Source organism: Nelumbo nucifera, chromosome 5, assembly GCF_055504915.1.
Source record: "Nelumbo nucifera cultivar China Antique chromosome 5, China Antique-T2T, whole genome shotgun sequence".
NCBI lineage: Eukaryota > Viridiplantae > Streptophyta > Magnoliopsida > Proteales > Nelumbonaceae > Nelumbo > Nelumbo nucifera.
Window position 1 is genome coordinate 29,520,638 of NC_142653.1, and position 72,089 is coordinate 29,592,726.

At 34.9% G+C, this 72,089-nt stretch overlaps 2 protein-coding genes across 10 annotated transcripts; one reads left to right on the forward strand and one right to left on the reverse strand.

Annotated features, from left to right (window-relative positions):
- The first annotated feature begins 12,361 nt into the window (after positions 1-12,361).
- LOC104600091 (acetyl-CoA carboxylase 1-like) lies at positions 12,362-34,421 on the forward strand. Of its 3 annotated transcripts, none has more exons than XM_088887495.1 (33): positions 13,037-13,195; positions 13,579-13,692; positions 13,773-14,148; positions 14,569-14,775; positions 14,858-15,019; positions 15,216-15,308; positions 15,411-15,506; positions 15,676-15,849; positions 16,870-16,963; positions 17,061-17,248; positions 17,335-17,385; positions 17,482-17,521; positions 18,517-18,641; positions 18,743-18,859; positions 18,984-19,058; positions 19,158-19,214; positions 19,346-19,450; positions 24,201-24,287; positions 24,367-24,558; positions 24,641-24,829; positions 24,970-25,080; positions 25,186-25,275; positions 25,364-25,540; positions 26,383-26,460; positions 26,605-26,727; positions 26,996-27,265; positions 27,357-27,697; positions 28,262-28,499; positions 28,599-28,951; positions 29,044-29,257; positions 31,415-31,594; positions 31,705-33,864; positions 33,957-34,421. In XM_088887495.1, exons 3-33 carry the CDS (start codon positions 13,774-13,776, stop codon positions 34,011-34,013), a joined length of 6,819 nt encoding a protein of 2,272 aa, XP_088743621.1. In that variant the 5' UTR covers positions 13,037-13,195; positions 13,579-13,692; position 13,773; the 3' UTR covers positions 34,014-34,421. The 3 variants fall into 3 exon arrangements, with proteins under 3 accessions (XP_010261220.1, XP_088743621.1, XP_088743622.1); XM_088887496.1 differs by lacking the exon at positions 13,037-13,195 and adding an exon at positions 13,413-13,491; XM_010262918.3 differs by lacking the exon at positions 13,579-13,692 and having other exon boundaries at positions 12,362-13,195.
- A 12,558-nt stretch (positions 34,422-46,979) lies between these two features.
- On the reverse strand, positions 46,980-55,754 carry LOC104600090 (sulfate transporter 1.3-like). Of its 7 annotated transcripts, none has more exons than XM_088888491.1 (16): positions 55,616-55,754; positions 55,389-55,532; positions 55,142-55,232; positions 53,000-53,364; positions 52,871-52,919; positions 52,548-52,755; positions 52,206-52,380; positions 52,051-52,116; positions 51,847-51,960; positions 51,650-51,766; positions 51,436-51,562; positions 50,271-50,557; positions 49,995-50,185; positions 48,788-48,873; positions 48,624-48,700; positions 46,980-47,561 (listed from the first exon to the last, which is right to left on the reverse strand). In XM_088888491.1, the coding sequence occupies exons 4-16, from the start codon at positions 53,333-53,335 to the stop codon at positions 47,415-47,417; spliced, it is 1,980 nt and encodes a 659-aa protein (XP_088744617.1). In that variant the 5' UTR covers positions 53,336-53,364; positions 55,142-55,232; positions 55,389-55,532; positions 55,616-55,754; the 3' UTR covers positions 46,980-47,414. The 7 variants fall into 7 exon arrangements, with proteins under 7 accessions (XP_088744617.1, XP_088744618.1, XP_088744620.1 ...); XM_088888492.1 differs by having other exon boundaries at positions 55,090-55,232; XM_088888494.1 differs by having other exon boundaries at positions 55,389-55,433; positions 55,533-55,632.
- Between the last annotated feature and the right edge of the window lie 16,335 nt (positions 55,755-72,089).

The following is a 72,089-nucleotide window of genomic DNA, read 5'->3' on the forward strand; positions in this document are numbered from 1 at the left end:
ATTTTTTTTCTTATTATTCTAAACCATCTTTTAGCCCCAAACTTTACTTCACGTGGAGGGATGGCCACTAAAATTTTATTAACCATTTTCAAAAGGCAAGAAAATAGATACAGAGGAGAACGTAACCTGCCTTGCCCCAAACCCAAAGAATACAAAGCTCTCCCTCGCACACTCAACCCTACCCAACAAGGAAATAAACATTACAAACAAACCATAGATTCTTCATATGTTTATTTTCTTCTAAATTAATCATTTGAATAATTTGAGAAGTTTGTATTTTGAAACATGAAATGTAAAATGTTTATAATTATTAGTTGATTAGTTATTATTTTATTTAACGATTAAATGTTGGAACTTACTACTTATAAAACTGCTATTTTGTGAATATTTGTACATTCTATCATTCTAACTTGATATATCATATGCTATTTTTTTAAGCTATGAAGCTTATGCCTCACCTTTTTGGGTCATTATGCCTCAATTACACCTTTAGCCTTTTAAAATCTTGGGTGGGTATATCATGATTCACTTGTGTTGAACCGTTCGGTTGAACCTTGGGATGTGTTTGGTTGCATTGCAAATTTATTTGCACTAGTACAAATCCATAGGAGTGCAAATGTAAAAAATGCAAATTCTTGTTTAATTTTATTTTGGAATTTACTTGCTTCATGTCTTAATTTACTTCATTTATACTGTAATAAAACAAAATAAGCTAAAACTTAAAACTAAAATAGGTCAGAATTTATACTCAAATCATTTGCACTGCCATGGTCTCGCATCAGTGCAAATTAATTTACATTGCACCCAAACACAGCTTTGTTGTATTAAACTTTATTATTCATTTATACAAACTCTCAGTGGTGGGTATATCGGTTTGTATGTTTACCAAAAGAGAATAATTCTTGTGGGCGTATTATACCGTTGTATCATCACGATGACTGCACCTAGGTTTTGTCAGTAAACATAATAAAACAAAGTCATGTTTAATTGTCTAACTTGTAAGAGGCCTAATCAGGTGTGACTATTTGGTTGTAGGCAACTACAATTTTAAAATTTTAAAGCAATCTCATGAAGAACATAGAAGGGAAAGCAGGATTTTTCAAATTTTGTATGGATTTACATGTGACGTTTCACTAATGGAGTGTATATTAAAATCCTAGTGGGTCAGCCCACCACAAGGTACATTTAAGTCTATTTTAAAAACCCCAAGGTATGTTTAAGTAAATAGTGAAAATTTAGGGCATGGTTAGGTCTTTAACCTTCAATAAATTAGGAATTGGGTGTTCATTATATGGTTTAGACTGCCAAACCGCACTGAAGCCTTAAAACGGTTTATTTGGTCCAAGAATTCCTCATATTGCAATTTTGTGGTTTGGTCTGGTCTTTTAAATTTTAGAAACCTGATCAAATCATAAAATGAATTAATAATAACATATTTAATTATATGTATAATATAGATAATACAAATGTTTATATATTCATTTAATATTTCATACATTTTTGTTGCTTATTTTAGTTTTTAAATTGTATTTTGATGTCCAAGGAGTTGCCTATGTTCAATGAAGCGTGAATGTAATTTATATAATAGTAATAAGTGGCTCTTGTTAACTTTTCAATTTGATATTTGAATTATATTATATTTGTTATTTATGTAGGTATGCATGTTATTTGGGCTTTCTAATTGGATTAAACCCAATAGAATGATCCAAACCATATCGAAAACTAGACCAAACCATAATAGAACAGTTTGGTTTGGTTTGATTTTTATATTAAAATGGCTTAGTTTAACCATACTTTACTGGCTTAATCTAAGACTAGTGGAGGGGCCTTGCGAATGGAACCGTCGACCTGTTGATCTACTGACCCGATCCTTGGTCAAAAACCGTTGAATCGGTCAATGACCCATTGACTTAAGCGGTCGAACCGTCGACCTGTTGACTCATTCAATGGTTTTTGGTATTTTTTTAATTGGGAACCATCCAAACAACCGTTTCTATTTTATCCTAATCTCGGTCCATGGAAAAAAATCGTTGAATCGATCAACAACCCATTAACCTAGGCGGTCGAACCGTTGACCCATTTAATGGTTTTTTGTCATTTTTTTTTAATTTTTGTTGTCAGAATAGACCATATGTTCGAACCGAACAGTTGAACCGTCGACCCGAAAACTGGTGGCTAGAACAGTTCCATTTACACGCTCGAATGACATAACATGTATGGTACTGCTTAATGGATCTCACACATTCAATTTTTTGCTTGTATTTTTTTTTAGAACAGGTCGTCTGTTTTTTTATTTTTTTTAATTGGGAATTGTCTAGGCAACCAATTTCGTTTTACCCCCAATCCCAGTCCCTAGCAAAAAATCGTTGAATCAATCAACTACCCATTGACCCGAGTGGTCGAACCATTAACCCATTGACATGATCAATGGTTTTTGGCCTTTTTTAATTTTTGTTGTCAGAACGAGCCGTCCATTCAAAACAGATGGTCAAACCATCAACCCGAAAACCGGTGGCCATAATGATTTCATTTTCGGGTTGTATGAGTCACACGCTCGAATGACATAACACGTACGATACTGCTTAATGGACCTCACATATTTAATTTTTTGCTTGTAATTTTTGTTGTCAGAATGGGTCATCCGTTCAAACCAGACGATCGAACTGTCAACCCGAAAATCGGTGGCCAGAACGGTTCCATAATTTTTTGTTGTCAAAACGAGCCGTCTATTCGGACCGAATGGTCGAACCATCGACCCAAAAGGGTTATATGAGTCACACGCTCGAATGACATAACACGTATGATACTACTTAATGGACCTCACAAACTCAATTTTTTGCCTATAATTTTTGTTATCAAAACGGGTCGTCCATTCGAACCGGATGATCACCGTCGACTCGAAAACCGGTGATTAGAACGGTTCTGTAATTTTTTTGCTTGTAATTTTTGTTGTCAGAACGATCCATCCATTTGAACCGATCGATCGAACTGTTGGTTGTTAGAATGTTATTAACAACATTTATCAATAATAGTAAGTAATTACACCATTTAATTAAATAATCATTAATGATAGTTTTAATAATATTGTTTAGTATTTTTAATATAACAATAAATATTAAATTTATGAATATGATTTATTAACAATATTCATTAAATTAATAATTACCAAAATTAAATTAAATTAATAGTATTTATCAGTAAAAGTCAATAATTATAATATTTTATTAAATAATCAATACTTTTAATAACATTTGTAGTTATTTTTAATATAAAATTAATTACTAAATTTATTAACAATATTTATAATTTTAATTTAAAGTAAAACTAAAGTAAATATCTATTTATTAACAATATTTATAATAACAGTAATTATTAATTATAATCACTAATTATATATTTATTAAATTACTGTAATAATTAGTAATTAGTAATTTAGTAGTATTTATAATTTTAAGTAAATATCTAGTTATTAAAAATATTTATAATAACAGTAATTATTAATTATATACTTATTAAATTACTGTAATAATCAGTAGATTCTATTAATTACTGTAATTAATTACAGAATTGCTCTCACATGAGAATCTACTTGCACAAATAGATTCCATTTCCTACATAGAGAGAGCAGTCCTATTATATATATATATATATATATATATATATATATATATATATAAGATCCTTCCAAATTGAACCAAACCAAATTTTGAACGCCCCTACAATTAACAAATAGATCAAATGCAAATATAGGCTTAGGGCTGTAAATTCATCAAATTTGATACGATCTGAATTTGAATTTGTTTTATGAGTGACGACGGATTCCGATATCTATTAGTTCTATACAAGACACAATGGATCATGAAACCTGGATCCGTTAAGTAATTGGATCGATTTTGGATATGAATGGATCCGATCCGACAAAATCCTATCTGTATACTACCCACGTCACACTCCTCTCCTTTGTTTTCATATTTTTTTTTTTATATGCAACTTTGTGAAGATAACCAATCCAAGTGAGAGATGTGGTCTTTAAAAACTTTTACCATTACTATTCTCATCTACATCATAGCATAGAGACCTGAGATAGGTTTTTGGGAGAATGACTGTTCAGTCTACCTCAGAATTCTTAGTCCCATCGGTGGGATGAATCCTGACCGTGGATTGATACCAACTCTACGGGCAGGATGCAATTTATAGGGGGAGCTACTAGTAGACTATGGGGGGTTGTAATTTCAGAATTCTGCAATGAGTTGCAATGTACTTTTCCGAAGTTTTTTTTTTTTTTAATTCTTCAAAATAAAGACTTGGGATCAAATCCCACTACCACTAGGGTTGGGGGTTGAGGGAGGGGGGTGGGCTACCGAGTTGGGATCACCTACCAACAAAAGACATTTCAACACTTTCCCAACATTATCTAACACCGCACATCTCACCATGAGATTTGTACTCACCATAAAATGGGAGCCATGAATAAGATGTGCAGCGTCAAATCATGTTGGACGGGTGTAGAATGTCTTTTGTTGGTAGGTGATCAGAACTCTAGGCTACCCCAGTTGTGTAGCCCCATGAAAAGGAAAAAAAAAAAATTATGTAACAGACTTACAACATTAAAGTAAGTGTTTGGCATCGGTGCTGGGAACATTACATTGTTTTCTCATAAAAATGGTGTTGGGCATGTGGAGTTATAAGTACCTATTTTTTGTTTGGAATCAGTACTGTCACATAGACGTTTTTTGAGAAAACAGCACTGGTTTTATTTGGTACTAATGCTGGCAGCAACGTTTTCAACATTGATCTATATTATCCAACGTCTAAAATAGTGCCATATGATTGCACCACTGGCAACAACACACAGTTTTCTCAAAAAACATTAAATATGGTATTGCTCCAGACCACACTTTCCCAATTTTCAAGACAATATTTGAAGCAACATTTTTCTGAAAAAATAGTACCAAACAAAAGTGTGTTATTTGAAGCATCACTTTCTCTAATGCGGCGCCTATATTGCACCGTTTTCTCAAGAAATGGCATCGACGTTAAACATCGACATAGATGATCTTCACGAGTCTCTCAAGAGAGATGTTTGGTCGAAGAGGAATGCGAAAAGTGTCAGTGATAGCCAAGTGAATGCAAAATAACGATCTTATGATAGCATACAAAAAGCCAAAAATAGAAACTCTAACCTACCCCTCTTTGTCTCTCTCTCCTTAATGTTGGCGTACCCAACATCATAGGATACAGGATACACGGATGTGTTATAAATGTTACCTTCTTTTTATTAACCTTCTCACCTCTTTATTGATGTGGCTGGGTGAGATCATTTAAAAAAATCTTTAATAAAATGAGACACTGGATACCTGTTTTTCATATTTCTCTAATTAAGTTATTTTATATGATTCAGCAAAAAAAAAGTTATTGTTGTAGGAATGCTATTTTTTCTTGTAAGAGAATAGATAAAGAAAACTGAAAAAAAGTACACAAGCTAAGAAGCAGAAGATCTATCAACATAGACAGAAGAAGCTTCAACAGAAGAACTACCAAGATCACGCGGCCCTACCCTTCGCCCTTCCCTTGGGTTGTCCGGGCCTCAATCTGTGGATCAAATTTAGGGTTGGGCCTAAGGCCCCGTCCCCAACCCGCCAAAGTTGCATCCATAATTACTACTAATCTGAAATCTAGCGGGATCATAGTAACTATATTTCCTTACCAAAGCAAATCACCTCATGTTAATTGGATGGTTATTTTTTATTTTTTATTTTTTTTCTTCTAAGTTGGGCTAAACGATGTTGAGGTCAATCATCTTCAGGGTAGGATTGGTTCCTAAATTGGGCCAATTCAATTTAAGCCCAAATTAATTGCTAATAAAGCTTTCGATGGTTTGGTTATGGTGGGATGGGTCGGTTTGATCCTGGTATAATATCTAATGGATGAGGTCGGATAAGGTGCATATTGTCTTGGATTTGCAAACTATTTTTAAGATATTTTAAGGTAAGGCCCCATTTGTTTACCACTAAATAGGGGGTTATCATATTCTTTTTGCATTATGAAGGGCCCTATGGTAAAAGCAGTTTTACTTCTCCAAGTAAAACTTACCTATCTTGTAGGTGGGTAAATAACTTTTCCACTTGGGAGGATAACTTTGTCCATTTTAATATTAACTTTTTTATGGGTAAAAATATAATTTTTTTGCTTATTTAGAAAACCTGAGAATTAAAGAACATGAGTAAGTGAATTTACTCAAGTAAATGTTACCCAAGAAACATTTACCTGGATAAGTTGTAAGGTTCTAAATGTAAAAGCAATCAAATGTAGAAGAAAACATTTTACAGTTTAGGTAAAGTAAAATCCTATTGCTGCATTTGGAAACGATGCAAATGGGAGTGTAAATCCCGGTTCGGGGTAAATTTGCACTCTGGTTCACTTTTGCCTATATTTGGCAACATTACATTTATGCATTGACAAAATGACAGACCAATGCATATTTACATTGATAATAAGATGTAAAAGTACATCAATAAAAAAGAAGTAAATTTGCATTTAAGTGGGCTTTTGATAAAAAAAAAAAGAAAAAAAAACATATGCTTTATTGGAATTCATGTTTACATCCGTTACAACTAAAAATCTGTTTGGTAAGAAGGTAAACTGTTCCTTTTCCTTTTCCTACCTTTTTCCTTCAAACCAATAATGTAAAGTTGCAAACCGTCCAAACTGTTCGACTTGATGGTCGAACCGCTGACTCGAAAACTGATAGCTAGAACAAATTTGTTCCTAGGTCAATTTTTAAAACCATGATAAATAGTGTAATCTCAAATAATAATTTAATCTCTAATAAATGTTAATTAATAAATTATTAAAATACATAATTTCTAAAAATAAATTTATAACAAAAATATGATAAATTAAATTTCAAAAGTTAAATAATAGTTGTTTAATCTTCAATAATTATTGGCAATTTACTATTAAGTAACAAAACAAAAATAGATTTATAAATAATTAATGAAAACATATTTATCAAAAAATACAATAAATAATTACTGAAAATAAAATAAATAATTACTGAAAATAAAATAAATATTAATTTTAGTATATATATAAATATATAATGAATATACACTTTTATTGTAAAATTATTAATTATTTATTGAATTTAATAATCCATAAAATTATAATTAGTATTATTATTACATAATTTCTCATTAATTTTGTAAAGTACTAAATTATTATTAATATGAATATTACAAAATCTATTATGATTAATTTTCTAGTTATGAGATTTTTTTTTTAATTTATTATGTAATTTCTTTATTTTAACTATTTAAAATTTAGTCATGTTAAATATTTTGTTTTTTAAATATTTAAATAATATATAACATATTTAAATTTTTTCAGTATTTGAATTTTGTTTATTTTAATGTTATTATGTAATATTAAATATTTTTATATAATTATTTAGTTATTTTTAGTGTTTTGTTATTTAAGATATTTAGTTATTGAAATATTTAAATAATGTTTTATTTTTGAATGTTAAATTTTTATTATTTGAATAAAGTTTAAATTGAATATTTCATAAAATTATAATTTATATCGTTACTACATAATTTCATGATGAATTTTGTAAAAGTATAGAATTATTAATAATATGAATAGTATTAAATATTTTATAATTAATTTTTGTATTTTGAATAAATATTTTAAAGTTAGTATATAATTTTATTATAATATTTAAATTATTTTGAAAATTTTAATTAAAACTTTCATAGATGTACATAAAAAGTGGGTGAGAGAATAAATAAGAATTAAAGATAGTTTAAGAGGGAATATATATATATTTTCATATTTGCCACAAAATCATGGTCATGCACGTTTTTCTATAAGATGTTCCAGAAGATCCTTGCATAAAAGAGTGGAATTCATTCATGTAACTAGTTGAGTTGAGTCTTTTCTATCAAATGAAGATTAAACTTGCATACCAAAGTTAGGTTGAAAGAAGAATATATTTTAACGCTTCTGGGCCAGAAATGTGCTTCAACGTGGCGCCCGTTATTTTGTCTTCTGGCCTTGGAGGAAAGGAGTTCACACAGGAAAGGATTCTTCCTTGTAACAAATTGATTATTAGGTCACCATTTGTCCTCCTCTAAATCCTCCATTTACGTGGACAAGAAATTAAGAAAGTGACTTCCTGTGCAAGTTGGCCTGGGTTTACGGTCAATCCAAGCCAAAGCTATGATTTGAGCCTAAGGCATGGGCCTAGTTCTAGTCTAAAGTCAAGTTCGATCTTTTTCATCTGACTTCAGCTTACGTTGTAATTTAAAGTATTTAGGTTGGGCTTTGATTTGAATTAGGCTCGGGTTGGTCAATAATTCCATTAGGTTTGGATAAATTTGGATTAGTTGAATGTTTTACTTGTTCAATAGGTTGTGGAACTAATGATTGGTTCTAAATTTATGGGCTATGTAAAAAAATATGAAATATGGGTTTCATATATTTAATACTGGTGTGAAATCATACAGCACGCTGAATTAGGAATGACAACGGGTGTGTTTGGGGTGGGGATGTATTCCCCGTCCCCACCTCCGATTCTGAAATTAACTCTTATTTCTGTTTTTGATTCCCACTGGGGATAAAATTTATCTTCCATCCCCGATCCCTGACGGGGATGGATTTCCCATGGGACCTGAATCCTTGAAATTTTTTTAGATAATAGTATTTGTTTGAAAATAAATTTACTTAAAATAAATAAAAATTTTAAATTATAAATAATATATATAATGTAAATAATATATCAGGGTCGGGGCGGGGTGGGGACCTCAATCCTCATCCCCAACCCCGATCCCAACCCTGATTGGGGATTCCTATTAATCCCCATCCCCATCCCTGCCTTACCAAAACAATCCCCATCCCCAACCCATCGGGTCGGGAAAATCAAGTCCCAGTCGGGGATGGGAAAAATTGCCATCCCTACGCTAAATAGTTAAAGCATTCAGCTAAACCTTGCTTGATTTAGATTATGTAAGGGTTAAGGCTTCGTTTGATAATCTGAAAAGTGTTATTAAATGAAGCCTTAACCCTTAGATAATCTAAATCAAGAAAGGTTTATCTAAATGCTTTAGCTATTCAGCGTAGGGATGGCAATTTTAAGTTCGTAGCCTGACACTTAATGCATTGAAAATTGATCTAAAATCTATTTTCAGATATGAAATTTTAAGTTCATAGCTTGGCACTTAAATGCGCTCAGATGTAATAGAGAGGTGCATAAAAGACATAAATGCCCTCAAAGAAATTTTAATATTACATGTTTTTGTCCTTCATGTAACTTGAACCAAACCCTCACTTCGACCTAACGAAGCTCCATCACCACCACCGCTGCTGCACTTTCTCTGTCTGTTTGTGTCGCTCTCCTATATTCCCGCCATCGCCATGACAATTCGGTGAGTAGTAATAATAATATTATTAATTATAAATTATTAGTTATTTTAATATTTTTTATTAAACATTAGTTGTTTTTATTTTTATTAATTATTAATATTTAATAATTATTTTTTTATTAAACATTACTAATTATTAATTATTTTTATTAACTAGTTATTTTTAATTATTAAAAATTATTTTAATTTTTATTTGTATAAATTATAAATTATTAATTAATTTAATATTTTTATAGTCATTAATCATTTTTAATTTTAATTATTTCATTTATTAATTCATTATTTTTTATTTCTATTGTTTCAATATTATTTTGATATTGAAAATTTCAGATGGCAAAACGTTGATCCAACACAAATAAACTTATGAATTTAGAGCCTCTAAAATATTAAAAAACATGTATGCTTCTTTTCAGATTTCAGACACAAAAAATACCTTTTTAACTTTTCAGATATGAAATTTTAAATTTATCAAACATCACCTAAGTCTGGATTCAAGCCGAAAAATAAAAAAAAATTAAGTCTTGCACTCGAAAAGGACCAAAAATCTAAGCCCAATTCGTATAAAATTGAATGTCGAATCGGTCCGAACTTGAATTAAGCCCGCCCATCCTGCACTACCTAGTAGTACGTAGGAGACAAAATTAAAGAATTCATATTCTAGGGTTTTTATGGCCAGAAAAAAAAAAATTAACTAAAGGGAAGTTGGTAGAAAAAGGGTAGTGTGTTAAGCTAAGAAATAAAATGCGCAAAGGAATATTCTACAATTACCAATTTTAATAGTAGGCAAGGGAGATAAAGAGTTGCAACGGCCATTGAGGTAGGTGTAGAGTTAGGTGTATTAAGTGCACCGCCTTGATTGCACAGAGGATAAGGTACCTTTGCAATCCCTACGTTACGTATGAAGCTTTTCTGGCCACATCTTCGCTAACCAACCCCCCGCACTTGTTAATAATTAATAAAGGCTTTTGGTACGTAACGTGGCTTTCTACAGCCTAGTCATTGCTTCAGAGCGTTACCAACAACACACCAACCATTCCATAACTACAAATGTACATTATACAACGTTAGTACTCTTCTTCTAATATCATCAATTCTGTCAGCAGGAACTGAAATCCACTGACATATTGCTTTTTAAAAGAGTAATCAGTAACAGACCAGTTGACCTTTCAAATTTTTTAAGTACTCCCACCTAACCGCACCCATGTAAATTAAAGTTATTCTTGTACTGGATTTGATCTAAAGCAACATTAATGTAATCTTACATTCAAACATGTCTATGATCTGAAGAAATTTCTCACTGATTACATATATATATAATATTTGTTATTCTGAACAACTCAAATGTCGGAATGTTCCTTTGACTAATAACTGGCAAAAATTCAAAATGAAGAGATGAGCTATAATCCTATAACCATCTGATAAAAGAGTCCCAAAAACCATCAATAATCATATCACATTACAATAAATAATTAAAAGATGCTTCCATTATTATTTTTTCTTTTGGTCAAGTTCAAGGTCTTTAGATGGTTCTTGTCATCCTTTTCCTAGTTCTTCAGTTAGATTCTCTTCTGGTGCAGTTTTAAGTGCTTCAATGAACCCTCTTTTGCTCACCAGTTACCCATCACCCACATGCCCAGATCACTTCATAACATCTCTCACAGACTGAAGGAATTCAAACTCATCATTGATTATGTCAGGCTCAAGCATACTTGGTTGCAATTGATCCACATCACTTCACGCATCTACCTTTCTATGCGTCCAAACATCAACACTAGCTTATGTGAATTTTCGTCTCTTCTTCTGCCAAAAAAAAAGACATCAATGTAATCATGGAGCAATAACTACTCCAACTTATTTGGATGGACTGACTTATGTGAAAGTAGTTTAAACTGTGAATCTTATATTACCTTTCCTCTTGCATTAGAATGCTTGAGCAGAGGAGCTTCAAAAACGTGAAAATTAAATGCTAAATGAACTTTAGAATTACTGACTACTGTAGTCTCCTCATGTTATGACTTAAAAGCTTTCTAGTCATTGTCATTCTTTGGTGGATAATGCATAAACTGAGCAAATACTTACTGTTACTGGTAGTTATATCAGTATATGACTCTATGCATGCTGCTGGAGTGGGAAAGACAAAAAGGGAAATTAAAAAAATGTCTCAATACTCTCTAAGTTAAATCATTAGTATGAAGTGACCTTACCTCAGTTGACTCATCTGGATTAAGTACAGGCGACATAGGTTTCCTCAGGTTATTTATCTGTGCAAATCTGGTTGGTTGAAAAGTACCTTATCTGAGATCAATTGCTTTTCAGAATACTTGATCGATCTGAGCCCCAAAAAGAAATTAAAGGAGGGGAAGTTGGATCACTCCAGTTTCAACCATTCAACTGGTTTTGGGATTGGCCATGCCCCCGTTAGCCCCCATTAATGATTGTGTACGAGTGTCTGACTATGTTCTCTGAGTCTCTTCACTCGTCAAATTAGTTCACACAGCTTCACGTAGTACATTTTATATTTGAGGCACGCTCTATTAAATCAGTATAGTTTAACCATCGGGGGGAAGTCATGTGATTGTGAAGTTTATGGCAGAAAACATGAACGCGATTAATACAAGACATATTGCCTTAACTCTCAACATCTTCAGCAGCAACTGAGTCAAGAAGGTCTTTTGTTTCATTTTCCCAACATAGCCAACTAGTATGAACTATAAAATTTCGAAGGGACTTCCTTTATTCTCACCATCCAACCTAACCCAAGCCATAACCCATGAACGTCAGCACCTTAATTTCCACCACCCATTTATTTGTGCTCTTCAAATTTGAGCCACAATCAGTAGGGACAGGGGAGAGGGAGGGGGGTGAGGAAGGCATGGGTGTACCTAACTCCCAACTGACCTAACCACATAACTAAACTGTCTGCATTTTTATTAATCAAATTCACTGGTACCCAGATACAAGAGCAGAAGATTAAAGCTTGAACCATCTTCCTATTCACATTTATGGATGAAGCTTTGGACAACACAAATTTAATGACCATGTGTTCTATCGCCTTCCCATTTCGCCAGCTATATTTAAAATACATGGTCAATGCTGTCAATTTCAAATATGCAGTTACAGTTTCTCCCTCTCTCTCTTGTTTACTGTGATATGATCTAGTGAGAGTGTGAATTCAAGGTGAGAGGAGAAGGAAAGTTTATCGAAATATCCTTGATAAGGTTGAGAATTTTGGTTATCAAACTAGCTGTCTATTTGTCTGTCCTCTTTGCATCTTCTTAAGGAGGGAAGGGTTGGTCGACTACATCACCCACCTCACGGTCAAGATACGCCACCCGAAAAAATGGGGTTTCCGATGAAATATGGGAGCCTTATAGACCATGGCCCATGGGATTTAATTTATTTGTTTGTCGTTCGGATTGAGATTAGCGGGAGAAAGAGAGGGAGGGAAAAAGGTGGGAGCTTTGTTCTGGAGTTGGGCCGTTTGGGTGGGGGAGGAGAGAGAGAGAGAGAGAGAGAAAGTGAGGTAGTTGGGAACTACTACAAGAATACAGGTAGGCAGGTGACACGTGCAGCTCTCATTAAAGCCGTTAACACCCCCTTCCCTCTCTTATGCATTTCCAAAGATGAAGCGTTCTCAAACACGAACACAACACAGACATTATGGGCTTGTTCGGTTATTGCCTGCTTTCTAACTCATAATGCATCTTATGATCCAAAGCAACAGAAGAAATTTTACTTGACCTTTTGTGCTTCACTTGTTATTCTCTAAGGTACAATTTACTCAATTCTTCATCTTTGTTTCTGATTTAGTTAATTTTCTTGTTTGGTTGTTTCCTTTATTCTTTTTCCTGTTTTGGGTCTGTTGTCATTGTTTCTCTTCCGGCTTTTGGGGTTGGGAGTTGTTGTGTCAACTAAAGAGTATCGGAATTACTCGTACTCCACGAAATAGTATTTAGTTAAGGTGTTTGCGTTATCTAAAACTAGTTTAGTTATCTGTGGACTTGGAGATCTCAGTTGCTCCCTTGGAATATTATCTGTTCAATTGCTCTGTTTTTCTGATTATGAAGTACGGGAAGTCTCTTCTTGCCGTTTCTCTTAATTTATTTTTCCCCTTTCTTTTAGTAATTTTAATATGGATTTCTCTTTATTTCAGCTCTATCGTTGAAGGGCTGTTCAGCTTTTCTTTTGTTAATTTCGCTCACTATTTACCAAGTGCTAGCATCAGTTACTAACTTTATCGAAAGAAGATCATTTTAAGCAATCCAGTGTAGGGAAATTTGATTAATAAGTTGTTCAAGAAGTATCAAATCTTTGGTTTTGTTGATTGCTGAGTTTCTGATGATACAGCATGTCCAACGCCCAAAAGGCTCCACCAATGGCTGGAATTTGGCGTGGGAATGGGGTCCTAAATGGAGCAATTCCAATCAGGCAACAAGCTACAGTATCTGAAGTGGAAGATTTCTGCTATGCCCTCGGTGGGAGGACTCCAATCCATAGTATCTTAATTGCAAACAATGGAATGGCAGCAGTGAAGTTTATACGTAGTGTGAGATCATGGGCCTTGCAAACCTTTGGTTCAGAGAAGGCAATCCTGTTGGTGGCCATGGCAACCCCAGAGGACATGAGAATCAATGCAGAGCACATTAGGATTGCTGACCAGTTTGTGGAAGTTCCAGGTGGGACCAATAATAATAACTACGCCAACGTGCAGCTCATTGTAGAGGTATGTATTCTGTTTACACTATTAGTTTGTTCTTTTAGTTGACAAATGAATACTGAGCTCTACTGAAAAGCCCTGCAGGATCAATGGTTCTCTAACTAATAGAATTCTTGTATAGCAAATTGTGTCAATTACATCTGACTAATACACTTCTACTTTTATAGATATATATGTAAAGGAAAGTACGAGAGAATCAGAGAATGTAAAATTAATAAAATGGCTGTTATTTGAAAGAATTCATTATCTAGATGTTGAAGCATATGTTTTGATTTTTATCAAATGATTGTTGCCTGTTGGTCGTTGTTGCTTTTCTATCCCATTGCTGTTATTTGACAGTTTGATTATTCCAGTGTTGAACTTCCCTATCCAAAAAGGGAGGGGAAATATTCAACTTTTTTTAATCTAACTTTTGGTCATTAACAGATTGCAGAGATAACACGTGTTAATGCAGTTTGGCCTGGTTGGGGTCATGCATCAGAGAACCCTGAACTTCCAGATGCACTAAATGCAAAGGGAATTATATTTCTTGGCCCCCCTGCTGCACCTATGGCAGCATTGGGAGATAAGATTGGTTCATCCCTAATTGCTCAAGCAGCAGGCGTACCAACCCTTCCATGGAGTGGCTCACACGTAATTTTCATTATGTGCTTTGTTTGATTTTTTGCTTCATGGGGTTAATCAGTGTCTAACACTTAAAACTTTTCTCTTCCAGGTAAAAATTCCACCAGAAAGTTGTTTGGATTCTATACCAGATGATATCTATCGGGAAGCTTGTGTTTATACAACAGAAGAGGCGCTGGCAAGCTGTCAGGTGGTGGGCTACCCTGCAATGATCAAAGCATCTTGGGGTGGTGGTGGTAAAGGCATTAGAAAGGTCAGCTTCATCCTTGACAACAATGAGTTTCTCATGCAGGATGTTATCACCATTATTTTTGAAGCAACAAATTTTCAAGAAAAATCTTTTTTTTTTTAATTCTAAATGCATATTGAATAACTTGGTTTGAAGTTCTTCAAGTCTCATTTCAAACTTTGAATGGAATATGAATATATCCACTTTTAAAAATTTTTAGGTTCATAATGATGACGAAGTGAGGGCATTATTCAAGCAAGTCCAAGGTGAAGTTCCTGGCTCTCCAATATTTATAATGAAGGTTGCTTCCCAGGTATGACCATCAACCTTTCATCTGGTTAACTTATTTACCCTAAAAAGCTTGCAGTTCCAAAAGTTAATCTTGCCTTGACAGTAAACTTGTTTCTTCATTTAGAGCCGTCATTTAGAAGTCCAGTTACTTTGTGATCAATATGGCAATGTTGCTGCCCTGCATAGTCGTGATTGCAGTGTTCAGAGGCGGCACCAAAAGGTGGTTTTTCCTTATATGCTTTCGTTCAATGTGGGTGATTTTTATAACCATTTTCTTCTTATTTCATTTTTACGACTTTCTTCTGGTGGGGAGTTGTTTTTTTTCTGGTTTTTTTTTAACCAAAATATCTTCACCATAAGGTGTTAACATTATCATTTATGCTAAATAGATTATTGAAGAAGGTCCAATTACTGTAGCACCATGGGGGACAGTGAAGGAGCTGGAACAAGCAGCAAGGAGGCTAGCTAAGTGTGTAAATTACGTTGGTGCTGCAACCGTTGAGTATCTATACAGCATGGACACTGGCGAATACTATTTCTTAGAACTCAACCCTCGATTACAGGTTTGTAGTAGTACATGTATGTTAGACATTAAAGACAGTAAGTTGTGTTATTGTATTTAAGGGTGCATCATTATTTGCTTGTGTTAAGATGGAGGAATTAACCAAGTTATATGATTCAAACCATCAACCTGATCTCAACCTTAGAGAGTGAGAAAAATGAACGGTTCTGACCCAAATAACCAATTCATGGAGTGGGTAGGAATATCAAGCTTGAAAGTTGGAATTCTCCTAATATTTGGAGCATTTGTGGAGCATTTATATGTATGTGTATGTAGAGTATTTATGTTCATAATGTAAGTTCAAGTTGAAAGAGAGAAAATTGTATGCACTAGTTGTAAGTTGATATAGATGAAAAGTGAGGGAAATAGGAAGTAAGAAAAGAGGTCTAACATGGGTGGTTTTGAAGTCTCATTATTTGGCCAAAGAAGAGGTTTGACTTGGGTGACGAGTAAAAGTACTAACCTTCTTTACTAGAAATAGGAGTGGGGAAGTCCCATATTGCCTAGCAGTCGAGTACTATTCACTTTTCTGCCCTATATATAAGTCACTCAAACCATGCCTTCATGTGTCAAAATGTTCTCCATTATTTGCAAAATTAGAACTCTAGTCATGTTTCATATTTTTTGGTAGTGCAGGTTTAAGCTGACATGGCTCTGCAATGGAAGAACCAATGTTTGAACATAAAAGGTGCCACTTGGCATGGTTCTGATTGCTAATGTTAAACCAGTGTTTGAACATAAAAGGTGCCCCTTGCTATGAATCAGATATGTTATACCTTATATAATATCTCTTTGTCCACTAAGAATATCCTGGTTAAATCAATTGATCAATGGGTCTCTTAGATGCCCATTACTTCCATGCATATGCCCAGAAGAGACATGCACCCACATGCCATATTTATACAATATTTAAGCAAATCTTCATGTGCTTGTGTAAATTGACCTGGCTTTGTTGGATATACAAGTCTCTTTGGCCTTTATGTGATTGTTTTGATGTTAATTATCTACTACTCTATTTTAGGTGGAACATCCTGTCACTGAGTGGATAGCTGAAATAAATCTGCCTGCAGCACAAGTTTCAGTTGGCATGGGTATTCCTCTCTGGCAAATTCCTGGTATGCTTGTAGATTCTACAAATTTCTTTTTATCCCTTCTTCTTAGTCATGGTCCTTTATTCAGCACATATTGGTTCACCATGCATGTCATAACTAGAAATAAGGCGGTTTTATGGAATGGAACATGGTGGAGGATATGATGCTTGGAAGAGAACATCAGTTCTTGCCACCCCATTTGATTTTGACAAGGCAGAGTCTGTGAGGCCAAAAGGACATTGTGTAGCTGTACGTGTAACAAGTGAGGACCCAGATGATGGTTTTAAACCTACCAGTGGGAAAGTGCAGGTTAGATTTTTGAATTGCAACAACTATCAACTGTATAGTACTCCATTTCACCTTTCTGATGAGTAGAGTTCATTTGACTCTTTCAGGAACTGAACTTTAAAAGTAAACCAAATGTCTGGGCATACTTCTCTGTTAAGGTATAAATTCCATGGAACTATATGAGGATGGATTGGCTGTTATGCTTAAGGTTCATAAGGAATAGTGGCTGATGTTATGACAATTATGATTTGCAGTCTGGAGGAGGAATTCATGAATTCTCAGATTCTCAATTTGGTAATATTTCTCTCTTAGTTCTATAACTAGAGGATGATCCTCTCAGAAACTTGAATGGTAGATTTGACTTCTCTGAGTCGATCATGTAAGAAACTGAGATTGCTTGATTCATCAAATCCACTAAGAAATTTGATTATTTTAACTCAACTGTAGAAATTCAATTGGGTCTTAATATGACTTAAACATGGAAAAGTAAATAGTAAACTTCAGGAAATGTGGGTTGCAGAGTGACTTTGACAGCAGAGATAACTGCTGTCATTTAGGGCTTTAAACTGTCAATTCACCAAAGCTGGAGGGATGTGGATGTGGAACTGACTATCTAACTGCTATTTCATGTCTGAATGCTCTTGAGGAACCACCTTGGAGGTTTAGGATTTTGGTTAAGAAATCCCAAGTTTTTGGGAACAGATTGAATTGCTTGTTCAAGTGGGTTCCCAGGTTGGCTAACTCCTTAGCTGACAGCTTAGCTAAGGCAGGCAAAGAAAATCAAGGATTTTATTGGTGTTTACTAGGGCCAGGTTCTGAATTGTATACACATTATATAGTTTTTATTTGTACCATCAGATGGTCAGCTGTTCTTGGATGTAATAGTTTCTCCTGTTCTTTTTGGCAGTTCGGGGACATTGTTTTTCTTTTTATGATTGGAAATGAATACAAGTTGTTATTTCATAAAAAAAAGGAAAATAATAAAATCATGATTTTTCTCTGGATTTAATTGCTTTAAAACCTTTTGGAAGTCTTTTATGCCCATCTAAAACCTTCAGAAAATGCTTATTCCTTAACACTAATCTTTTCCTGTTTTCTCTCATAATTTGTTGTTTATGTTATGTCCTATTATTTAATTTACTAACTCGAATTATCAATTGACTGAGGGTGTCCCATTTTGCAATAATTTGATTTGCTTGCACTTTTTTGGCTTCTGTTCTTAGACATACAATCTGAATACCTTTTCTTTTTACACTCATTGGTTGCTAAATCATTAATTTATATCTCAGGACATGTCTTTGCTTTTGGAGAGTCCAGACCCTTAGCTATTGCAAACATGGTTCTTGGGCTAAAGGAAATCCAAATCCGGGGAGAAATTCATACGAATGTTGATTACACAATTGATCTTTTACATGTAATATTCTGATTCATTATGATATTATTTTTCTTTTATCATCATAATTAGAATCTAGTCTCACAGTAAATCAGAAAATGCTAAGATGTTTTTTCTTGTAGGCTTTGGAGTACAGAGACAACAAGATCCATACAGGGTGGCTGGACAGCAGAATTGCCATGCGGGTTAGAGCAGAGAGGCCTCCTTGGTACATTTCAGTTGTTGGAGGGGCACTCTTTGTAAGAACAACAAATTTAACTTAGTTTTTCTCCAGTCTATTTGTTAGAATGTGCCTTCTTTTTTGTTTTAAAGGGTGTGAGCATTATTAATATGTCCTTTTTCTTCCAATTTTCTCTTCTATAGAAAGCATCAACTAGCAGTGCATCAATGGTTTCTGATTATGTTGGTTATCTTGAAAAGGGGCAAATCCCACCCAAGGTAACAAATTATACCATAATCTGCCTGAGATATTCAGTTTATGCATTTTCTTTTGTTATATGTGCTAATAATAGTTAACATAACCCTCCTTACTTACAGCATATATCCCTCGTCAATTCTCAAGTTTCTTTGAACATTGAAGGAAGCAAATATACGGTAAACTTACACATATTTACTTTGGTTATAGTCTTATGGAGGCTCCTTTTATCTTTATCTGAACACGATTAAAGCTTTTACCTTGTTAGGTTTTTTATTACTCAACTAACTTTTGATGGCTTATTCCCTAGATTGAAATGGTGAGGGGAGGACCTGGAAGCTATAGATTGAGGATGAATCAATCAGAGATAGAAGCAGAAATACATACATTGCGTGATGGGGGGCTACTGATGCAGGCAAGCATTCGGTTTGACTTATCATTCATATCCATTCTCTTTTGCTATAAATGTTAAACATGGCTAACATCTAAGTTGCATTGTTAATTTTTGTAGATCTGGTTTTAACATTTAATTAAACTTCTTAACATCAGTAACATTCAACATGCATTGCTGAGTTGCTCATGCTATTTCTGCTCACTGTATCATCCGCAACTTCTAAACTCCCACAGTTTAATTTGGACATAGACATACTCCTTGATATAGAAGCGCTTATTCCACCAGAATTATCATGTAAAACATCTGCATGGTTTGGTAATAATAATGACAAAGTAGAAAAGTTTGGACTACCTGTTTTGATATAAAAACTGTAAAAGAAAGAAGAAAAGGTTTCAGCTGAGAAAGAGAGAGAAGAGAGATAGAAGAGAATGGAGAAGCTCAGAATTAGGTCTGGCTGCCCCTTTCATTAGATTATATACTCATAAATAAAAGAAAGTACAAAGACAAGAATGCCCTTAGTAAGTCGGCTACTTGTGATAGCTTAATAAACATTCTTAACTTAAAACATAAACTAATGGGCCTAAGGCCCAATAACTCTCTAACTATGTTATGCAAATAAAAACAAATTATATCGGCCCAAAACTCAACACTCCCCCTCAAGTTGAGAAAAAATGTCAAACATTCCCAACTTGTGTAGATCATGCTCCAGCTTGTTTCTTGCAACTGTTTTGTAAGAACATCAGCAAGTTCAAGTCAGATGCAACATATGACAATCAAATTTCTCCGAATGTCACCCTTTCCCTTATAAAGTGTCTATCTGCTTCTATATGATTCGTCCTATCATGCTGAACTGGGTTGTGGGCAATGTTAATTGTTGCTTAATTGTCACAATATAGCATCATAGATTCTTCGGCCTCAACTCCAATCTCCCCTAACAAGGAACGGATCTAGAGGAGCTCTGAAACACCATATGCCATGGCTCTATATTCAGCTTTTGCACTTGACCTTGTCACGACTCTCTGTTTCTTACTCTTCCATGAAACTAAATTACCTCAAACAGGAGTACAAACCCTTGATGTAGATCTCCTATCATCTAGATACCCTACCCAATCAGCATTTGTGTAAGCCTCTAACTTCAACTACCCATGGTTAGCAAACAATATGCCTCTACCTGGGGTGTCCCTTCAAATAAGAAAGTATCTTGTCAATAGCCTCCCAATGCTGAACTTGTGGGGCATGCATGCATTGACGCACCACACTCACTACATAAAAGATGTTTGGTCATGTCATACATAAGTATAGCAACCGCCCCACTAACCTCTGATATCTTCCAACATCCTTCACTAGTTCACCCTCTGAAGCATTTACCCTATGGTTCTGAGCAATAGGTGTATCAACTGCCCTTGCCTAAGTTTTCCTATCTGCTGTAGTAGATCTAGAACATACTTCCTCTATGAGATGAAGATCCCATGCTTGGACCTTGCCACTTCAATGCCCAGAAAGTACTTCAGCTCCCCAAGATCCTTAATCTCAAACTCTTTGTGCATATTCTTCTTTAGGATATCAATCTCACTCAGATAATTTCTTGTGACTACAATGTCATCCACATACACTATCAAAACTGACACTAGTGACCCCCTCCTCTTCATAAAAAGAGATCAGAATGAGTTAGAGTATAGCCAAATACAACCAATGCACTTCTAAACCTGTCAAACTAAGCTTTGGGTGATTGCTTTAAACCATATAGAGACTTCTTCGACCTGCATATCTTTCCTTTTTCCACATTATTGTAGAAACCAGCTGGAAGATCCATATACACCTCCTCTTGCAAGTCCCCATTGAGAAAGGCATTCTTCATATCAAGTTGGAAGAGTGACCAAGAGTATGTAGCTGCTAGTGATAGAAGAATCCGGATTGAACTCATCTTTGCCACTGGTGCATAAGTTTCCAAGTAATCTATGCCATAAGTCTAAGTATACCCTTTTGCAACCAGCCTTGCCTTGTACCATTTTATACTCTCATCAGCCTTGTACTTCACTGTATAGACCCATCTGCAGCCAACTATCTCCTTGCCATTAGGCAAATTCACAATCTCTCATGTCTAATTTTTAATCAATGCTTCCATTTCTTCATGCATAGCTATCTTCCACTTTGGAGAGAGCCTCACTAACACTCCTGGGTGTAGACACAGATTCAAGGGAGGAAAAGAAGGCTCGGTAGGAAGGGGATAATCCATTCTAGGAAAGATAGTGTGAGATGCAATGAGCATTACACTTTCTCTTCCCTTTTCTGAGGGCAATAGGGAGATCAAGGTCGTATGCAATGGTGTTAGGACCAGGGGTAGTAGTATTAATGGGAACTAAACCATCAAGGGAAACAAGAGGCATACCTGGGGTCTTTATCAGTCAAACTTGGAATCTCCGATTAGCCGATAGGGAGTGATGTGGGTTCCTCTGCTGTGGATTCAACCTCCATGTGCTGTCGTGTAAAACACTGAGAGGACGCAATGGAGGTGGCAAAGTGGGTGAGATAGGTAGGTCAGACACTGGAGTAGACAAAGGAGCTAGAACAGGAAGTGGTATAGATTGCTCACTTCCTTCTCCGAAACACTCCCCTTGAGAAGAACCCCCTAAGAAAAAAAGGTGTGGACTCAAAAAAGGTGACATCCATAGTAACATATTGACTCCCGGAGACTGGATCACAATAACAATACCCCTTCTAATTTCTTGCATACCTAAGGAAAACACACTTCTTTGCCTTAGGGTCGAGTTTTGAGTGGTGAGGACCAAGAACATGGGCAAAGCATACACACCCAAACACCCTTAGGAAAAAGAAGGATGAACGGAGTGCTATATCGAAGAACACGAGAAGGCATTCGGTTAATCAAGAAACCTGCTGTAAGAACTTCATCACCCCAAAAATGAACTGGAATTGTAGAGCTCAACATCATGCTTCTTACTACTTCCACAATATGTCTATTCTTCCTTTCTTCTACACCATTTTGTTGTGGAGTGTATGTACAACTGTTTTGATGGACAACTTCATGCTCTAATAGGTATGATGCCAGTTTTTTTTTTTTTTTCAAAGTATTCCTTGGCATTGTCTGATCTAAACACTTTCACTTGTACCCCAAATTATGTCAGCACCATCTGATGGAATTGTTAAACCAAAGACAGTACCTCATCATGGGATTTTATCAAATATATCCAATAGTACTAAGAATAATCATCCACAAATAGAAGAAAATACTGATATCCACCCATAGAGGAAACATGGTATGGCCTCCACACATCAGTATGAACAATATAAAAAACAAAAGAAATTTTTTTGTTACTTGCTTTAAAGGAATGTCTATAATGCTTTCCAAGTTGACAACCATCACACTCCAAACTGGACAAATTGACAGGATCAAACAATTTTGGAAACAAAAAACATAAAGAAGCAAAAGACAAATGTCCTAATTGATTATGCCAAAGCATAATCTAACCTACTGATTTTGACTCAATACTCTTGCTAACATGATGACTTTGATGACTAGAAAGCTCATCAAGAAGATAGATTCCATTCACCTCACGACCACTCCCAATCGTCCTCTTTGATTCTAGACCTTGCAAAACACAATGATCAGGGGAAAAATCACTGAACAGTTCAAATTCTTTGTCAAGATACTAACAGATAAAAGATTAATGCTCAGTCTAGGAACATGAAGGATAGAAGAAGGTAGGGTAATGGTATCGGTTATCCTGACAAACCCTTTCCCAGCCATGGGAACATGTGATCCATCAGCTGTGGAAACTCTATCTCTGCCAGAGCAGAGGTGGTATGAGGTGAAAATGGTGGAAATGTTGGTCATATGTTTTGAGGCTCCTGAGTCTATAATCCAAGGAGGTCCCCCTTACCTGTGGAGGATACATAATTTGCAATGGCATGTGAACTACCTGTATGTGCAAATGAAGTAGAATGACTACCTCCTGATCCACTTGCACCTTGCTGTCCACTTGATAATGAGTTGGAACTGGTTGTATTGAGTAGGAAAGTTTGGACAACCTGTTTTGATATAAAAACTGTAAAATAAAGAGGAAAAGAAGAAGAAAAGGTTTCAACTGAGAAAGAAAGAGAAGAGAGATAGAATAGAATGGGAGAAGCTTAGAATTAGGTCTAGCCACCCCTTCCATTAAATTATATACTCATAAATAAAAGAAAGCACAAAGACAAGTATGTCCTTAGTAAGTCAGCTACTTGCCTACTTGTGAGAACTTAAAAAACACTTAACTTAAAACATAAACTAATTGGCCTTTGTCTCAATAACTCCCTAACTATGCTATGTAAATAAAAATGTTATATCAGCCCAAAACTCAACAGACAACAACATATCAGATATATTTATTTGTATTTGAAATATGTAAAGAATGGTAAGGTAAATAGTGGAGAGTAAGACTTTCATTAAGGCAAGATTTTTCATATAGGAGTCTTTATATGCCTGACATGCTTTTCATATTTTTCAAAGCAAGTTACACTAGATTTTATATTTTCTTAATTTAGTTTGTCTATTCAGTAGATGGATTTGATTTTATTGTGGGTCAAAGAAAAGGAGTTAGAGAAATTATTTCCTAGATATTGGATCTATCTATGAAATAGAAACCGAACCATAATCTTTCTTTGAAAAATTTCAGTTAATAGCATTGGTAAAGCAATGGTGGAAATTGTGATTTGAAGTTATCTATCTTTTATTTTTATTTTTCAGTGTTAACAGTATATATATTTTGCACAGTTGGATGGCAATAGTCATGTTATATATGCAGAGGAAGAGGCAGCTGGTACTCGTCTTTTGATTGATGGAAGGACCTGTTTGTTACAGGTACCCAATATTACCATTCTTTTTATATCTAGGCTTTATTAAGCATTACCTAGGAGATTAAAATCCTTGTTTTTTCCAGAATGATCACGATCCATCCAAGTTAGTTGCAGAGACACCATGCAAGCTTCTTCGTTTCCTAGTTCCAGATGGCAGTCATTTGGATGCTGACACACCATATGCAGAAGTTGAGGTTATGAAGATGTGCATGCCACTTCTGTTACCTGCTTCTGGAATCATTCATTTTAAAATGCCCGAAGGCCAGGCAATGCAGGTAAACCTTTTTCTACCTGAGTGGATGAGGTTTAAACTTTGTTTCTCTTCCTTCCTTCTTCTACAAGTTGCTTTTGGTGCAGGCTGGTGACCTTATAGCAAGGCTTGATCTGGATGATCCATCAGCTGTAAGAAAAGCAGAACCATTCCATGGGAGCTTTCCAGTTTTGGGACCTCCAACTGCAGTTTCTGGAAAAGTTCATCAGAGATGTGCTGCAAGTCTAAATTCTGCTCAGATGATTCTTGCAGGCTACGACCATAACATTGTTGAAGTAAAAACCTGCATATTTTGCACATTAGCAATCCAGATATAAGCGTTTTGAACAATGTTTCTTCAACCTTAAATGACAGAGCACATCCTGTGAGAAACATTTATTTTGTTTAACTTCATGGAGATCTGTATCTATTTCAGGTTGTGCAAGATTTGCTCAACTGTCTGGATAGTCCAGAGCTCCCTTTCCTTCAGTGGCAAGAGTCCATGGCTGTTCTGGCAAACCGTCTGCCCAAAGATCTGAGAAATGAGGTGTTTATCTCTCCTGACTTTTCTCTCTGGTTTTAAGCTTTTGGAATGGTTTCTTTTAACTTTAATTTATACTGAGCCAAGTTTCTATGTTCTTTTGACTATTAGTTGGATTCTAAGTATAAGGAGTATGAAGGGATCACAGGCTCCCAGAAAAATGTTGATTTCCCAGCCAAGCTATTAAGGGGCATCCTTGAGGTTGGTTCCTTGTTTTATATTCTCCCAGTTTTGTGTCATTATGCAGATATCATTTTCTGATACATATCTGATATTTTCTATAATGCAGTCACATCTCTTGTCCTGCCCTGATAAAGAAAAAGCAACACAAGAGCGGCTTGTGGAACCTCTTATGAGTCTTGTGAAGTCTTATGAGGGTGGAAGAGAGAGTCATGCCCGTGTTATTGTTCAATCCCTGTTTGAAGAATACTTATCTGTTGAAGAATTGTTTAGTGATAACATCCAGGTAGGCTTCTCCATCAAATATGAACCCATTCTGTTCTTGTTATTGTTATTTCCTCAATTACAATTATGTGAACACTGAATTTATTTAGAACGACAGTCAAAAAGGACTCTAATTGAAAATTTGCTTAAAATAAAAGGCCTATAGTTTCATACTGTAGGAACAAATGTGCTTGTATAGTTAACTTAGATTTGCTTATGTGTGCCAAATGTACCTTATTGTCACTAAATGTTTGAAATACTGGTGTTTGAGTGCTTAGTTGACATGTGCACTTTTAGTCATGTATCAGACAGTGGGGATGAAACTATAGAATAACCTTGTTTCTGTGAGGTTCTCACTGACCTCAAGCTAAATATAACAAATCCTCTTCTTGCTACCGAGTTACCTTGAAATATAACAAAATAAGTATGCTGTGATGCCACCTATGGTTGACACGGTTGTTCCCCATCCTTGGGAAAAGAATCTCTCTCTCTCTCTTATACACACACACACACACACACACACACACACACACACACACACACACACATATATATATATATATATATATATATATATATATTATGGTATTCTTTTCAATTCGTTTGTTGGTTCAAATTATTAATAATATGTTTGTCCCCCTAATAATTAAATTTGTCCAGGCTGCATAAGCTGAGGTATGTAAATTACTAGTTTATTATATCTTTTCATATTTGGTTAAATGGTGCATTCTGTACTATACACAAAGCTAGTTCAAAACATTGGGCCTAATGAAGAACTTGATTAGGGAACCTGAAAGCTTGAATTCTGTTTCATTTCCCTGAGTAGTGAATGACTTGTAACATTTTTTTATATATTTTCTCTAGGCTGATGTCATTGAACGTCTACGGCTTCAATATAAGAAAGATCTTCTGAAAGTTGTTGACATTGTGCTTTCTCATCAGGTATTTTCTGAAAACTTAAACAGTTATCAGTGCTTCCATAGATACCTCAAAAGTGTATATTGTTGCATTCTAGACTGGCTTGCTTGTTCCCTTGGTTTATTTTGAGACAGTTTTCTTATAGTTTAGTCATTTTCTGTCTTATAGGGTGTGAGGAGTAAAAATAAGTTGATACTTCGACTAATGGAAGCGTTGGTGTATCCCAACCCTGCTGCTTATAGGGATCAACTGATACGGTTCTCTGCTCTTAACCATACAGTTTATTCTGAGGTTTGAATCTCAACCGAGTTATTAAGACTTCATTTTTCCAGTATATGAGACTACATGGATTTGGTGGCCACATTAATTTGCTAAAAATCAATAAAAATTCTTCAGTGAGACAGGGAGACATGATCTTTTAATTGATCATGTGCCCTTTTTATCTCCTTTTGCTTAGATATATTTTTGGATTTTCCTATTTCTATAATAAATTGTCACCCTTGCAATTGAAAGACAAATGTCCTAAAATCCATATTGCAATGTTAATCTCATTTTGTAGTTAGCACTGAAGGCAAGCCAACTACTTGAACAAACCAAACTCAGTGAACTCCGTTCAAGCATTGCTAGAAGCCTCTCTGAGCTTGAGATGTTCACAGAGGAAGGTGAAAATATAGATACTCCTAGGAGGAAAAGTGCCATAAATGAAAGGATGGAGGATCTTGTTAGTGCTCCTTTGGCTGTTGAAGATGCCCTTGTTGGTTTGTTTGACCATAGTGATCACACTCTTCAAAGGCGGGTTGTAGAGACTTACGTTCGCAGGCTATACCAGGTACTACAACTTTGACCCTCAAGATCTTCCGTTTTCCTTTTAAAAAAGTTGCATTTATGATTGCCTATCTAACTCTTTTATCTATTTTCAGCCATATCTTGTAAAGGGGAGTGTCCGGATGCAGTGGCACAGATCTGGTCTTATTGCTTCTTGGGAGTTCTCTGAAGAACATAATGAGAGAAGGAATGGGTCCGAGGATCACAATTCTGAAAAACCAGTGGTTCAAAAACACAGTGTGAGGAAATGGGGAGCAATGGTTATTATCAAGTCCCTTCAGTTTTTATCAATGGCTATTGGTGCTGCTTTGAAGGAAACCAATCATAGCCCTCACGAATTGATGACCAATGGGCACCTAGAACCAGATAGCCATGGTAACATGCTACATGTTGCCCTGGTCGGCATCAACAATCAGATGAGTTTGCTTCAGGATAGGTATCTTGGCTATACCTTTCTTACATTAGTAGTAGTCTGATGTCAGCACTTGAGAAACCTGTGATGCTTAATCACTTTGTAGCAACCTAAAAAGAACCTATAAAAGATCAAGAGAACCTAAAAAGAACATATAAAAAATATACCAGTCCTTTTTCATTTAGTGTTCATTGCCACTTTATTGTCTCACAGATGAAAGAGTCATACAAACAATTAAAATCCTGAAACTCATAAGTTTTACAATGTTCAGACCAACAATCACAGAGTGAAATGCTGTTGATGTTCAAATTAAAACATCTGATTTGACAAATCAAAAGGATTTGGCTACAAGAGGTTGTTTTATAACTTGTTGAAAGGATTGGAGGAAAATAAAGTGCATCTATCATATTCCATTATTTATTAACTGAACCATTCTGGCATTCCCTCGCTTGAGATTTCTTCTCCCTTGGAAGCAGTCTCGCACTGAGGCATGTAGCAGTTTTAAATTTTTCATTGCCAATCTGATTCATTGAACCTGAAGCATACACTGTTCCCTTTTCATGTGTGTTCTCTTTTATGTCTTTGCAGTGGTGACGAGGATCAGGCTCAGGAAAGAATTAATAAATTAGCCAAAATACTAAAAGACAAAGATGTATGCTCGGATCTGCGTGCTGCAGGTGTTGGGGTTGTTAGCTGTATCATACAGAGGGATGAAGGGAGGGCCCCCATGAGACACTCCTTTCATTGGTCACTTGAGAAGCTATATTATGAAGAAGAGCCTCTATTACGACACTTGGAACCTCCTCTATCTATTTTCCTTGAATTGGTCTGTATTGTAATTTTACTGACCTTGAGAAAGTTTGTTTACAATTCTGCCTGATGATCTGATGATATCAATCTGTTTGTTGACATTTTTCCAATGCAGGACAAGCTGAAAGGGTATGAGAATATACAGTATACCCCATCCAGGGATCGCCAGTGGCACCTTTACAGTGTTATTGGCAAGCCACCACCCATTAATAGGATGTTTCTTCGAACTCTTGTTAGACAACCTAACGGAAGCGAAGGGTTCTCAATTTACCAAGGGCTGGATGTTGGAATAAACCAAGCCCAACAAGCTATGTCTTATACTGCAAAGAGCCTGTTGAGGTCTTTGATAGCTGCACTTGAAGAACTGGAACTACTTGTACACAATGATACTGTAAAATCTGAACATGCCCATATGTACCTTTGCATCCTACGGGAGCAACAAGTAGATGATCTTTTACCTTACACCAGGTAATTGTATTTGTATACTGAATTTTTTACTATTTCTTTGTACTCAAGTTGATGCATTACACATTATCTCACTTTCAAGACATTATTTCCAGGAGAGTTGAAATAGATGCTGGCCAAGAAGAAACTGTGGTTGGAATCATCTTGGAAGAGCTGGCACATGAGATCCATCAAAATGTTGGTGTAAGAATGTACCGGCTAGGAGTTTGTGAGTGGGAAGTGAAGCTTTGGATGGCATCTGCTGGGGTTGCTAGTGGTGCTTGGAGGGTTGTGGTTACAAATGTGACTGGTCACACTTGTACTGTGCATGTAAGTTTCTAGTAGGTTTATGATTTCATTACCATTATTCTGTTATCAGGAATCATACAGGTTCAGTATCATTGAGAAAATTCAGATTAATTATGTTTCAAATATATGACTGGTTTTTTTTTTCTGAATAGATATTCCATTCAAAAATAAATCAGAGGAGACAATGGACAAGACTAAAATTAGGACAAACACAGAAAACAATACTACTGAGACTAAAAATAAATCAGAACATACTGCTGAGAACAGACACAGAAAACAATAAAAAGAACTAAAATAAACAGCAAGGAAAAATGGTATGACTAAAATTAGGACTACTCATTACTCTGAATTCCATGAGAGCTCCCAAAAACCACATCCATTCTTTCTGAAGGATGTAATATAGCCATCATTGAGGGTTGAGAATCTATTATCCATGAGTCTTAGAGCCCATTTCTGCTGCAACATGGCTGCTTTCCTTCCTTGTCTGTTAGTGCATCTAATGGAACATTGGATATTTTTCCAACATATGCATAATATCTTTTAGGACAAAAATATGCCTCCCTTGGGCAGTCAACTTGGATCTTGACAGGCTAAGAATCAGGTCTTCGCTGTTAATTTTGAAGTAAACCTTAGACACCTTCATCATAAGTGACAAAAGCATGTCTTTGTAGAAACAGTGCATCAGCTATTTGCAAAGAATCCTTGCACAGATGGGATTTAACTGAAATAGACATCCCTTGGATTTATAACCACACCAAGAGCTGCATAGTTGCATCCTTTGTAACCACCATTGATGCAAACAATTCCTTGCACTGGTGGTTTTAAAAATACATAATCAGATTTCTGATTGTTCTCCACTATAGGATTCAGTGATTCAGCAATTCTGGCCTCAAAATATTCATCTTCTTCTGATAGGTCCTGCAAACAAGATTAAGATCTCGTCATGGGTTAGGTATCACACTATCGAAGACCATATCATTTCTGGAGTTCCATATACTCCAAGCCATTTCAGCAATGAAGGATAGAAACTCCAACTTCCCCTTTTCCTTAAGACCAACTGCATCTAACTAATTTATAATCCACGCATCTAAAGATGATTCATTTTGTTCCACTAGCTTTAAAGAAATCTGGCTACAAACCTTACACAATGAGTGTAGTCACAATTACACAAAGCTTGAAGAATGGAGTCAGGTTCCTTATTACACAAGGAGCAAATTGGATCATTCATAATCTTCAAAGGTTTTCCTTCTCTGATAAAGAATAGCAGCATGCCTTCTAAAGGAAGATTTTCTTTCTTAGGTTCCATTGGAAGGCTCTAGATTAAACTCCAAGGAGCATTGGAAGGAAAATTCTCTGTTAGATCTGCCTAACAAGCCTCTTGACTTGAGTCCAGCCTAACAAACCACTTGACTTCCTCATCAGTATTTCCAATATGGTAGGCTACTCCAACTGAGAATTTTCCTTCTGGATGAGCTGATGCAAGCTTATCTGGACACGAAAAGGAAGGAAGCATGATTTTTAGGATTTCTTCCTGAATTTAATAGGTAGTCATCCAGATAAATAGCTTATAAATCATTACTTAGGAGATCATTAACTATCCAATTTCTGATAAAAAATAATTAACTTACTAATCAAGAACTACAACTAAGACCTAAACAGAGATATTTTAGGGTTCATAGAAGTTATCTCATTTTTGCTTGGTATATGTTTTAGTGTCCTCTTTTGTGTTTCTCAAAGATGTGGTTCTCAAACTAAATTCTCTAGATCGGCCAGCCAGCTGGCAGTTGACCATAGTAGAGTGGTTGCTAGACACTACCATAACATGCACAAACACATAAGGGCAGCCTAGCGCACAAGGTTCCCACCAATGCAGGGTCTGGGGAGGGACAGATGTACGCAACCTTACCCATGCAAATACAGAGAGGCCACTTCCAAGATTTGAACCCTGGTCACCCAGGTCACAATGCAGGAACCCAACCATTGTGCCAAGGTCCCCCTCAACATGCACAAACACATATGAAAGAAAATATAAATAGGAAGATGCAAGAGAATGTGAGGATAGGTCAACCTTGTTTGTTCATATAATATCTCACTGACAAAGCATATGCTTCTCAAGTGAGTAGGGTTTCTGTTCACATCTATTCCTTTCCTCATTGCTAACTCAGTTCTACCCTGCAGTTATACCGAGAAGTGGAGCATACTGACAAGCATGAAGTGGTCTATCATTCAGCTTTCTCAGTTTCAGGTCCTTTGCATGGTGTGCCTGTGAATGCACGCTATCAGCCTCTGACAAATCTTGATCGCAAACGCTTTGCAGCGAGGAAAGCCAACTCCACTTACTGCTATGATTTTCCACTGGTAAAGCCTTATCTTTTTATTTTTTTTTCTATTGTCATCTGGACCTTGATGCTTTAATATTCTTGTTTAAGTAGTAAAGATGGTCTTTTAAGCAAGTATTATGTTTGCAGGCATTTGAGACAGCCTTGAAACGGTCATGGGCTTCCCAATTTATGGATATCAACAAGATCAACAAGCCCATAGATAAGGGTCTTGTCAAAGTCACAGAGCTCATGTTTTCAGAAAAACAGGGTGACTGGGGTACACCTCTTGTTTCTGTAGAGCGCCCTCCTGCACTCAATGATGTTGGTATGGTAGCATGGAGTATGGAGATGTCTACACCAGAGTTTCCACAAGGAAGGACCATTCTGATAGTAGCAAATGATGTGACATTCCAAGTTGGATCCTTTGGTCCAAGAGAGGATGCATTCTTCCTTGCTGTAACTAATCTAGCTTGCGATAAGAAACTGCCACTAATTTATTTGGCTGCAAACTCTGGGGCTCGTATTGGAGCAGCTGAGGAAGTAAGAGCATGCTTTAGAGTTGGATGGTCTGATGAATCAAATCCCGAGCGTGGATTTCAGTATGTCTATTTAACCCCTGAAGATTATGAATGTATTGGATCATCTGTGATAGCACATGAGTTAAAGACAGAAACTGGAGAAACCAGATGGGTCATAGACACCATTGTTGGGAAGGAAGATGGATTGGGGGTTGAAAACTTGACAGGCAGTGGAGCTATTGCTGCTGCTTACTCAAGGGCATACAAGGAAACCTTCACATTAACATTTGTGACAGGGCGAACTGTTGGGATAGGTGCATATCTTGCTCGTCTTGGCATGCGGTGCATTCAGAGGCTTGATCAGCCCATTATTCTGACAGGATTCCCTACACTGAACAAGCTTCTTGGGCGGGAGGTATATAGCTCCCACATGCAACTTGGTGGACCTAAAATCATGGCTACCAATGGGGTTGTTCATCTTACAGTCTCAGACGATCTTGAAGGTGTCACAGCCATTCTGAACTGGCTTAGCTATGTGCCTCCATGTGTGGGCGGGCCCCTTCCCATTTTGGGTCCTTCAGATCCTCCTGAGAGGCCTGTTGAGTATTTCCCTGACAACTCATGTGATCCACGTGCAGCTATTTGTGGTATTCAGGATGGGAATGGAAAGTGGTTTGGGGGGATTTTTGACAAGGATAGCTTTGTGGAGACTCTTGAAGGTTGGGCAAGGACTGTGGTAACGGGAAGGGCAAGGCTTGGGGGGATCCCTGTAGGAATTATTGCTGTTGAAACACAGACTGTGATGCAAGTTATCCCTGCAGACCCTGGTCAGCTCGATTCCCATGAGAGGGTGGTCCCTCAAGCGGGTCAAGTATGGTTTCCAGATTCTGCAACCAAGACAGCTCAAGCATTGTTGGATTTTAACAGAGAAGAACTCCCACTTTTCATCCTTGCCAACTGGAGAGGCTTCTCTGGTGGGCAGAGGGACCTCTTTGAAGGGATCCTTCAGGCTGGATCAACTATTGTGGAGAACCTCCGAACATACAAGCAACCTGTATTTGTGTATATTCCCATGATGGGTGAGCTTCGTGGTGGAGCATGGGTTGTTGTGGATAGCAGGATCAATCCTGACCACATTGAAATGTATGCTGAGAGGACAGCCAAGGGAAATGTTCTTGAGCCAGAAGGGATGATTGAAATCAAGTTTAGAGAAAAGCAACTGATAGATTGCATGGGTAGGCTTGATCAACAGCTGGTCAATATGAAAGCAAGACTTCAGGAAGCCAAAAGTAGTGGTTCCTGTGGAGCTGTTGAAACTCTACAACAACAGATAAGATCCCGTGAGAAGCAGCTATTACCAGTGTACACTCAGATTGCAACCCGATTTGCTGAATTGCATGATACTTCATTCAGGATGGCAGCAAAAGGGGTGGTCAGACAAGTAGTAGACTGGGGTAACTCCAGGTCATTCTTCTACAGGAGGCTACACCGGAGAGTTGCGGAGGGATCATTGATTGGGATAGTGAGGGATGCTGCAGGTGATCAGCTATCTCATAGGTCAGCAATGGATTTGATCAAGAAGTGGTTCCTGGCTTCTAGACCCGCTGGAGTAGAAGATGCCTGGGTGGATGACAATGTTTTCTTCACATGGAAGGATGATCCAAGGAACTATGAAACCTATCTGCAGGAGTTGCGGGTACAAAAGATATTGCATCAATTATCAAATCTTAGTGGGTCAGCATCAGATTTACAAGCCCTTCCTAGGGGACTTGCTGGTCTTTTAGACAAGGTAAACTATCTTCTGATTTTGTTCATGTTGTGTATTATATTTGTTTTCCAATCTCAAAGAATCATTAAGGTCATTGTTGAAATCCAATGCAGGTTGAACCAGTGACTCGGATGCAGTTGATCGCTGAGCTTCAAAAGGTCATTGGTTGATAAGATGCCATAGGTTTCTTTGTAGCTCAAAGCTGCAGCTCCATCTTGAGGACTATGTGATGTGTATAATATTCCTTATCTCAGAAACCGAATACAGTTCTTATGACTCCTTGATCGGAAGTTGTTCTTGTGGACAAAACAGAGTTTCACTGGCATAAGGATGGAAGGATGTGCTCCACCGGTTTAAATTTTGCTATCAAGTGTAAATTATTTTCAAGAGCGCATTTGATTGTCTAAGGAATTTAGATGATGTTTATCTATTATTTAAGAAGGTTCCACCAGCATTGGCAAGCTCCATTTTCCTAACCTGCCAATTGTTTGATCCTTCTGGTTCCAACTGTTCTTATCTGTAAGTAATGACTAATAATTATTTTATTTATGAACAAGGAATAAAGTCTTTCTGGATAATGTGTTCATTGTTGTCCACAATACAGAACAATGAATGGTCCTGCTATTGCTGGTTGCTACTGATAAAAGTTTATTTAAATTATTTATCCTGTTTATAGAATGTGCTTTTGAGCAGTTTATTCAACCCATTGTTGACCCAGATTGTTGAATTGTTGATCCATCTTACCCACTTAATGGGTTATTGACACTTTACTCCCTGAGCGTCGGAACCTGAAAGTACAGGATAGGCTTAGCTCTCTATTGCAAATAAAAGTGTGGACCGAGTGTCATTACCCCAAAGTATAGGGTAGTTGTCTGTATTTTATCCTAAATTTTATTACTATATATTACAACTTGGGTAATATTGTATTGGGCCCTTGGCCCAACCCAAAACAGTGGAAGTGTTGAACAGCCTCTAGACTTTTTTCCCCAACCCCATCTACACATATTTATAACTCAGATTTATTAGTGTGGTTGGGTGGATTTGGGTCGGTTTTACTCCTCACTTGATCAATCAAAGATTGAAAATTGCAAATATTGTTTTGAATTATTAGAGATACACAAAATACGAAATCCTTATGTAATTTTGTTGATGGGTGGAATCTTTATATAATTCCGTGCTTAGGTTAGGTAGGTTTACCTAAGGCCTTAAACAGTCAAATCCAAACTGAGGTTGTTAAGCTTGCATGTTGTACCTGAAGCTTGCATGCTGTAAAATGGATCTTGTGAGCATTGAAGCCAATCTTGAAAACAGAACAGGATTTGCTCCTCACACTTGGGCGCCTCACATGCACATCCACCATGCATTTGGAACATCTCCCATGAAAATTAACTATAATTACGGGAAATATTCCCAATGCATGATAGGATGTGCGTGTGAGGCGTCCTATGTGAGGAACAGATCCGGTCTACTTGAAAACATACAAAAATAGGGATATGTTTCCAATGTGCTGTAGAGGATGTGAGAACCAATTTTGTGAGAGGGAATCCGCCCTAATTCAAATTAAAACTAAGGTTGGGTCGACTGGACTCAAGTCATGAAGTCAAGCCTACTTCTAAATACACTTTATCTCTATAAACTATAACCATTTATTCCATCGCTATCTGGTTAGCTATTACCTAGTTATTTAGCTCGGTTACAAAATAAATAAATAGTCGTTTAGTTTAGAAGGTTAGACGCGAAAGAACTGAAGATTGGAATCTGGACAGCAACTAGAGTTCAACTCCAAGGGTTTAAAGTTTTGTTTCAGGTAAGGAAATATCAAATGCTGACCACTGACCAGAACCAATGGTGGCAAATTTGTCTTTAATTTTGAGGAGAATCAATTAATAATGTCTTAATAAATAAAATGGTATTGCTTTCTAAAAAGGCAAACATCTTGAGAAGAACGGGCAAAATTGTTTTTGTAAAATCAGGATGGATAATTTTTCTTTCTGCTTTACTTTTTCTAAATAAGGTGATTGGACATAATTATTCACAGAGACATAGACAGAGAGAACACTGTAGAATTAGAATCAGAGAAAACTTCATAGCCCATTAAAAAAAAAAAAAAAACACCTGGGCAATCACAACATAAATCAAATGGATAAGATTCACTCCCGTAACATTACAAAACAAATAATTTAGATCAAGAGGAACCCAGGGGACAGAATTTCATTAGGCTTGGAGGAAATGCTGTAAGAAAAGAAGAAGTAATGGAACCCTCCAGCCATTCTCTCTCCATATATAAATATATTTTTCTACAGAGAAAATGCGTTCAGAACACCTTTCTTCCTATTCCTAGTATGTTTCATAAATCATTAACATTTGGTTTAATTTATAATAATGTGGTAATGGTAGTTAAGAACCAGCAGAAACAATCAAACAAACATGGTGTTATCTCCAATTCAAGTAAAAGAGAGAGATGTGGTGGTGCAAACGGACAAAACTAGTTGTTCTAGTTCAACATCAGTGAGCATCAATTTTGTTTTGGCTAATCCCAATTCCCAAGTATGAGAAGTGCAAATGTTTTAAAAGGAAAAGGGCTAAAAGAAATTGGACCAACCCAACCTCCCCTGGACCAAGTATGTGTATCACCCAATTACAAATGCTGCAAGCCCCGAAAGCCGGGCGGACCATTTGTGATCATTAATTGGACATTGGTTTCTCTATTACCAGGAGGACAGTATTGGGTTTTTGTTGATTACTTCAAATAAAAGTACAAAACAAAGTAGAGACTTGAGACCTATAAGCAGAGAAAAGTGATTTGGGCATATCCACAGTCCACATAAAGAAGATATAAAGGCAAAAGATAAAGTAGTCTCGTATACTGTGGGATTTGCCCACAATTGTTGTCCTACTTTTCTATTTAATATTAAAAGGATGCATGCATAATTGCATATATTCTGAATATATAAGCCTTGAATGGTAGTTATGCACTATGCATGTAGCCTGTTTCTTGCTAGTTGTTCATGCATGAGTGGAAAGGGCAGAATTCAAGGAAAAAAAGATGCTGAACCATTTTTCTTACGTATTACTAGTTTAATTTCGCATTATTATATATATTACACCGGATCTGCTCCTCACACGCACATGTGCATGTGAGGCGCCCATTTGTCAGGAGCAGATCCCGTGAATGTTGAATGAATGCATGTGGCCTTTCTCTTGGGCACATTAATTCTTCAAGAATCAACTACCAGTCAGGTCAGGTCAGGTCAGGTCAGTCACCAGCTGCACTTAATATACAAAAAACAAAGATTAAACCTTAGCTTTGGACTGAATGCCCACTGATGGACACGTCGGACCGCCCGTCGTACAGGTCTTGGGCTCTATCATGACCAAACTATGATCTCACAATATATACTATGGCCTGATGGCCTCCTCTCTTCTCGATTCTCTTCACTGTACCATTCATTTCTTCTTCTTCTTCTTCTTCTTCTTCAGATACACGACCAACGAACAAACTTCTACTAAATCATCTGGCCAATAAGTGTTTAGTTTAGCTGAATCAATATCGATCGTATTCAAGACTTGCTCAGGGTTTTATGTTTTTTTTTTTTTTTTTTTCTGGAGGTATTACAGAGACTTCAGGTATATGAAGATGGCATCGCTAAGATATTGTCTAGGCCAATCATGTTCGCCAAGGTGGAGTGAAGCTTGTCGATCACCATCAGTTGCCTAGCATAAGCATAAGCTGTGGAGAACAACACAATTAGTTTATATACATATATGCATGATAAGGTAAATTCTACTTCTATCTATATTTTTAAGTGATTTCTGCCTAGTGAAATATACGTTATTATATCCTCCTTGATTTGGTCTGTAGTAGCTAGCTCACTGGTTCAGGTATTTTTGACTCGTCTCGGCCTCTTTGAGTCATCGGCTCATGAATCATTTCATAGTTCTATTGGTTCAGTTGTGTTTGCACTTTGCTTTGCAGTACAATTTTCATTTGAACTTGTGTAAATGCATGAGATTGCAAATAAGGCCATCGAATGGAAATTCTAGTTTAGTTTGCTTCATATTTGACTTCTCTTATTTGTATGTGAGAAGTGAAATAGGAAGTAAATTATTAATGAAGCGACTAGTGAAAGACAATTGAACTGGGAGGATTATCTGTTCTGTTTAGGAGTGAGGTGAGGTACTAGGCATGATGATTGTGGTCCCCACTTTAAAAAATTGACGTAGGAAGAAGGGGCAGCAAATTTTGTAACAGTTCAATACCAAAAAAAAGTGCAACAGTTTTTTGGATGCAAAATTTGCACTGCCAGTAGACAAAAAAGTACAAATTTTGTATCAAATAATAATATATAAATCATGGTTGGAAACAAAGAAATCAAAACCGAACTGCATGTACAAATTTCATAATTGCAAATCATGGTTTTCAAAACTGGACCGGACCGAACAGTTGGACTGGAAAAACTGGAAACCGGTCACCTGACCGGTTCTGTTTTTTCCCAAAACTGCTTTTTTCCCTAAAATCGTTGATTTTGGTCAGCAAACCACTGAACCAGCCAGTTAATCGTTCGAACGGTTTTAACTGTTTTTCAATTTTTTTAATTTTTAAATTATTTATTTATTTTGTCAGAACAGGCTGACCATTCGAGTTGAACGGCCAGACCGTTCGACCCAGTAACCGGACCCCTGACCGGTTCGGTTTTAAAAACCATGTTGCAAATTATTAGTTTCTTGGATGGCTTGTACTAGAAGTATCTCCAAAAAAAAAAAAAGTTTTGGTACAGAGACAAGGGAAGTGCAGAAGTGGACAATTTAGACGAAACTCCCAATCTAGTGGACGGTTCAGATTAGCCATAGGATAGGTAGCTTATCCACAGACCTTTCGTAATTGATCCAATTAGGACTTTTTTATTAATTTATTAATTAGAATGCAAAATGAAAAAAAAAATATCTATTATTATATTTCTAGATATTCATTACATCAATTCTTTTCCACTTTAAATTAAATTAGTAGGGACCATGCGATGCGATGCACGAAAAAATCTAAAAGATTTAATAATTTTACTTTTCATTTAATGTTGATTTATAAAAAATAATTGTTGTTAATTGAATATGAACAAATGTTTTTTAATATATTTAGTTTTATTAATAATTTGTAGTAATTTTAATAATTTTTATTCTTTTATTATTTTTAAATGAAATTTTGATTAATTTTAAATAAATAAAAATAATTATAAAAGCTAACATTTTTATTAATTTCACTAATAATTAACAATTATATAAGAATGACAACATGGTGGGTTCAGGGCAAGGCACCCCATCCCTTTCCCTGCTCCATAGTCAAGACACTCCTCAATGTCGAGTGAGTTCAGGGGCAAGGCACCCCACTCCTCATCAAGGACAGAGAATCCTCAAATTCTCCTGCCCCGTCCTCAGTATTGGGTGGGTTCAAGTAGAGGTGTAAATTGGATCGTGCTGGGTCGACACGACATGACCTGCATGTGGCCCGCACAAAGTGCGAGTCGTGCCATGCTGGCCCATGAGGCACCCCGGGCCATGCCTCCCTCCTCTAGGATAATTTGGGGGGTCGGTTCGGCACGATCCATGACTCGAGCCTATACGGGCCAGTGTCGTGCCATGGATCGGGCTGGTCCATGGGCCATGCCTATGCTGCATACCAAGCCAAACTCAAGGCAAGGCACCCACTCCCCGTCCAAGGTTTTTAAAATTGTACCGGATAGGGAACCGTTCCGGGTCGAACAGTTTGATTGTTCAGTCCGAACGGATGATCCGCTCTGACAAAAAAAAATAGAAAAACAAAAAAATGCCAAAAATTGTTGTCCGGGTTGACGGTTAGACCGCCTAGGTTAGCGATTCGCTAACCAAATAAACAGTTTTTGGACAAAAAGTGGTTTTGAGCTGAAACAGTGTCCAATTCCCAATTTTTCCAATCTAACCATCTGGCTTGATCGAGTTTTGAAAACATTGTCCCCATCAACCCAATATTCAATTTGATGATAAAAATGATCATAACATGGTAAATTTCTAAAAGTACACTAAATTGTCTTTAATATTCAAAAATGTAATATTATGAAAATTTATTCAAATTTATTTAAATTTTTATTAAATAATTTATTTTCTTTTTAAATGGTTTACTTACAGAATTATACTAATTTATCTTATAATTTCTAATATTAACTAACCAATAATTTCCTTTTTCCAATATTATACTAATTTATCTTAATAATTTGTGTAATTATTTGTTCAAATTATAGTTTTCCATTTCCCATAGTCATTTATTTTTAATAATTTTCAATGAAAATTAAATAATTTTTTAATGGTTTTCCAAAATCTATTAAATGTAATAAATTTTTCTAAAATTTTCAAAGTATTATAAAAATTTTCAATAATTATTTAATGCATTTTAAATAAACTTTCAAATACTTCTTATCTTTTAATTTCAAAAATGTTATTTTTACAAAAATCTAGTTTTATGAAAATTTTTGAAAATTTTATTACATCTGTCTAACTATGGGGATTTATTGAAATTTTTTTAAAATTTTTATTAAATATATTTTTTTATTTGGTAGTTTCTAACAAAATTACACTAATTTATCTTTTATTTTTCAATATAAATTAATTAATAATTTCATTTTCTAACACTATAATATTTTGTTCCCCCATTTGTATTTGGTTATTAGTTATAATAGTAACAATAACTAAAATTTTATACTTTTTGATAATTTTTAAATATAATTCTCAATTTCATAGAAATTAGTTCAAGAGTTTTCAATTTCTATAAAATGTTGTTAATGAGTTAATTAATAATAATATTTATTAATTTTGGTAATTTACTAACCATACTAATAAGAATATTTAATTTTTGGTAATTTACCAACCATATTTATTAACTTTTGGTAATAACACTATTTAATGCTCATTGAATATGGGTGAGATTAAATATTAACCGTATTTAACTATTTATTAATTAATATAAATATTTGAAATGAGGCCGAGTGGATATAGATTGGGGGGATGCATTTTAGGAATTGATTAGGGAGTGGGGCAATATGATACTTTCCTATTGGTTTAAATGAGATACCTTAGGAGAGAGATTATAGGAATATTTTTAGGTAGTTGGGTGACATGGCTTAATGGGAGTGGTGGGAAGGGGAGAGGAGAGAAAGTCAAAGAGAATGCAGGGTGGGGATAATGGAGCAAGGAAAGGCATGGTGACGGGACCCATGCTAATAGAAATATATAAGAGTTTAAAATTATTTTATATTTTAGCTTTTTAATAAACAATTCGATCAAACTCAACTCGAGTTGGTCGGCTTTCTAGTATTTCATATCGGCTTTGGTTTAATAAATATATATTAATATTTTTATATTTTAAATTTAATTTTTTAATATAGAAAAGTAGGGAAATCCCCATATTTGTTAGTCTAAAATATTTTATATCATATATTTAATTTTTGTAATTTATTTTTTAATAATATCATTGTAATTTATTCAATTTAAAGTAAATTTTTAAGTTTAAATCTTTTGAAGAAACAAACTAAACCGAAAATATACCCAAATCGATACAACTCGAGTAGGTGGGTTTTCGCTAATAGTCATTCGATTTCGAGTGACAAACTACGGACTTGACCTGATCGATTTGGTTGGCGAAACAACCTGCAATTGAACAGAACCAATCTTTGAACACTCCTAATTTCAACTAAATTTATAGTCTAATCTCTAATAAATAACAATAGTTTAATCTCCAATAATTATTGAAAATTTATAGCAAACATACACAATCATTGAAAATAAGTTTATAATGAAAATATAATAGATATATAATAAAAATACAATAATTACGAAAATATAATAACTATTGAAAATATACTAAATTAGTCAATAAATAGTGTAATCTTAAATAATAGTTTAATCTCTAATAAGTATTACTCTATAAATTATAAAAAATATATAATTACTAAAAAAATTTATAACAAAAATACAATAAATACGATAAATTAAATTTCAAAAGTTAAAAAAATAGTTGTTTAATCTCCAATAATTATTGATAATTTTCTATTAAATAAAAAAATAAAAATACATTTATAAATAATTATTGAAAGCATATTTATAAAAAAAATAAATAATTACTGAAAATAAAATAAATATTAATTATAGTATATATAAATATATAATAAATATACACTATTATTGTAAAATTATTACTAATAAATATAATTTTTTGATAGTTATTTTCTATAATTATTAATCGATATAAGTGAAATTAGTTATTTACAATATTGTTTAGTTATTGAAATAATATTTCTATTTAAATTGTTAAAATATTAATTATTTATTGAATTTAATAATCCATAAAATTATAATCGTACTATTATTACATAATTTGTTATTAATTTTTTTAAATATTAAATTATTATTAATATGAATATTATGAATTCTATTATAATTATTTTTCTACTTTTAAGATTTTTTTTAAATTGATTACATAATTTCGTTATTTTAACTATTTAAAAATTTGTCATGTTAAATATTTTGTTATTTAAATATTTAAATAATATGTAAAATATTTAAAAATTTCATTATTTGAATTTTATTTATTTTAATGTTATTACGTAATATTAAATACTTTGTTATATTATTTAGCTATTTTAATGTGTTTTATTTAATATTTTTAGTTGTTGAAATATTAAAATAATGTTTTATTTTTTAATGTTAAATTTTTACTATTTGAATAACATTTAAATTGAATAATTCGTAAAATTATAATTTATTTTGTCACTACATAATTTCATGATGAATTTTGTAAAAATATTGAATTATTAATAATATGAATATTATTGAATCTATTAATTTTTTCTGTTTTGAATAAATATTTTAAATTTAGTATATAATTTCATTATAACATTTAAATAGTTCTGAATTTTTTTAATTGATACTTTCTTTTGATGGATATAGATAAAAGGTGGGGGAGAGGATAAATAGGAATTAGAGATAGTTTATGAGAGAATCTCTCTACTAAATTAGAGATAATTTAAGAGATAAATAGGAGTTAAAGATAATTTAGGAGATAAATAGGAATTAGAGACAATTTAGGAGGAAGTGGGGGAAAGTGGTGCCACTTGGCTAAACATTAGAAAAGCAAATCCCTCCTTTCTTTATCGTTGTTAGAAATAGTTAAGCATATGTGATTTCCTTTTTGGTTTAATAGGTAATTATGTGGAATTAAAAAATAAAAAATTCAAAAAAACAGAAAATTAGGAAGGGCGGTTTGAACTTAATCTAAGCCATGACTCCCTCCTTCCTAATTTCCTATTTTTTATTTTTTATTTTTTTAATTCCACATAATTATCCATTAAGCCAATAAGGAAATCATATAGGCTTAACTATTTCTAACAACCATAAAGAAAGAGGGATTTGATTTTCTAATTCCTATTTATCTCCTAATTTATCTCTAACTCCTATTTATCTTTTAAATTCTCTCTAATTTAATAGAGAGATTCTCTCCTAAACTATCTCTAATTTAAATTTATCCTCTCCCCCACTTTTTATCTATATCTATATAAAGAAAGTTTCAATTAAAAAATTCAGAAAACATGAGTGAGCGGGAGAAAATATGAAGTTTTTAAGACAAAATTACCCTTTTATTAATAAAATTTTATTTAAAAATAAATTTAATACAAATTAATACATGTTTATTAATCAAACAACAAAAAAAAAGTAAGAAAAATTTAGTTTTAAAATTAAATTTTATATTTTGATATCTATTTAGATTTCATTTAAAAAATAAAATGACCCTAAAAATTTGTTAATAGAATTAAAATATTAACAAAATTATTAGTCTTAAACTTAATCATTATTAATTTAAAATCCTCTAATCCACTAAATAAAAATTTAGAAAAAGTGAAAACAATTTAATAGAAAAAATAAAAACTAAAAAATCCACAATTCTACATCTTGGGGTGCAACTTGGGTGAGTTGGGTTGGGTTGAGGGTCAACCCAAGCCTAATCCTAAGTCTCAAACCTTGAGCTTAGGCTTGGTCCAACTCAAGGTTAAGCTTGAGTGTACCAATCCAGGCCTTACTTGAGATTAACCCAAATCTTAGGTTGGGCTTGTGCTTGGGCATGTGTAGCCCAGCTTTTAGGTAGAACAGATTGATGACATGCAGATATATATATGTGTATCATGAAATGTTGGGTGGGCTCAGATTGGGTCAGGTTGGGCCTGAATTCCTCTCTCTCTCTCTCTCTCTCTCTCTCTCTCTCTCTCTCTCTCTCATGTTACCAATCGGCTCAACCCCGCCTAAACTTTCTCCTAAACAATCTCTCCCATCCAAAATTCCTCCTAAAACACCTCTTAATCTATATTATAAACCATCTAAAAACCAAAAGCGTGGGTAAATTAATTAATTAACTTAATTTGGGTAGTTAAATTAATTTGTGATTTTATATATTTTCAATAATTATTGATAGTATTGAATATTATTTAGTAAATATCAACACCTAAACTATACATTTTCATAATTTTGGTAAATTGAAAGATTCAATTACTAAAAATTACTGATATTGTCAATTTAATTTCAGATTTTTTGAAAATTAATTATTGAAATCAATAGTTACTAAAAAATTAATAATTAATTAAAAAATAAATAAATACAAGTTTAATAATTAAAAATTATCAGTAATTTTTATCAATAAGTAATTATTGATATTTTCATTAATTTTGGTCAATTTATTAATATTTAATGATATTATCAAACAATAGTTAAAAAATTTTAGTAACTTATCGATGGAAAATTAATTTCAATAAATATAAATTTATTTTTTATATTTTCAGTAATTTTGGTATTTATTATAATTTTTGAGTATTAATTAATGATTTTGTTAATTTAATGAAACTTAAATTATAAAACTTCCAACTTTTCAAATAAATAGTTGGAAAATTTTAATAATTTCCATAAGTATTGGATGCTACATTTATAACTGTCATAATTAATGGAACTATATTTATGGGTTTGGGGGATGTTATAGGTTTAGGGGATGACCCCCAGGGTAGGAATGGCAATGGGTGGAGATCATATTCCCCATCCCGACCTCGAGTTTTAAATTAATCATTGTCAAAAACTTTAACTTGCATCCCTGGTCCTTGACAGAGAGGGCTTCCCCATTGGGGACTTGAATCCCTGAATTTTTTAATTAAAAGTTTGTTTTTAGAAAGGTATTTATTTAAAATAAAGGAAAAATTAAAATGTAAATAATATTTTAAATATATTTTGATATATATAAAATATAAAATATTATAAATAACATAAATAATATTATATATTTAATATAATATATACACACATATATTTAATATATATATATATATATATATATAATCGGGATTGGGGTGGGGTATGGACTTCACTCCCCATCCCCAATCAGGTATTCCTATTAATTCTATCCCCACCCTATCCCTGCTAAGGCAATCTTCAACCCTGCCTGATTGGGGAGGCCGGGTACTTAGCAGGGATGGAGAAAATTGCCATCCCTACTCCTGGGTTGTGTAGCTCCATAAAACAATAAGTTTTAAGTCCAATCTTGACATCGCACAGGGGCTGCTAGTATATATATATATATGAGAATCAAGAAAAATTAAAAATTAGCTTGTCCAGAAATCAAGTGATTCATGGAGTCATGGAATCAAGAAATGCCATGTGTAGTACTCTTTTAACCAATCGTCAGCTCAGCAGAAAGAAGAAGTATTTTCTGCTTCCCGGCCGGGAAGAGAAAAACATTGTAAACGTTTCCACACACCACCTTAATTTCTGGGAAGAAATGTTTTCTGAAAAATATTTGTTTTCTTTTTGTTTTCCTTTGTCATATAATTCTAGAATTACTTCCTAATATTAGGAAGAATGTATTTTCCTTTCTTAAGTGGGGAGAAAGAACCCTTGGGCTTTGAGACGTTTCCCCTCAAGTCACAGCCACCACTGCCATAAGGTATAGCAAACTGGGTCATTACCATTAGAGTTCAGATGAAGCTGTTTAATGTCTTTAACTGGAATATTTAACACTAGTTACGGTAGAGGTAGAGGATCTGTCATGGGTATCCATGATCATCCCTGTTCCATGATGGATGATGGATCCACAATGGGTCACATCCATACAAGTAAATGTGTGCATCGTTGTTACAATTTATTGTTGCCTGATCCCTGAATGAATCAGCCCGGGGCCGGCGGAAGACCACCTGATTCTGAGTACTTAAAAATAAGTGCTTATTTGGGTTATTAAGTATTTATTGATACTTGAGAAATAAACCTGAAATAAGTTTTTATTTTAAAAATAAGAGCTTATTTTTTTTAGTTCGAATTTCCAGCTTTTTTTTAATTGCTCATACAATGAGCATTGTTTTCAAAATTTTTCACCCATAATTGCCCCCGGTAAATTTATAAAATTTATAAAATCACTTTTACAAAAACACTTTATAAAAGTACTTTTATGAAAATAAAATATTTTTACGAAAGTACTTTTATGAAAGCACACTAAGTGCTAATTAGAAAAAAAGACCACCAAATGCTCAATAAAATACGTGTTTATTTAAAAAAATAAGCACTTGAAAAATCTAGATGCCAAATGCAAATAAGTGTATTTGAATAAACACTTATTTTTAATATAAACACTCCCAAACATGGCCTACATGGAAGCGGAATCTGCTCTGCACAAATGGGCGCCTCACAGGCACATCTACCATGTATTGAAAACATCTCCCGTGAATAATAACTAATAAGTGCAGAAAATGTTCCCAATGCATGATAAGATGTGCGTGTGAAGCGCCAGGTGTGAGGAGCAGATCCGCTCGCCTACATGGCCTAAGATACACCTACTCATCTTGGAGACACACTTGGGCGCCTCACATGCGATTTCACCGTGCATTGAGAATATCTCCCGTGAATAATAAGTTTAAAAGTACGGGAGATGTTCCCATGGTAGGATATGCGTGTGAGGCGCAGATCCGGTCTCCTCATCTAGTGGTATGGCGTCATTGTTTTCTTGCTTTAGTTGACCTTAGCGTTTCACGTATGGTCTTAATCAAGTAAGTCTGTATTGCCATCGTTTGAGTGTGTGACGTGGCCACAACTAAAAGATAAAACCCTTGTCTACCTAATTTAATTTCCATTTCTATTATCAGGAAATTATACAACTCCTTTAGGCTCAATTATTGGTCCATACAAATGAAAAGCACTCACAAACACAAAAGACAACGCCACCCCCCTCCCCACTCAAATTTCTCTCTACTTTTTTCTCCACAGTCCCATCCACCACTTGGCTCAACCATTCCATTTTTAGGGCGGCCTCATGAGTCATGATATAGGAGGAGGCACTCTTTGCTCCTTCATTCTCCTTCACTGAGTGTCTATGTTTTCTCTTCTTCCAACTTCTCTGAAAACAACTGCTACTACACTATTTGCCTGTTTTGTATTGCTTCGTTTTATTGAGCCATGCCAAGGACCATCTCTTCCTAGATCTTAACACTTTCCAATAGAGGAAGTTGGATTTTGTGTTGAACTTCTTATCAAACTTCATCTACCATCATTTTTGGAGCACAAGTTAGAATTGCATCTGCCACGGTGAGGAAAATCTTGTCCTCACCAACCAAGTTCGCGAAGTTGGATGCATGAAGCTTGTCGATCACCACTTGCCCAGGATTTGCTAGAACAAGCTGTAAATAATAGCATAAGAGTTGTAATAAGGTACTCCCAATATTTTTACAGTTTCAATGTGAGAAATTATATTCTAAGACCGTTTCAATCTTTGTCTATGCCTTTGTTTTGGTAATTTATGCCAAAAGAGTTTGATGAGTGGTATAATATGGAGAAACCTTAGAAGTTCCTGGTGTTATAAAATTTATGGCTGTACTTGTACCCAAGCTATCCTAATCCATTTCCAAATCTGACTGAACATCCACTAGAACTTCATATACAAAAATCTTCTAGGCCAAATATAAGCTTCAACCATATAGATTTTAGCTATTCATAAGTAGATGATTTTACTTCAGTTTTTTTTTTTTCTTAATGGGCAGATATATCTTTTTTTTTAGCTATTATTCTTGTGGTTGTGCTCCCCAATACTGATCCACTTCATAGAAATTAATGAAGCAGTCCAGTTGTGTCAGACCTTTAAAGATATATTATGTTGACTATAATGATTATTTGTTGAACAGTTTGGATTAATAAGAATAGAAATTCCTTGAATGACAGGCCTTTGGTACTAATGCCATGGTGTCGCCACAATACTGTTCTTATGCAATGAAAATTATATATTGCTTGTTTTGAATGATCTTATTATATTCTCAGAGGGAAAATATTTTCTGGAGAGGGAAGCTTCTCTAGAATATTTATGCTGCCTGTTTCCCTCACTGAGATAAGAAGAACAAGTTTATGGACATGGTTAACCCATGGGAAAGACCACACAACAAAACAAGGTTAGACATGGATCCTGCAATATTGGAAGTATTCAAGAATTGCATAAACTCACTTACTAGCATTTCTCCTGGGATAATTCTATAAAACTCATTTAGAAAATTTGTTTCCTATAGTGGGAAAAGAATAATTTAAGTTCTTGATAAAGCAGAGTTTAAGTATTAGGAGGCCAAATCTAAAAAATGTTTTCCCATCTTAACCTCCCCCCCAAACAATATGAAAATAAAATAAACCAAAACATTTCTACCAAAACTATGAACCTGTCCTTCTATTATCCATAAAATAGGATGGTTATAAATTACCTGAACATCCCTCTTCTGAAGACTCCTGTGTAACTCTTCCAAGGCATGAATGCCACTGGTGTCAATGTCAATAACGGCTGTAGCAAGCACAAAATAAATCATAAAGATGAGTTCAATAATAGTAAATATAAGAAAGGCATCAAGATTAGATTTTGATTACTCACGTGACATGTCAACAATCAAGAACTGGATTCTAGCTATGTCCTTTATTTTCAGTTGTTCTTCCTCATCAGTTAACCATCTTAAGATCCTGCAAAAAGGTGGGTTTATATATTGGGATCACTATTATATCTGTAGTGGCTGTAGGAAATTGGAATAGTCCAAAAGGATTTCTAATACCAAAACTCATATTCTCAGTATGGGATGACTTGTGTTATCTATTGAACTTAAAGAATTATAAATAAGTGCTTCAGGATGTCTACATATCTGATCTTCCTGTGCTATAAATTTGCCATACATGGGCACCATATCATAATACCTATCAATCAAACATAGGAGATCCTCGAGAATAGGGATGAGGAAAAAAGTTAATATTCATCCAAATGATTCTAATAATCAGATATTTTTGTCATTTTGGATGGATAAAGCCAAGAATAGTACACCTATGAAAATTTCCTAGGCACAATCTATAAAACTGGTTATTCTATAGCTATATTCAGACTAGATGTTCACCAAATATATATCCTTTGTAGACCATATGAAGGCAGGCATGCCATCTATCTATCTATATAATTCCCATATCTGTCAGCCGTGAGTATTGAACGTTTACCCCTAATAGGATATATATAAGATGCAAATAATAGATGAGAGGATAACGAAATAAAACTTTGTTCTAACAGGAGTGTCATGTTATGTTCAACACTGCAATGCTTTTGAAAATGAGGGCTCCTGTCTATAAATTTTAACAAATTATCAAGCCCTAGAATGGTGGTAATAAATAACCATTAACAGCATGCAGCATAGAAGTAGTATTAGGCAGTGTTTTGACTTGTTTCCTGTTATTTCATTTTAGTGCATTTATACCACTTAGAGCTAAAGTTAAGCACTTTGTAGAACTCCAACCACTCAACTAAAGAAAAAATGGAATTAGAGAAATATCAGGGAGAGTGCTTTTAGGAAGAGAATTGGAAGCCTCTGATCTTCAGCCATGAGCAACTCCGTTAGGCAGAAGTTTTCATGTGAAAATTTTCTGTATTACTTGGTTAATATTTCCATACTTTCTTCCTTTTCCTGGAATTGTATTTTTGAAGTTTACCAAATCTAAGCTTCACAAGAAAAGTCTTGAGCAATTTTTACACAATTAATGCATCCTGTCAAGAGAGAAAAGCAAGTGAACAGAGAGTGACAAAAGGCTTAAAAGAGCATCTCTACCTCTCCTTAACATAGTTGGAGTTGGAAAAATAGATAGCGGAATCAACTCTCACAATGAGTGTTCCAGGAACCTTTGTTGCATCAAGGTATTGTGCAACGTTCCTGTAGACAGTAGTCCCGGGGATCTTTCCAAGTACTGCAGTACGTGGCCTTGTCACTTGTAGGAGGATTTTAGAAAAGGATATAGAGACCTATTATAACAAAGGAAAGCAAATTAAGTGGACGCAAACTGAGAGATGAGATCTAATGTGGGAGATTGTAAATACCAATCCTTACCGCAATTAATAGACCAATCTCAACAGAAACAAAAACTACACCAAAGAAGGCTCCCATGCAAGCAATAAAATCAAATTTATCAATCTTCCATATGAGAAGTGCTGCCTCATAATCGATTAGTCCAATCACAGCAGAAATAATGATAGAAGAAAGGATGGCATTCGGCGTATATTTAAAGAGAGGTGTGATCAGTTCCAAGGTTAGTAATACAACACAGGACATTACAATATTGGAAACTGCAGTTTGGCAACCAGCCATGTAATTCACAGCTGAACGTGAGAATGAACCTGCATAAGAAGGGGATCTTGTCAATCCAGATGTATAGATGTGTGTGGGTGAGAGAGAGAGAGAGGATCCTAAGTTTATGACTTCATCCAACCCGAGCGTACATGCCATCTATACTCTAAACATGCATGTTTTAGCTGCTATATCCAATATGCAGAAATTTAACCTGATCAGATGACTTAGCCATTTATTGGTAAAGTTAGGGAACCATTTCCTTGATTTTTCCTGGCCTTTAAAAAACTCACCATGATGGATGGGTACACAGCCATCTTTGGACCTTTTCTTTGTAATTATCTAAGGGTGTCAATGGACCGGTTTTGGATTGGACCCCATCCAATCTAAAATCAATTTGGACGGATTGGACAGACCAACAAGACATATTGGATTGGACCAATCCGGTCCGAAGTATTTATTGGATGATCCGTCTGTAATAAATTTATATTGGATTGGGTTGGATTAAGCCAATATCTGGTCCATTGATACAAGATAAGAATATAGGTGTCAGTGGGCCAGGCTTGGGTTGAAACCAATCTAAATCAAAATGAATTTAAACAGATTGGATGATCCAGACATTGAATTGGGCCGGTCCAAAATGGTCCAAAATATTCATTGGACTGGATTGGACCTGGTTCATTTATAATGGACTCACACTGGACTGGATTGGATTGGACCAAATCCAGTCCAATTGACACCCCTATAATTATCCCCTTGGTCTGAGCCTGTTGTGTATCCATACCCATGGTGTAGCTGACAGGACTGTAGAGACATGTCCTTGTTCAAGTGAAGATAAACATTCTCATTTCCATTTCCTTGAATAATTTTGTTCTATTATAATTTATAGCATTATTCTTTTTTTTTTTACTTCTATATTTTGCCTCACCTGTGGCCACATAACAGGAAGTCATTGAACCAACAATATTCATTGTTCCTAGTGCAACCATTTCTTTGTTTCCATCAATTTGATAGTCCTTCATGGATGCAAATGTTCTTCCTATTGCTATAGCTTCCTAACAAATCCAACACATTTGTTATTAGACACGGGAAAGAATCAATCAATCACCTTTTATTGAATAAGTAGTGCAGAACTGACTTACCGTCAATGCTATCATACCAGCCACAACACCAATCTTGAATCCTTTCAGAACATAATGGCCACTGAAATAGATTTCATGTACTGATGATGGGTTGATGCCCTTCTCTATATGCCGCACCTTCATAAGTAAATAGAAGCAATAGTTGCAATGACTTATAGTAATTCCATGTTATAAATTCACCAAAAGTTCTCACTTACAATTTGAACACCTTTCTTGTCTGCACGGGTGATATACACAAAAAAGGTGGAGAGGACAACGGAGATCAATGGGGCAATTGCAGGTACCCAAAAAAGTTTCTTGTTCTTCTTTCCCTGTTACCCTCAAATCATGTAAGAATTGGGAACATCATTCAATCCCATAAAATTGAAGTTATACAGTAGTAGGGAGTAAAAAGCTCTTACTATGTACTTGGAAAATAGAAGGAAACTTAAGAATACTGCTCCTATGAGTACAGTCTGCCAGTTCCACTGCAAAATGTAGTAAAGTTAAGAAACTTGGGTTTGAAGCCAGAGGACAACTTGATGGCTCATTATTTTCAGTTTTATATCAAGCTTACCCCGTGGTGTGCTGAACCCACAACTGAGTGCATTACAGAAACAATGTCAGCTTTCTTTGTGAAATTTTGAATCCCAAGAAAACCTTTGAGCTGTTGAAGTGCAATTGTAATGGCAGCCCCACCCATAAACCCAACAATGGCAGCATGGGATAGGAAGTCAATCAGGAATCCCAATCTGAAAACAATGTAAAGAACATTTAATGTTTCACAAACATTTTAATTGCAAAAAGAGCAAATAAATCAGGGAAAAGAAAGGTAACAAACAGAATTACTTGAAACATAAGATGCAGGGACAGGTACTTGAAACTTACAAATAAAACATAAAAAAAAAAAAACAATTACCTAAGAAACCCAAGGGCAGCTTGAGTGATTCCAGCAAAAAAGGTAGCTGTAAATGCCAGGCGACGGTACTCTTCTGCATGTTTAACAGGATCAATCTCATCCTGGAGCAGAGTTCCTAGCAAGAGAGACACCACTGCCACTGGTCCAATGGCAATGTCTCTTGAACTTCCCATGAAGGCATAAACTAATGGGGGAACAAAGCTGGAGTCTACAATAGCACACAGATAACAGAAGGAAATACTCATAAGGGGATCTGAAAGAAATCATAAATGCATGTAAACAACAAAGAATGGAAGGTATGGATCAGCATTACAGAAACTTACATAATCCATACTGGGGAGACAGATTTGCTAGATTTGAATATCCAATATCCTATTTTGCAAGTAAAAGAGTTGTTAGAATAGTCAACATTTGCAAACAAATCAGAAGTTTATTATCCTTCTTTTATCTACCTGAGGTATACAGAGACTTGCAATAGTGAGTCCTGCAATAATATCTCCTTTAAGCTTTGTTAAGCTGTAGTTCCTCCCCCACTCCAAGATGGGGAAAACAGCCTGAAGACCTAGGATAAACCTTCTTGATCCTGGTTGGTCCTTGAAAGGGCGTAAAGGATCATCAGCAAAGAATGTTTCCTTCATAGTTGATGCAAATTCCTTCAGCAGGTTCTGCCGTGGAGACACTCCCACCTTGTGAACATATGGCAAGTTTTCCATGTGATGGCGTGAAGATGACATGCTTCTGATGTCCATCTCCTTTGTTCCGAGTCCTTCTTTGTCAGAATGACCCATTGGAAACTGTAACTATGTATCAAAATTTCCTGCAATGGAGGTAAAATAAGACAAACTTGATCAGAAATGATAAAATACTAGCTCTGGTGTAAAATTAGAAGTGCAAAAGTATATCATCATCATCATCCATGCCTTATCCCAACTACATGGGGTTGGCTAAGTGCAAAAATGTATAATTTTGCGTAAAGAATGAAAACCATTTGACATGTTTTCAGTAGCATACTGGTCATGTAGTCAATTAAGTGCATAGCTCAAGATTCAAAAACCAAAGTTACATTTGGAGTTTGATCTGACTGCCCTTTGCTTCTTGGAGAATGTAAGAATATTTAACACAAAACTGAAAAGAAAAGAGAAAATTTAATGATTCCAGAATGGAGTATAACCACTTAGAAAGAACAAACCGTCGTTTAGTAGATAGATTTTGTTCTCAATGCCACCAACAAGAAGAAATGGAGGGTATTAGAGCTCCCACAGAGAAAGGCTAGATAGCATTAGTTCAGATGTCCAAAGCCTTACTTGACACTGAATGCATCAGGGGGGTGGGGTGCTCTTGATTATATATAGTTATAACAGAAATTCCAGGTCAAACTTCTCAACCTGATAGACAATCTTAACCATGTCTTGGAAGAATAAATCCAGATTCTTCACATGACATATGTGCCTTGGAATTTAAAAGTTATGACTAACCGACACCAAGGTTATAGAATACTGAATACCAAATTGTTGATGTAAGAAGGTGATCTCCCCTCAAACTCAAATTATTATGGACATAAAAATGTAGTTTAGGTTTTAAGTAGTTGACTTGAACATTTTGATGGCAACTGCTAGAGTCCTACAAGGATAAAGCTACCTTCTTCCTACCTCTCCAATCCCCTTCCCCAACTTCCAGCTCCTTTCTCTCACCTCTTTTCTTCCTAGGTTATTCTTGGAAAGATAATAAAGTAATCAACTAAATTAACATCCTCCAGCAATGACGATGGTGGTTAAGAATTTGGATTTGAAAATTGGAAAAGTGAACTTTAGCCCCTTTCACCGTGAGATGACATCAGAATGGCATCGAAGGAGCAGTGTAGTGATCACATAATATAAAGTGAATGATAATTTGCAAATACCAAAAGAAAAGAAAGCACTCCTTCAATACCACCACCACTACACAACCAAAAATAAATTAAAAATAGCCAATTATACACTGCTTCTTCAAAAGATAGAACGTGACTCCCATTTTTAATTTAAGATTCCTATTCTGAAGAGTGCGTATAGAACCAGTCATGACACACACAAAGGATACGCTCTATAAAGAGTCGACATGGAAAAAGCAAAAGCAGAAAAGAATAACGATAAAGTAGAATAGTATTCCTACCAAAATAAAATAAAAACCAGAGTGAAATCTCGTCTAGTAAAAACAAAAGTCCTAATTTCTCCAAGAAAGTTAATAAAAAGAATAAAATGGGAAAAAGAGATAAAATATTTCTGGGTACTTCAAATGTTACTTTCCAGAACTCAAAATCCAACTCCACCATTCAATCAAACACATCACAATTCTTGTACTGATGGCTTCCACTATCAAATTAATTATAACCCAGATTTTTTTTTATGTAATAACTCCTTTTATTGTTCATGTTCAAAACAGAGAAAAAGAGATAAGAATATATATCTTTCAGAGACTGGCGAAATATGTTTGATTACCGCTTTCAATCAAGTTACTTAAAACCCACAATTTTTTCAGCTATTCATGAAAAGGGTATAGTTTTTACTTTGTATGTTGGTATATGAATAAAGGCTGCTACTAGAGAGTGTTGGCCGCACCTAGTTCTCCTCTTCTTCTTCCTTGGCGCAAAAGCATTGCATGAAAGCCATCGATAGTGGACCACTCCGTAATATCCTTGAAAACTGTTTCCTACTTAAAAAGGTATATAGAGAAGAAAAAAATATTCAAAAGCAGTACTCAGAATCCCTTTACAGACCTAGAAGAGATTCAGACAAAAATAAGGAAACAAGGAACAAGAAACCATAAAATTAATTAAGAGAAGAATAACCCAGAAGAGAGCATTACCACATCAACTTTTTCGTTCGCCCACACTCGACGGTCCTCGTCTTTCTGAAATAATGATCATCATAAAGAAAATTTTCAAATCCTAGTAAAGGAGATCACGAACAGGAACAAAAGCTCCTCAAAATCCGTCCAGATGCAACGAACCTGAAATGGTCGGTTTTTTCTTCCTGTTTGATTAACAGAGATTTCGAAAACGAATGGAGGGAGGTAAAGAAAATCAGCATTACCATGATAACTTCCATCTGTTCCGACCACCCTTTTGGGATTGCAGAAACATATAAAATTCAATCCCACCAAACCTGCAAAATTCCAATTCCACAAGCTGGCTTCATCATGGATTCCTAAAATTCCAACGGAGTGGATTTTTCGTTGGGCATGTTTTTCACTTTTTTGTCTGTGAAAGAAGTTTATTTACGAAATTGCCACCTAAACTTGTCTACTATCAACAAGTACAGCAAAGTCAAACCGAAAAAGACGACTTTGTAGACTTTCTATGGTTGTTATCTTTCCCTTTTCTCCTGTTGTCGTTAGATAGTGGACCCACGTGGTACGTGTCTCGATAAACTTTTAACCGGGCTGTAATAACGGCCAGGTTCGTCGTGGGTTTCAATCGGGTTGCTTTTTTATCATGGGGCAAGAAGGGACCGGTCTGGGCCGGCTTTAGCATTTATGATAAGGGTTATAGCCTGAGCACTACTGAGTTGGAAGTGGAGGGTTGAAACTTTTAACTGGGCCGTGATTACTGCCAGGTTCGTTGTGGGTTTTAGACTTTCAGTCGGGTTTCTTTTTACCGTTGTGGGCAGAGCAAGAGCTGCAACGGATCGAATCGGATCGGATGTCAAAGATCCAAATTTCAAATTCGAATCAGATCTTATGTTGAATTTAAATCGAACTTCGGATCGTGATTGATATTGAGCATTTGAATGGTATAAATTAAAAATGATAAAAATATTATATGGTATTAATAAAATAAATTAACAATGACTTTGATCTTATATTTTATAATTTCTTAAACTATTCTTATAGTTTAGTTAATTGACTAAATCTATTTTTACTGTTTACATATTGTCTTAAAGTATCCTTATTCTTTCTGACAATTGTCTAAAACCTTCATTGTCGTTAACTTTCTGTCATACTCCGTTCACACGTAATAGCACATGACTGCTCATTTTTTTAATTCCCAAACTACCCTTCTCTTTCCCATTCCTCTCTCTCTCTCTCCTCTCATTGTCCCCGCCGTAGGGCCTTAATGGATTCCAAGAAATCAACTGCAAATCAAAATTGCATTGTTCTCAAACCACTGTAGGGCCTCTATTAATGGACTCTAAGAAATCAACTGCAAATTGAAGTTGCATCATTCTTAGACCGTCGTAGGGCCTCAAGAATGTCGTTAAAGAGTTCCACCCATAAATACCCACCAACCCAAAAAACACACCGGAGAGAGAGAGAGAGATGGCATTGCAGTCCTTTGTTAATTGATTCCGAAAAATCAATTGCAAATTGAAATTGCATTGTTCTCAAACCACCATAAGGCCTCTATTAATGGCTATGAATTAGGGAGGCCACCGAAGAGTTCCACCCATAAATACCCCAAAACCCAAAAAACACACCAGCAAGAGAGAGAGAGATGGCTGTGAATTAGGGAGAAATACCCAGAAACCCAGATGATGAACTATCTTGTCGTGAAAACCAAATCAGGGAGGTAGCGATGCTAGAAATACCTAGATACCCAGATATGGTTGTGAATCAGCAATGCCAAATCAGGGAGGTTGCCGATCACCGAGTGAGGATAGGGGAAGCCCAAAATAATTAGATTTTTTTTCTTGTGATGGAAAGGGGTCTGGATGTAGTAGGCACGTTAGGTAAGCACAGTAAGTGAGCACGTAATGGCTGTGACACATGTCCTAGCTAATGTGCCTTTCATCCAAATGTTTTTGCTCCATTAGATAAAAACTATCCACTATTTTATTATCTTTGTCAAAATAATTAAAAATAAAAAACAATAAAAAAGGAAAACGTAAATGAGTCCCAACTCTCAACACGTTTAGGTTTTCCTTTTTCATTATTTTTATTTTTAATTATTTTGACAAAGATAATAAAATAATGAATAATTTATGTCTAACGGAGCAAAAACATTTGGATGAAAGGCGCATTAACTGGGGCATGTGTCACACAGCTATTACGTGCTCACTCATTGTGCTTACCTAACGTGCCTACTACATTCGGACCCGATGGAAAGTGATGAAGTTTCAAGAGAGAGAAGATGAGAAGGAGAAGAAACACGATAATGTCATAAGCTTTGATTCAGTGCTTTTAAAAAGGATTCCGCTAGGAACCCTATTGGAGCATTCTGTCAAAGCAGGTTGCAAGTTGTAGCAGGATTTACCTTACAAATTAATGGGATTCCACTTTGATTCGGTGCTTTAAAAGGGATTGACCTTACAGGTCAATAGAGGTTGCCAAATCCGCCACTGCAATGGCGGTGGCGGGAATAGGGGATGTGAAAGAGAAGGGGAGAGAGAAAGAGAAAGGAGAGAGATAGTGAGAAAGAGAGAACTAGAGATAGGGAGACAAGAATGAGAGAGAGGTGGCAAAGAGTGAGAGAGAAGTTACTAAATCCGCAGCTGGAAAGAGAGAACCGCCGCCGTTTAAAGGAGTACTGTCGTTGGTTTGCCACTGCCTCAGATTAGTTTCCAGTTGGGTTGACTCTCTCGCTGTTCACTCTCTCACCTCATCTCCCTCTCTCTATATATATGGAACGGGACCCCTACTTTGGCACCGCTGCCTTCATGAAAACCTGGATTGTTTATTTACACTTGGAGCTACCCAAAGGGATGGTGCTGAAGGGGGCAATGTAGTTCTTGGGTTTTGATCATTCAGCCCAGTGAGCAAAATAAGAATAGGCAATCTGAAAACGATGCAAACGGGGGAAGAGAGGAAGAAGAAGAAGGAGGAGGAGGAGGAGGAGGAGGAGGAGGAGGAGAGAGAGAGAGAGAGAGAGAGAGAGACCAGAGGTGGATGGGCTTGTAGCAGTAAGGCAGGGGGGGTTGCAGTGGAAAGTGGAGGGCAAATTTGACATTTTGTTTCTTTCCGTTAGCATTTATTCACAATATCAATTGTTAGAAATAGTAGGGATACTTTAAGACAATATGTAAACAGTAAGGGTAGAGTTAGTTAATTAGCTAAACCATAAGAATAGTTTAAGAAATTTTCCCTAAAATTAATTAACATTTACTTATATGAAATTTGAAACTACCAAATTATAAAAACCTAACATTCAAATCAATTTTTTTAATATATACAATATAAATTTTACCTATACATAACCATATATGTTTAAATTGAATTCAATCAGATTATATCAAATCCAATAGAGGTGAATCCATATTCAATCCAATTATAAATAAATTCAATTAAGAACACTCTTAATGGGATCAAATTTAAATCAGATATTGCTTTTTCAGTCCTGTGATAAGGGCCATAGCCTAAGCCCAAGTTAACTCACCTTACACCCTGGGCATGAAAGTCCAAGCCTGGGTTTTTACCAGCCTAGGTCAGGGCTTTGGGCCTAAGACAATACATTTTATAAGATATAAGAGGTTGTACAATTGGAGAGATGAGGAAGAGGGGAGATGAGGGGTCCTTTCACTACAAAGCTCACACATACCTCCTCTTCCCCTCCTTATTGATACATGTGCATATTTGTTTTTAAATTAGATCATTAAAAATAGAATAAATCAAAATTTATTAAAGTCCTATGGGTAATTGTCTCTCATAAAACCCATATTTACTCTTTAATAAGGTCATTCTTCTTAAATCTCTCTCCCTCCTAATAGTCAATATTTGTAATATCTCCCCTCCTCATTAAATCCCTCTTTTCCTCATAAATCTCTCTTAACCCTTTTTGGCTCTCTCTAATATAGTAGGGTTATAAATTGAATGGATTGGAGAAGGATAAGGGCCAATCTAAATATGAACCCCAGATTGTACTCAAAGTAATGTCAAAACCCAAATTTGCACACCCAATATATGGGGTGAACTGATCTTATTGTATGAAACTCTAAAGAAATCATTGCTCCTTTCCACGGGTTTATCAAGTTTTTCTCTTTTTTATTAATTTAATGTAGATTTGTTTTATGAATTATTCTGATTCAATAATAAAATACAATAAGAAAGCACTTAACATGATCCTTTGGTTATCTTCTCCAGTTCAATTTGGAAATTGTTTTTTGATCCCATGCTAATCACATTTTTTTGGCTTTATAGGGCTACACAACAAGGGTAGCCTATCCCCCCAAACCCTTAACTACCAACCCTAGGAGTCAATGAGATTTGATCCCATGTCTTCATTACAATTGGCCAAAGAACCTATCTGGCTAAGCAATTGATTTTCATGCTAAGTAGTTACTTGTTGCCTTATATTTTATGTTTAATAAAAGGATAAAATTCATAGAAATTTTGGTTAAAAACACATGTTTATCAACATATAAACATTTATTGTTAACAGTTATGCATTTTTTTTTATTAAGGTTCAAAAATCAAGTTTCAAATGTTATATCATAAATAATTATAGACGTCAAATATAATTGGGTATGTGTGTAAGAAAAGTATAATCGGGCTTAATTAGATCTGATCATTTTGGTTTGTGACTGAGACCATCTTATCCTGAATTAGACCTGATCCTATAAGTTTTTAATTCAAAATTATAAAATAAATCTACTAAATATTTTCCCATCGTTGGCTATTGATACTAAAGCCATGTTTGGTTTGAAGGAAAAGATAGGAAAAGGAATCGAAAAACAGAAAAAACAATACAGATTTGTAAAGATTTCTCTACCTTTCTCTACATTTTCCTTCAAACCAAATGGACCAAGTATGCATTCCATTTCTTGTCGTACGTGGGAAAACTGGATCAAAATAATCGGGTCAAGTACGGAGCTTTTTCTCATAAATGATAAACCCACATGTTTTAATGTTGTCACTTGGATGGTTCTTATGTCCAATTCAAACTATCCATCTGGTAGGATAATTGTCAACGTATTCCATTTCACAATTCATATTTGTCGTACGTCTCAACTTGAGACTCTCAAGCCTCATCAAAATGTGTAAACTTCCAGAACCACTGAACCAGCATCAGCAGCTATTGAAGACTGATTTAATGCATTAAATATTTTATGTACTTTAAAGTATAAAACATATAGGGTGAACACGTTGGTAAAGTATGGGCCTAATAAAAATAAAATGAAAATCCAATAAATCAAATCAAAGTTCACATGGTTTTATTGAGGTTTTAGAAGAATTCAATAAAATAACCAAGGGTTGATCAGAATAGGGGAAGTCCCATTAAAATGTCAGGGGCTATTCTCTAACTCTCTGACCCCCCCCCCTCCTCTTAACTGCAAAATTTAAAAAAAAAAATGTTTATTTTTCTTTCATAAAAAAAGCATAATTTACCCAAACCTTCTCACCCTATTTCTCTTCAAACCCAAACTCTTTTACTCCCTATCTCATTCTTTTTTAGTTTCTTCCAAGAAGATCAAAGGTTGAGAAGAACATTGGCCATTTTCTTTTTTAATTCTTGGTTAAATAAAAAATGAGATTTTTTTACTTATTATTTTGTATTTATGGGTGATTTGAAATACACACACAAATCAAGGTTAATTAGGTTGCGGAAACCCATTAACTTGGTTGGTGAATGGTGAGGCCGTAGGAGCCGACGTGTTGTTAACTGTCTCTTCATGATCCATATTTCCATCTAGAGCTAATGAGTAACGATCGCAACATCTTCAAAAGCTTCATTTGCAATTAACTTCAGGCAATGAACAATATAATATAAACAGACAAATAACGACATCTCAAAATGGGTTTTCATTCCGCCTACAGGTGGACATATTCTTCTTTTCGTTAATGCAGACCGGAAAATGATTGAAAATATACATAAATTAAGTCAAAGAAATACAAAAGAAGAAAGAGTAGCAGCGAAGGCCAAAAGGTTGACAATTGCACCGGATAAGAAGCCTGAGGTGGAAATTAGGAGGTCATAGTACTCTAAGCATCACCCGATGCTTATCAGCATCTCGCTCTCTCTCATAATGTAAATAATATTTTATTTTAATTAATTTTAATTTGTGTTTTGAATCTTCATGACTTCATTCACAATAGAATTAATATACAGAATGAGATATCTAGTACTTGGAGTATTGGAGAGACACATGTCATGATGTTAGAGCTTCATCAATTATTTTGTTAATTTGAATTTGTGCTCTTAAGTCCTCCTAAGTCCTAACTACTCCTTTACCAAAAAAACACAATATGCAATTATTTTCTACATCTCTCCGCCCCTCAATTATAGCCATATTGACTTGTAAGTCCTAAGTTTTTTATTTAATTTGTTTTTCTTCCTTTCCTTCTTTTTCTTTTTACTTAATTATTTGATTTGGGTGAGATGAGAAGTGGGATATAATGTCATTTTATAATTAATATATACAAAACGACCTTAAAAGCACGTAGCCATACGGGTGGCTTTTAGAGCTTCCAACGGCAATCCTCAGAATAATCAATATAAACCCATTCAAATTAAAAGTTGATTGATGTCACCACAGACGTGGTCCATAAGTTTTTACATCTAATAACAACCAACAGTAAGAGAAGCAATTATATTGGGTGGCTGAAAGACAATCATTTGATCAAATCCAGATTTCTGATGCCCATTTTATTCCTTCTCAAATCACAATCAATGAATCAAATTCTCTGTAACATTCCATCTCATGAAGAGGTCAAAATAGCTTTATTCTGAATCGGTCCTCTCAAAGCTACGGTTTAGTTTAGTTATGGACAGAAAATCGTAGCCTATGTTCGCATGGTTATAGTCTATGGCTACGGTTCAACTAATCCATGGCTATAACCCATCTATAGCTATGGTATCTGTCCGTAACTAAAGGGCAAATGCATACCACATGAACCTTTAGCCATAGGTTGAACCGTAGCTAAAAGATGCATATAGCTACGGTTTTTATATTGTCCGTAGTTATATATCTAAATCTATAACCATGGATTTTTACAAAACCGTAATTATAATTCTTCTATTTATAGCTATGGTTTGTTACAAGACCATAGCTAAATGTACTAACCTATAACCATAGTTTTTTTGCTAAAACCAAAGTTAAATACTCTAACCTATAGCTACGTTTTTTTTGACAAACTATGTCTAAAACATGTAATATATGGCCAAAATTTCTTGGAAAATCATGGCTAATTGGCTCAATCTATGGAAAAATTGTAGCTATATTCCATATAAAATAGTAAAATAATGACAATTAGGAATGCCACCTTAAAGCAACACCTATTTTATTCATACATCACATGAAAATTATATAATAATTTCTAGAATACATACTATATTATTGTAATAATTCAATATATGCCACATAATTTGAATACATCCATTGTTCTACAGAAAAATGCATCCATTGTTTAAAATGTATTACAAATATCAAATTTCCCTCAATACATATTAAAGTCTACATGACTTTCAAAAGAAAAATAGTAAAATTTTAAATATAAAAGAATTATCCATTGTCTTCAACTATGCGTTAAGAGTCACTCGTTGCATCTTTAACCTATAAAAAAAACAAAAAAAAAAAATAGAACAATGATTACTTTGACGATCTAATTAAATAGGCAATATACAATGCAAAAATGTGAAGAAATATAGGTAACAAAATCCACTAGTATTTTGTTTAATGCAAGATAAAATTTGAAATTCTAATCAACATGTAAAGAATGTCTTACAAGTGCCAATTTGTCTTATTACATATAATAAATCATAATAAAAATGAAAAATATTGGTCTCAATCACTTCATCCATGTATGTTGTTACTCCTTACATATGCATCCAACCTGAAAAGAAAAATTAAATAAAAATGAATATTTTGCATTAATATATTATATGGTATATTTCATTTAAACATGACTTTTAGAATATATTATATATGATACATTTCATTTAAATAGATTGTATCCATTAACTTATGTGAAAGTATAATTCCATTCACTTGATATATAGAAGTTTCCTTGTCTAAAGTGACCCGCCAAAAGTTAATAACATTATACAAAAACATTCCCAAGGCAACAATGTAAGAAGATGTAAAAAAAAACGATATAAAATATGAATTTATAAATACAATTTTCAAAGGAAAAATGTTTTATAGATGACCAAATGCATATTTAAATTGTAGGAACTTAAAGATATGCAGATCCAATTTACATCAAGTTATGTAGATCCAAATCAGATGCAATTTACATCCAGATATGCAGCCAAAAAAACAATCTAGTAGATGTGGAGCCTACAAATTTCTGAATTTTAATTGGATTTTGTTGATCTTATGTGGATCATTAATTCTACAATTTCAGAACATAAATTACAGTTGAATAGGTTGACTCAAAGGCCAGGAAACAAAAGGAAAATCTCCTTTCAAGTGGTCTGAAAACACTATTTTCTGAACTATTTTTACAGTTAAAGTGGCTGAAGCTAAAGTTGACCAGATTTCTATATAACCTATCTAATGCACTGATGCAAATAGTTTAAGAGCTAGTAATATCCATCACTAGCTGAACCTATTCAAGCCATTAATTCAAAGAGCTAGTAATAAACAGTGATGGCAGCACTGAATGGACATGTTGTGCCATCTTCCACTATAACCTAGAAGCTCCTAGGTTATATGTCCATTCAGTGCTGCCATAGGAAGAGCTGTAATCCCCCCCCCCCCCCCCCCCATCAGCAGGTCTATTAAGAGCACTGATGCGAAGAAAATGAAATGTGGAAAATTACCAACCAATCATTTGGGAAAAAAAGATAATTGAGGCATAGGAATAACAATGAGATGAATGTACCATTGATCAAGGTCAAATTACCAACCACCAATTTGCATACCTTGGCACAGCTAATGCATGGAGCATCACACTGAACCCATGTTAAGTCACTCCCAGTCTCCATGTCAAGAAGGTTTTGGAGGGATGCCAACATAAATATAAATAGATGCATAATACAATCTGCAGAGCATTAAAGATGAAATGCTGCATGAGATGACATGACACCACCATATTAATTGCAAAATGGAAAAAGTATAAGCAAGGACACAAATACACATTAAATCGACCTGTAAGACATAGATGTTGACAGATAAATTGATTGGTGTCTGTATGTACCTTTGAATAAAATCAACCCTTATGGATTGTCAACAGATCACTCTCCCATTGATAAATGCCAACGAGTCTAACTCTAAAGCAAGAACTAAAAAATCTAAGCTGGAATCAAAATGGTCAATTAATTGAGTGCCTTATGAAACCAATTTAGTCAAGGATTTGATTGAGTGCCATATGAAACCAATTTACTCTGTCGATATCTGGATTTAAAAATGCATGGCCTAAAGTATTTGCACAAATAGACAATTCAATTAATTGTTGCTTCACTGTAGATGAGATCTATATTCTAATTTCCACTCACTCAACACACACTCTCTCTCTCTCACACACGCACACAAATACAAAGCAGTTTCGCGCCTAATATGTTTACTTCGAAGGAGGAAAAGAAGAGTCACTAATAAAAGGAGTTTGGCGCCTAATATGTTTTCTGGGCGCCAAACTGAAAATAGCGACTCTTTATCTTTATCCGCCAAATACAATGGGTATGAATGTAATAACAAATGCATAAAAAAGCGCCTCTTTGTTAAAAAAAAAATGAAATTGCCTTCTTTTATACATTACAGGCGAGATTGGGCATCCGGGTTTATTAACTAATAAAATAAAATAAAATATTAACTAATAATTAAAATACTATGTATTAATATTAATTATTTAATTAGATAACTAAATAAAAAATGCAATAATATAAACCATTATTGATTAAAATAATATTTAATATTTAATTAATGAATCATTAAATAACCAATTAATAAAATGAATCAATTAACTAATTATAATTCGAGGCAAGGTTCAAAATTTTAATATGTATCGGGTTGTATTGGCCGATACATATCGTATTGGGGGCTTCTCAATATGCCTTATAGGGTTTATTTCGAGGTTTAACCCAGTTCATGGGGTAGATAGGCCTTAAACCAACTCCTCTAAAGCAGGTTTGAAAAAATTAAAAAAAATAATAGGAGAAATGAGCCTCAATACAAGGGGTATATTGGTCGTATCGATATTTTGAACCTTGATTTGAGGCCAAAAAATGTGTTTATATCAAAAATAGCGAGGTGAGGTGACTTTAACACTTTAGAACACGTAGATAGAAAAAAGTTACCCAACATAAAAAAAAAAAAAAATGATCATCCAATAGGACTACATATAAAGTAAATTAAAAATGGTAAAAAAAAATCGGTCGTTTACACATAATAGGACCGGTTCATTGGTTCCCATATTGGACTAGGCTGGTGGACAATTTTGGCCAATTAATTGGAGAAAGCAGTAGTATGACCGAACTAGCCAAGGGTTGGTCAACAAGTTTTGACTTGTTCTTGTATTCAGAACTATACTTATATGGCTAAGTTTGGTTCTGCTAAAATTAACATCGAATTGCTAAAAAGTTAAGAAAATAAAACTAAAGAACTTTTTGCAATAGATTAGATTGGGCATTATAGTTCTATGACTACCCCTGATATTGTCATCTCCATAACATGACCATATTAATTATTAATTAATTAAGTATTAAATTATTAAATCAATACTTAATTATTAAGTAATTAATTATTAATTATTTATATTTTAGAACTATTAATTTATGAAATTATTAATAATTTAGTTTAATTATCATTAACAAATTAATAATAAATTATATTTTCTCATTAATAACTAACAAATAATTAATTAATTAGCAATGATGAGTCATATATAATTTATTATTAAATAATTATTTGATATTAATTAATAATTTACTTACATAATTAAATTAATTTTTAATGATTAGTTTTTAATTAATTACATAACAATTGAAATATTTATTTGTATTTTATAAATTATTTTTTTATTTATGTATTTATGAAATTTTTAGTAATTTATTTGCTATTTTAGTTATTATTAAAAACCATTAATTATTATTGTTTTCATTAGTAATGAATAAATAATAATTTATTAATTATTAATTATTAGTCATATGTATTATTTAATAATTTCTCAACTATTTATAGTAATTAATAAATACTTAATATCTTTACTCAATAATATATAATTATTATTTATTAGTTTTTCATACATTACATTTTTTAACCAGTATAATAAATATTTACTAGTTTACTAATTTTTATAAATTTATTCATTATTTAATATTTAATTAATTTATAGTATATTTCTTATTATTTAAATATTTTATACTATTATATAATCAATTTATTAAATAGTTTCCAAATATATTTTGTTCCTCACGGATATGATTGTTAAACATTTATGGTATCATATTTATATGTACTCATAACTAAAATTCGTGGCCGGCTATAACTATAAATAGCTTTTAACCACTGACAACTATTATTTAGGCACGAATAAGATTGCTGTAGTTAAAAATCAATTTCATAGTTATAACCATGGATAACTAAAATCCGTGGCTATAGCTATAAATAGGTTATAGCCACGAAGAAAGTGGTATTTAGCCACTAACAAAAAACCGTAGCAATAGGTCAGTTTAACTTATAGCCATGGATTCCTGAAAAACGGGGTTAAAGGTATTTATTTATTAGTTACGGACAAACTGCTTTTAACTACGGACAAAAGGACCGTAGCTAAAACTCAACTTTTTGCCACGGATAGAAAGATGTCCGTGGCTATAACCTAACTTTTAGCTACGGTTTTGATGTCCGTAGCTAAAGTACGGTAGCTATAGCCCCATTTTCTTGTAGTGAAAACAAAAAGTTAGGGTTGGTAGCTTCTTGTTGAAAGTGGACTTAGCCTAGGCTTATGAAAAAATTGAATGGAGCTTTCTCTTATATATGGAGTCTTCTACAACGGAGATTTTCTGCAAACTTCATCTCTCTAATTCATGCCTGTGTTACCTCTGCTTCTTACTACATCTTGATAAATGGTAAAATTGGAAACTCATTCAAACCAAGAAAGTCCTTTGTCTCTATATCTTTTTATCTTATATATGGATATTCTCTCTCAAATGCTGTTATAAGATTTGAATAGTGATTTGCTACAGGGTTTCAAAGCTGCAAGGAATTATTCAAAATTAAATCATCTCTTCTTTGCAGACGATATCCTTATTGTTGGTAAATGTTCCATCTCTGAAATTTCAACTATAAGAGATATTCTTTACAAATTTGGGGGTGCTTCAGGTCAAAGAATTAATTTTGAAAAGTCAGCTATTTATTTCTGTAAAAATGTCCACCGACGGGAGGAATGATATCTTTGATTTCGTAGGGGTATCCACTATGAAAACTCATTACACCTATCTTGGTGCCCTACTGTTGAAACATGGAGGCCGGAAGAGCACTTGCAACTTCGTCGTTGAAAAATGTAAGCAAAAGCTAAGTACGTGGAAGATTGATTGTCTATCACATGCAGGAAGAGAGGTTCTTATTAAATCAACAATTATGATAGAAGTATGGCCCATGCAGGTGTGTGACGTGGCATAGGGAGAAGAGCAGCAGATTTTCTCTTTTTTCTTTTTATTTTCTTGTTAGTTTATTTCTGTTATATTTCCTTGTAACCTGTACGTAGGAATAGCTCAATAAAGCCAAGGTGTTGGCCTTAGAAAGTAGTCAATTTGATTAAGTAGTTATTACTTAAGAATATGTCAAGTTGTTAGTGGTTAAGTAATTATGTTCCTATGGCTTAGGGATAGGCTAACTACTAGAAAAGCTAATCCCTTAATCAATAGCTATGTTAGTGGAAGGAAGTTGAGAATTTTCTTGTATTTAAACACCACCCATCCAACATAGGAGAGTAGTTGAAAGTTAAATAAATCTTATGGTTTTATTCTCACCTTAAAAAGAATAGTCTTTCCTTTTTAGCTTTGACTGAGACCTATCAAATTATTTCTATTCCATCTTACTTCATGACTTCAAATCCCCTCCCTCATTCAAAGCGATCAGGCTCATATCTATCTCCAAGGGTGGCGTAAATTCACAAAGCCAAAATCAGTGGTGGTCTTGGGATTCAAACACCTGAAGCTAAAGTATTTGAACTTTGGTGAATCCTTCTGGAGTATTAAGCCTAAGGGTTCATCCTCCCACATCTAGTGGTGTTTACTTAACTCAAGGGAGGACTTAAGTAAGGGAACACGGATGTTGATCTCAAACATCTTCAATGATCCGTGGGTCCCAAACTTTATACTTAACATAGATAATTCTCGGTCCAATGGTAAAGCTGCAGATCTCATTAACTTTGACTCAGGTAAGTGGAGATCAGATTTGATTTGCTCGAAATTTGATTCTATTATTGCTTAAAGCATTCTTAATATTGAGATTCCATCTAATCCTCTATCCCACCAGGATAAGATTATCTGGACTTTCACTCCCAATGGTTGAGTCTCTAGTTCTTCAACATATATATATTACTGAATGGGGAGTGTACCAATTCTTCTTATAATTTGAACGCAACCCCAAACATTTCTTGGAAAGAATTCTGGGCTTTCAAGGAACTCCCGCCATGTATTCACATCTTTGTTTGGAGAATTCTTGCCAAGCTCTTCCTCTAAAAGGAGTTCTCTCTCTAAGTATACAAAGAAGATTGACGATCTATGCCCCCTCTGTTCTGATGTGGAGGAAGATTTGGATCACTTGTTTATTCACCGTCATTTCCTCCGTCCTGTCTGGTTTGGATCATGCTTTTCACTTAGAGTAGAGGAGTGGCCACACAAAGGAGTTAAGGATTGGATTTCCTTTTGGTGAGACAGAATCAATGAAACACCAGATAATGATCTCAGTGTGTTTAGTAAATTTTCTATTATCCTTTGGCACTATTGAAAGGCAAGATGTAAAATAGCATTTGGAGAACTCCCCTTTTAAGCCCTCTTCGATAATTGCCATGACCAATGCCCAAATTGAAGAGTTGACTAATTTGAAATTGAGTCAAGTTATATATCAAGTGCTGAATTCAGTCATGATCTCCCCAGATATTTCTTGGTGCCCCTGCCCCCCTACCCAGCCTTTCATTAAAATCAATGTGGACGGAGCTCATAACCACTCCCAACATAGATTGGGGATTATTCTGAGGGACCACTAAGGTGAGTTCTTATTTGGTAGAGCAGTTAATTTCCTTTATCTGATCTGGATATCTAAGAGGTTTGCGCTTTCCGAGAAGGTATTCAAATGGCCAAAGACTTATAAATCACTCATGTTTGGATTGAAGGTGATGCTCAAAGGATAGTCCAAGCCTTATTGGATGACTGACTTAACATCCCCTGGCGGTTTTTCTCCATTATTTCTTATTGCAGGGACGTTTTGAAAGACTTTCAATCTACTGTTATCTCATTTAGGACATTAAATTAGTCGAATCCACCTGATTTCCTTTTGCCTGTCAAAAAAAATATGTGGTCCAGAGAGAGAGCGGTGAAACCAGATTCAAATTGAATTGATAATGCACGTGAATCATAAAAACTGAAATGTAAGCACCTCATTAGAGAGTCAAGAGTCCAGAAACTCTTTAACCTCTGTGAGAATTTATCTATCAACGTGTAGTCTTTCCTGTTTACGGTATCAGAGCTTGTCCAAACGTCAATCTTATTTCTAGGGATTATAACAGATAAAAGTAATACTTTTTAAAAAAAAATTCAAAAATAGGTTAACTTTTTAAAAATAATATCAATTAAGGACAAAAACACTATTCATCTTCTTTCTCTTGCAATCCATTCATCAGCGTCGCCGTCCGCTGCTGCCTCCGGCAATGCCTCCGCCTATTTCCACCCACCTCTGCCTCCGCCTCCAGCAACGTTGCCGGAGGTGGGCGGAGGCAGAGGTGGCGGCGGCAGCATTGGTGGTCATTCCTTTGCCCAATGTCGCCACCTCCGCTAACCAGCGCTGCCGCTGGCGCATCTGCCTCCGCCCACCTTCGGCAACGTTGCCGGAGGCATAGGTGGAGGTGGGCAGAGTTGGTGGTATTGGGCAAAGGAATGACCACTAGCACCGCCGCCGCCTTTGCCTCCACCCACCTCCGACAACATTGCCAGAGGCGAAGGCAGAGGTGGTAATGTTGGGCAGAGGAATGACCACCAGCGTCGCCGCCGCTGCCTCTACCTCCGGCAACGTTGCCATAAGCAGAGGCAGAGGCATTGTCGGAGGCGGCGGCGGGCGACGACAATTAGTGACGAACGGCAATGCTGATGAATGGATTGTAAGAGGAATAAGATGAACAGTGTTTTGCCCTTAATTGATATTATTTTAAAAAAATTAACCTATTTTTGAAATTTTTTTAAAAGTATTACTTTTATTGATATTAGGGCCCTAAAGTTGCCCTTATCTGCTATAAACCCATGCCACCTGCCCTGCTAAAGTCCACAAGAGAGTCCAATACACTTGATTAACAACCTCAACCCAACCCAATGGTTGAAATAGTGTGTTCACCACGCCTCGAATGCACCAATGCTCAATGAGACCGGATATGCTCCTCACACCTGGCACCTCACATGCACATCCTATCATGCATTGGGAACATCTCCCATACTTATTAGTTATCATTCACGGGAGATGTTCCCAATGCATGGTGGATGTGCCTGTGAGGCACCCATTTGTGAGGAGCAGATCCCGTCACATGCTCAACCTGCTATTATCACTATCAAACTCCATGGTTCTAACTATTTTATCTTATTGTTAACCCATACACTCGGTACTCTTTTCTTACATTAAGGGTCTGTTTGGTTTGCAGTTGGAATTAGAATCAAAATTGAAATCAAAATCTTTTGGAATCGAAATCAGAATGGCCTATTCCCATAGTCTATTGGTTCAAACAATAATAGGAATGGAAATGGGACTTAAAATCAGTAGAAATGGGATTTCATTCCCAAAGAAGGGGCAGCCAGGCAGGGAATGGCCATTCCCTCAAATGGGAGAATACCATTTCAGCAGGAATGGAAATGAGATTCCTATTCTGCCCAACCAAACAGTTAGAATCAGAATAGCCCATTCCGATTCCGATTCCAAACCCTTATTCCTGCGAACCAAACAAGGCCTATTTTTCTTTTCTCACCTCACAATTTGCAAACATGTACCTGCACATGATTAATGATATTTTAACTTCAGCATAAGGTACACCTTGGGTGGACTTAGGTTGAGCATTTGTTGAAATTTGAACGGGCCTTACGTAGCCAAGGGTTCGGGCTAAAATTCTGTATGAATTCTTGAAGGCAGGCACCTTATAAGGCTGTGCATTATGGAAATATACCTTGAACTCAAGGTCTCCACAAGAAGAGATATATAAGTGCAGGAGTGCAGCATAGTATCTTCAAAAGGCCAATTAAGGAGGCGTTCTACAATATGAATATTTTTGGTATCATCACATCAGAAAAGAAAAACAAAAACATAACTCTGTTTTCATTTTCAAAGTGAAAAACAAGTTGGTTTTGTTTTGAAAAAGCAATATATGTTTTGAAATCAACAAAATATTAGTTTTAAGATAAAAAAAAAAAAATTATAGTATAGATATATGATTTGTAGAACATGATGTTGAATAATCCTATGAAATCAATTTTTTGAAACTAGATTCAAGAATATG

Bases quoted from the DNA above. Each gene is read 5' to 3' on its own strand.
- LOC104600090 (XM_088888491.1), bottom strand. From the start codon at position 53,335: ATGGGTCATTCTGACAAAGAAGGACTCGGAACAAAGGAGATGGACATC. The intron at 52,381-52,547 runs GTAATTGTTTTT...CATTGTTTTCAG, and splicing joins GCTGCCCTTGGGTTTCTTAG to ATTGGGATTCCTGATTGACT. The intron at 51,563-51,649 runs GTAAGTCAGTTC...TGGATTTGTTAG, and splicing joins CTGGTATGATAGCATTGACG to GAAGCTATAGCAATAGGAAG.
- LOC104600091 (XM_010262918.3), top strand. From the start codon at position 13,774: ATGTCCAACGCCCAAAAGGCTCCACCAATGGCTGGAATTTGGCGTGGG. The intron at 15,507-15,675 runs GTGGTTTTTCCT...TATGCTAAATAG, and splicing joins TTCAGAGGCGGCACCAAAAG to ATTATTGAAGAAGGTCCAAT. The intron at 25,541-26,382 runs GTAGGCTTCTCC...TATTTTCTCTAG, and splicing joins TGTTTAGTGATAACATCCAG to GCTGATGTCATTGAACGTCT.